The 72,089-nt window shown below is 44.5% G+C and overlaps 1 protein-coding gene across 1 annotated transcript; it reads right to left on the reverse strand.

Moving 5' to 3' along the window:
- Positions 1–10,926: 10,926 nt before the first annotated feature.
- On the reverse strand, positions 10,927–36,356 carry LOC111960615 (uncharacterized). The gene is made up of 6 exons (XM_023982688.2): positions 36,020–36,356; positions 33,737–35,266; positions 15,016–15,135; positions 14,715–14,851; positions 12,928–12,995; positions 10,927–12,797 (listed from the first exon to the last, which is right to left on the reverse strand). Exons 2-6 carry the CDS (start codon positions 35,021–35,023, stop codon positions 12,745–12,747), a joined length of 1,665 nt encoding a protein of 554 aa, XP_023838456.1. The 5' UTR covers positions 35,024–35,266; positions 36,020–36,356; the 3' UTR covers positions 10,927–12,744.
- Positions 36,357–72,089: the final 35,733 nt, after the last annotated feature.

Raw genomic sequence — 72,089 nt, forward strand, 5'->3', positions numbered from 1 at the left:
CCTGGCGACATCTGCAGTCCTCATGCCTCCTTGCAGCATGCCTAAGGCACGTTCACGCAGATGAGCAGGGACCCTGGGCATCTTTCTTTTGGTGTTTTTCAGAGTCAGTAGAAAGGCCTCTTTAGTGTCCTAAGTTTTCGTAACTGTGACCTTAATTGCCTACCGTCTGTAAGCCGTTAGTGTCCACATGTGCATGTTCATTAATTGTTTATGGTTCATCGAACAAGCATGGGAAACAGTGTTTAGACCCTTCACAATGAAGATCTGTGAAGTTATTGTGATTTTTACGAATTGTCTTTGAATAACAGGGTCCTGAAAAAGGGACCTTTCTTTTCTGGCTGAGTTTATTAGTATTCTATTTTTCAGAAATAAAACACAAATATATCTTGACTATATAAGTATTCAACCCAAGAGTCTTTCTGGGTAAGTCTCTAAGATCTTTGCACACCTGGATTGTACAATATTTGCACATTATTATTTAGAAAATGCTTCAATCTCTGTCAAGTTGGTTGTTGACCTGCTTCGATGAGGTTTAACGGCGGTTGGCATCCAATATATGTTGCATTACCGCCACCTACCAGACTGGAGTAAAACTCCCTTATACTTTGCTTGAAAAAATAAAACAAATACCCTACCACACTATTTTGTGTAGATTGTTAAAAAAAGGTTTCAATCCATTTTAATCCCACTTTGTAACACAACAAAATGTGGAAAAAGTTAAAGTGCTGCTGTCGGATGTGTGTGCGTGCATGTGTGACTGGTCACTGTAGGATAAGTGGGGGACCTCTTCCTGTCTGTCTCTCTGTGCGGTGGGCCCTTTGTCTCGCAGTCCTTGGGGACACAGACCACACCCGCCCTACCTGACAATTGTTTAGCGTGAGGAGCACGGGGAGGCAGACGGACGGACGGTCTCAGGAACAAGGTGTGTGTGTGTGTGTGTTGACAGGGTTCTTTCAGGAAGGCCAACAACCCTTTGATGTGATGAGCAGCTGACACTCTGGTCACAGTCACACCACCCTATGGACACACACACACACACACAGTCTTGTACAACTAACCTTGTTGGGGGACACAATCCAGTCCCATTCAAAACCCTATTTTCCTTAACACTAACCTTAAATCAAAAACCTAACCCTAAAACTAACCCTAGCTCCTAAACCTAATTCTTATCCTAACACTAATTCTAACCTTAACCCTAAACTCCCTAGAAAGAGCATTTGACCTTGTGGGGACCAACAAAATGTCCCTAGTTGGTCAAATTTTTGTTTGTTTACTATTCTTGTGGGGACTTCTGGTCCCCAACAAGTATAACTAAGCACACACACCAGTTTTAAGAGCTGTTTCTGTGTTTACTTGAATAATGCTCAGGGCTAGGGACTGAAGGAAATTTGATCAGAAACCGAGAGTAATGGAATGAGTCTATTATGTTGGAGAAAGCTTTAGGTTGGAGAACCTAATTAGTTGAAGTCAATGGCATAAGTGTGCTACAGTACAGAACATACCTCCTAGACCTCTCAGCTGTCAATATCCTGGGTTAGACTAAAGATGTGAAGGCATCACATTTTATTGGTCACATACACATGGTTAGCAGATGTTATTGCGGGTGTAGCGAAATGCTTGTGCTTCTAGTCCCGACAGTGCAGCAACATCTAACGAGTAATATCTAACAAATACCTAATACACACAAATCTAAGTAAAGGAATGGAATATATATAAATATATGGATGAGCAATGACAGAGCAGCATAGGCTAAGATGCAATATAATACAGAATATACATATGAGATAAGCAATGCAAGACATGTAAACATTATTAAAGTGACTGGTGTTCCATTATTTAAAGTGGCCAATGATTTCAAGTCTGTATGTAGGCAGCAGCCTCTCTGTGCTAGTGATGGCTGTTTAACAGTCTGATGGCCTTGAGATAGAAGCTGTTTTTCAGTCTCTCGGTCCCAGCTTTTATGCACCTGTACTGACCTGGCCTTCTGGATGGTAGCGGGTGAACAGGCAGTGGCTCGGGTGGTTGTTGTCCTTGGGTGAACTTTTTGGCCTTCCTGTGACATCGGGTGCCGTAGATGTCCTGGAGAGTAGGTAGTTTGCCCCCGGTGATGCGTTGTGCAGACCGTACCACCCTCTGGAGAGCCTTGCGGTTGTGGGCGGTGCAGTTGCCGTACCAGGCGGTGATACAGCCCGACAGGATGCACTCGATTGTACATCTGTAAAGCTTTGTGAGGGTTTTAGGTGACAAGCCAAATTTCTTCAGCCTCCTGAGGATGAAGAGGCGCTGTTGCACCTTCTTCACTAGACTCTCTGTTTGTGTGGAACATTTCAGTTTGTCCATGATGTGTACGCTGAGGAACTTAAAACTTTACACCTTCTCCACTGCTGTCCCGTCGATGTGGATGGGGGGTGCTCCCTCTGCTGTTTCTTGAAGTCCACGATCATCTCCTTTGTTTTGTTGACGTTGAGTGAGAGGTTGTTTTCCTGACACCACACTCCGAGAGCCCTCACCTCCTCCCTGTAGGCTGTCTCGTCGTTGTTGGTAATCAAGTCTACTACCGTTGTATCGTCTGCAATCTTGATGATTGAGTTGGAGGCGTGCATGCATTTTTTTTCCCAAGATGGCGTAGCAGTGCAGATGTGGTTTGTCGTCCTCTCGTGTACTTTTGTATTTTTCGTCTTTTTTTTGGTATATATTTCAATTTATTTTCAATCTCTTTTCCATTTTTAAATTAAATATACCTTCCGGTAACCCGCCTCACCCAATGTGACACAGATCCGCTATATTTTTAGACCTTATAGCCAGAACCTCCATCAGAAGCTAGCCATCAGAAGATAACCAGCTAATTAGCTACTAGTTATTTACCCATTGTTAGCCACTGCTAGCGGCCTTTCCTTCTGCACAGACACCAGCTGTTTAGCCTGGATAATACTTGCCAGCATCGGACTGTTTTCTCCACTACAACGCCGGATTCCTGCCGTAAACCCTGGACCATTACTCCTGATCATCACAGCTAGCTAGCTGCCACCGAGTGACCCAGCCCCGAAGCTAGCCTTGAGCCAGGCCCACCTCCCGGCCTACTCTGTGATCACCCGGCTACTCAGCCGATGCCTTCCGGACTCTACCCCAACACAGCTAGAATCCACCACTCCACCGGATCCTTGCCGTAAGCTCTGGACCTGTGCATCGGATCATCGCTGCTACTGAGTTGCTATAGTGGCTAACGCCCCTGCCCCGAAGCTAGCACCAGTTAGCCACGAGCCAGGCGCATTTCCCGGCTAGCAAACGAAATTACTACAACTACAATTACCTCTTTCGCCATCTGGTCTGGACCCTTTGTCGACACGGCGCCCCGCCGTACCACCACGACTGGTCCACCGACGTAACTCCATCCGCTGTGCCCTCAACCGGCCTTTGCCGGACGTCGGAGCAGATGCTTCTACTTACCCCGGCCTGCTAACTTTAAACGCTGTGTCTCCCGCGTGCTAGCATTGTAACGACTACCCCGCGGCTTCCCTGTTCCATCTATTGCTGTTCACTGGACCCTATGATCACTTGGTTACATAGCTGATGCCTGCTGGACTGTTCATTAATCCCGGTACTCCATTTTGTTGATTTTTTTTGTTTATCTGTTGGCCCCAACTCAGGCCGTGTGTACAGTCGTGGCCAAAAGTTTTGAGAATGACACAAATATACATTTTCACAAAGTCTGCTGCCTCAGTTTGTATGATGGCAATTTGCATATACTCCAGAATGTTATGAAGAGTGATCAGATGAATTGAAATTAATTGCAAAGTCCCTCTTTGCCATGCAAATGAACTGAATCCCCCCAAAACATTTTCACTACATTTCAGCCCTGTCACAAAAGGACCAGCTGACATCATGTCAGTGATTCTCTCGTTAACACAGGTGTGAGTGTTGACGAGGACAAGGCTGGAGATCACTCTGTCATGCTGATTGTGTTCGAATAACAGACTGGAAGCTTCAAAAGGAGGGTGGTGCTTGGAATCATTGTTCTTCCTCTGTCAGCCATGGCTACCTGCAAGGAAACACGTGCAGTCGTAATTGCTTTGCACAAAAAGGGCTTCACAGGCAAGGATATTGCTGCCAGTAAGATTGCACCTAAATCAACCATTTATCAGATCATCAATAACTTCAAAGAGAGCGGTTAAATTGTTGTGAAGAACACTTCAGGGAGCCCAAGAAAGTCCAGCAAGCGCCAGGACCGTCTCCTAAAGTTGATTCAGCTGCAGGATCGGGGCACCACCAGTACAGAACTTGTTCAGGAATGGAAGCAGGCAAGTGTGAGTGCATCTGCACACACAGTGAGGCGAAGACTTTTGGAGGATGGCCTGGTGTCAAGAAGGGCAGCAAAGAAGCCACTTCTCTCCAGGAAAAACATCATGGACAGACTGATATTCTGCTAAAGGTACAGGGATTGGACTGCTGAGGACTGGGGTAAAGTCCTTTTCTCTGATGAATCCCCTTTCCGATTGTTTGGGGCATCCGGAAAAAAGCTTGTCCAGAGAAGACAAGGTGAGCGCTACCATCAGTCCTGTGTCATGCCAACAGTAAAGCATCCTGAGACCATTCATGTGTGGGGTTGCTTCTCAGCCAAGGGAGTGGGCTCACTCACAATTTTGCCTAAGAACACAGCCATGAATAAAGAATGGTACCAACACATCCTCAGAGAGCAACTTCTCCCAACCATCCAGGAACAGTTTGGTGACGAACAATGCCCTTTCCAGCATGATGGAGCACCTTGCCATAAGGCAAAAGTGATAACTAAGTGGCTAGGGAAACAAAACATCGATATTTTGGGTCCATGGCCAGGAAACTCCCCTAGACCTTAATCCCATTGAGAACTTGTGGTCAATCCTCGAGGTGGGTGGACAAACAAAAACACACATATTCTGACAAACTCCAAGCATTGATTATGCAAGAATTGGCTTCCATCAGTCAGGATGTGGCCCAGAAGTTAATTGACAGCATGCCAGGGCAGATTGCAGAGGTCTTGAAAAAGAGGGTCAACAGTGCAAATATTGACTCTTTGCATCAACTTCATGTAATTGTCAATAAAAGCCTTTGAAATGCTTGTAATTATACTTCAGTATTCCATAGTAACATCTGACAAAAATATCTAAAGACATTGAGGCAGCAAACTTGGTGGAAATTAATATTTGTGTCATTCTCCAAACTTTTGGCCACGACTGTAGTTAACCAACCCTCTCTACCAATTCATCGCCATTTTACCTGTTGTTGTTGTCTTAGCTGATTAGCTGTTGTCTTACCCGTTGTTGCCTTAGCCTTGTACACTGTTGTTTAGGATAGTTATTATTGTCTTAGTTTACTGCGGAGCCCCTAGTTCCACTCAACATCCCTCAGATACCTTCCACCTCCAACATATGTGGTGACCTCACCCAGCATAACTAGCCCGTCCAGAGATGCAACCTCTCTTATCACTCGGTGCCTGGGTTTACCTCCACTGTACCCGCACCCCACCATACCCCTGTCTGTACATTATGCCCTGAATCTATTCTACCACGCCCAGAAATCTGCTTCTTTTATTCTCTGTCCCCAACGCACTAGACGACCAGTTTTGATAGCCTTTTAGCCGTACCCTCATCCTACTCCTCCTCTGTTCCTCGGGTGATGTGGAGGTTAACCCGGGCCCTGCATGTCCCCAGGCACTCTCATTTGTTGACTTCTGTAATCAAAAAAGCCTTGGTTTCATGCATGTTAACATCAGAAGCCTCCTCCCTAAGTTTGTTTTACTCACTGCTTTAGCACACTCTGCCAACCCTGATGTCCTCACCGTTTCTGAATCCTAGCTAAGGAAGGCCACCAAAAATTCTGAGATTTCCATCCCCAACGACAACATTTTCCGTCAAGATAGAACTGCCAAAGGGGGAGGAGTTGCAATATACTGCAGAGATAGCCTGCAGAGTTCTGTCATACTTTCCAGGTCTATGCTCAAACAGTTCGAGCTTCTAATTTTAAAAATGAATCTCTCCAGAAATAAGTCTCTCACTGTTGCTGTCTGTAGACCCCCCTCAACTCCCAGCTGTGCCCTGGACAGCATATGTGAATGCCCCCCATCTATCTTCAGAGTTCGTTCTGTTAGGTGACTTAAACTGGGATATATTTAACACCCCGGCAGTCCTACAATCTAAACTAGATGCCCTCAATCTCACACAAATTATCAAGGAACCCACCAGGTACCACCCTAAATCCGTAAACATGGGCACCCTCATAGATATTATCCTGACCAACTTGCCCTCCAAATACACCTCTGCTGTTTTCAATCAGGATCTCAGCGATCACTGCCTCATTGCCTGCATCCGCGATGGCTTCGCGGTCAAACGACCACCCCTCATCACTGTCAAACGCTCCCTAAAACACTTCAGCGAGCAGGCCTTTCTAATCGACCTGGCCCGGGTATCCTGGAAGGATATTGACCTCATCCCGTCAGTTGAGGATGCCTGGTCGTTCTTTAAAAGTGCTTTACTCACCATCTTAAATAAGCATGCCCCTTTCAAAAAAATTTGAACTCAGAACAGATATAGCCCTTGGTTCACTCCAGACTTGACTGCCCTTGACCAGCACAAAAACATCCTGTGGCGGACGGCACTAGCATCGAATAGTCACCGCGATATGCAGCTTTTCAGGGAAGTCAGGAACCAATACACGCAGTCAGTCAGGAAAGCAAAGGCCAGCTTTTTCAAACAGAAATTTGCATCCTGTAGCTCTAACTCAAAAAGGTTTTGGGACACTGTAAAGTCCATGGAGAATAAGAGCACCTCCTCTCAGCTGGCCACTGCAGTGAGCCACTGCAGTGAGACTAGGTAACACTGTCACCACCGATAAATCGAGAATTTCAATAAGCATTTCTCTACGGCTGGCCATGCTTTCCTCCTGGCTACTCCAACCCCGGCCAACAGCTCCGCACCCCCCGCAGCTGCCTCCCCAGCTTCTCCTTCACCCAAATCCAGATAGCAGATGTTCTGAAAGAGCTGCATAACCTGGACCCGTACAAATCAGCTGGGCTAGACAATCTGGACCCTCTCTTTCTGAAATGATCTGCCGCCATTGTTGCAACCCCTATTACCAGTCTGTTCAACCTCTCTTTCGTATCGTCTGAGATCCCTAAAGATTGGAAAGCTGCCGCGGTCATCCCCCTCTTCAAAGGGAGAGACACTAGACCCGAACTGTTATAGACCTATTTCCATCCTGCCCTGCCTTTCTAATGTTTTCGAAAGCCAAGAAACAGATCACTGACCATTTTGAATCCCACCGTACCTTCTCCGCTGTGCAATCCGGTTTCCGAGCTGGTCACTGGTGCACCTCAGCCACGCTCAAGGTCCTAAACGATATCATAACCGGCATCGATAAAAGACAGTACTGTGCAGCCGTCTTCATCGATCTGGCCAAAGCTTTCGACTCTGTCATTCACCGTATTCTTATCGGCAGACTCAACAGCCTTGGCTTCTCAAATGACTGCCTCGCCTGGTTCACCAACTACTTCTCAGACAGAGAAGTGTGTCAAATCGGAGGGCCTGTTGTCCGGACCTCTGGCAGTCTCTATGGGGGTACCACAGGGTTCAATTCTTGGGCTGACTCTTTTCTCTGTATATATCAATGATGTCGCTCTTGCTGCATGTGATTCCCTGATCCACCTGTACGCAGACGACACCATTCTGTATACATCTGGCCCTTCTTTGGACACTGTGTTAACTAACCTCCAAACGAGCTTCAATGCCATACAACACTCCTTTCCGTGGCCTCCAACTGCTCTTAAACGCTAGTAAAACCAAATGCTTGCTTTTCAACCGTTCGCTGCCCGCATCCGCCCGCCCGACTAGCATCACTACTCTGGACGGTTCTGACTTAGAATATGTGGACAACTACAAATACCTAGGTGTCTGGCTAGACTGTAAACTCTCCTTCCAGACTCATATTAAACATCTCCAATACAATATTAAATCTAGAATCGGCTTCCTATTTCGCAACAAAGCCTCCTTCACTCACGCCGCCAAACATACCCTCGTAAAACTGACGATCCTCGACTTCGACGATGTCATTTACAAAATAGCTTCCAATACTCTACTCAGCAAACTGGATGCAGTCTATCACAGTGCCATCCGTTTTGTCACCAAAGCCCCTTATACCGCCCACCACCAAGATCTGTATGCTCTAGTCGGCTGGCCCTCACTACATATTCATCGCCAGACCCACTAGCTCCAGGTCATCTATATGTCTATGCTAGGTAAAGCTCCGCCTTATCTCAGCTCACTGGTCACGATAACAACACCCACCCGTAGCACGCGCTCCAGCAGGTATATCTCACTGGTCATCTCCAAAGCCAACACCTCGCTTGGCCGCCTTTCCTTCCAGTTCTCTGCTGCCAATGACTGGAACGAATTGCAAAAATCGCTGAAGCTGGAGACTTATATCTCCCTCACTAACTTTAAGCGTCAGCTGTCAGAGCAGCTAACCGATCGCTGCAGCTGTGCATAACCCATCTGTAAATAGCCCACCCAATCTACCTACCTCATCCACATATTGTTTTTATTTACTTTTCTGCTCTTTTGCACACCAGTATTTCTACTTGCACATCATCTGCTCATCTATCACTCCAGTGTTAATTTGCTAAACTGTAATTACTTCGCTACTATGGCCTATTTATTGCTTTACCTCCTCACGCCATTTGCACACACTGTATATAGACTTTCTTTTTTTTCTATTGTGTTATTGACTGTACGCTTGTTTATTCCATGTGTAACTCTGTGTTGTTGTTTGTGTCGCACTGCTTTGCTTTATCTTGGCCAGGTCGCAGTTGTAAATGAGAACTTGTTCTCAACTAGCCTACCTGGTTAAATATAGGTGAAATAATATATATTTTTAAATGGCCATGCAGTCATGGGTGAATAGGGAGTACAAGAGGGGGCTGAGCACACACCCTTGTGGGGCCCCAGTGTTGAGGATCAGCAAAGTGGAGATGTTGCTTCCTACCTTCACCACCTGGGGTCGGCCCTTCATGAAGTCCAGGACCCAATTGCACAGGGTGGGGTTGAGACTCAGGGCCTCAAGCTTAATGATGAGCTTGGAGGGTACTATGGTGTTGAATGCAGAGCTATAGTCAATGAATAGCATTCCTACATAGATATTCCTCTTGTCCAGATGGGATAGGGCAGTGTGATGGTGATTGCATCGTCTGGGGACCTATTTGGGCGGTAAGCAAATTGAATTGGGTCTAGGGTGACAGGTAAGGTGGAGGTGATAGGATCATTGACTAGTCTCTCAAAGCGCTTCATGATGACAGAAGTCAGTGCTCCTGGGCGATAGTAATTTAGTTCAGTTACCTTTGCATTATTGGGTACAGGAACAATGGTGGCTATCTTGAGGCATGTGGGGACAGCAGACTGGGATAAGGAGAGATTGAATATGTTGGTGAACACACAGCCTGCTGGTTTGCGCATGCTCTGAGGACGTGGCTAGGGATGCCATCTGGGCCGGCAGCCTTGCGAGGGTTAACACGTTTAAATGTGTTACTCAAGTCAGCCACGGAGAAGGAGAGCCCACAGTCCTTGGTAGGGTGCCACGTTGGTGGCACTGCATTAACCTCAAAGCGGGCAAAGAAGGTGTTTAGTTCGTCTGGAAGCAAGACGTCAGTGTCCGTGAGGTGGCGGGTTTTCCTTTCGTAGTCCGTGATTGTCTGTAGACCCTGCCACACACCAGGGCTTCTCTAATGAAGTGCAAGCAGTAAATTGCTTTTATACTGTGATAATTGAAAGGCAACACACCACAGTATTATTCCAACAGGAACAGTCCATTCATCATTTCAGCCTGCTGGTCTGGATGTTTGAGATGCATCAGAAAGGAGTCCTCCATGTTCAAGAAGCCAGTCCAGAAGTCTATAGTCACCACACAAGCACAACCTCAACCTCCCACTGCTCAGGGCCCATGTCCACAAAGCGTCTCAGAGTAGGAGTGCTGATCTAGGATCAGTRRAMKRWWTRTKYWMKATATMKWRMAYAWWYMKTYYACTGATCCTAGATCAGCACTCCTACTCTGAGACGCTTTGTGGACATGGGCCCTGAGCAGTGGGAGGTTGAGGTTGTGCTTGTGTGGTGACTATAGACTTCTGGACTGGCTCCAGGAGGGTGCAGAAAAAGAAGTGGATGTGAATGGACTTTTTTTCCCCAGACGAGAAGTGAGAGGCACTAGGACCATTGTCTTGGTGTGTGTTTGTGTTTATCTTTCCAATTATGTGTGCGTCTCTTCGTGTGAGTGAGTGGATTTATGTTGGCATACTGTAGCATCCGTGTTTGTAGATACGTGATACTGATACGGTTACATAAAGGGGGCTGAGGCTATGATCATTGGGGTTATGAAAAGCGGTAGTAGAGAGAGTAGGAACAGGAATGGGGTTAGTATAGAGGGAGGGGCAGATTCAGGGATATCATAGACTTAGGTCCCAAATAGCACCCTTATTCCCTTGTGCACTACTGGTCAACAATTGTGCGCTGCATAGGGAATAGGGTGCCATTTGGAATGGAGCCATGGAGTTCATTCTGGTCTTCAGAACGCTGTGTGACCACACTGTAATCTCCTCAACTCTGTAGTGACATGCAAGCTGCCCGCCCACCAGTTTTATATTACTCTCTCGGTTTGTCTCTTGCCATTCATTCCATCTTTATACCTCCCTATTCTTCCCTCACCCCTGCTGAGACAGGTCTGGGAGAGGAAATGGCTGCATGATTGTGGTCAGGGAGTGGATTTCTTACTGTATGGCCTCAGTGTGTGTGTGTAGCGATCATAATTCCCCTGAATGTCCAGACAGTGTCCCTGCTCTGTATTGTATCAGTGACTCTGTCCAGAATCAGAAAGGAGTACTCCATGTTCAAGAAGGCAAAAAAACAAGTCTAGTACAAAAACACATTTTAATTCAATAATGCAAAATCTGAAAAAACTGAGGCAACATTTTTTGTTCTCATTGTTTTAGTCACTATTGCATCTCAACCATATTATCCACAGCTTAAAAGCAGTTTCTAAATTTACACTGATCATTCACAGATAGCATTTCTGAAGTCATCGTTTTTTTACTTCTCTCTTACCCAGTCTGTCACACACACGTGCGCATCCCCACCCCCATTCAAGGCCAGGGCAACCCCACCCCCATTCAAGGCCAGGCACACACACACATTTAACTAACCTTGTTGGGGGCACAATTGATTCCCATTCAAAATCATATTTTCCTTAACCCTAAACCCCAAAGAAATATACTTTTCCCTTGTGGGGACAAACAAAATGTCCACAGTCAAATGTTTGTTTATTTACCATTCTTGTGGAGACTTCTGGTCCCCACAAGTATAGTTAGACAGACACTGCAGTAGTTTCACACAGACCCTTCTGTGCATTCACATTTGCTTCTGTGGAGTATAACAAGGTTGACTGAGGGTTTGGGTTAGGTTAGATTCAGACGTTGTGGTGAACCATGTCCAATCTATTGTATGTTTGAGTTGACCAGAATGCACTGCAGGTGATGATAGTGCCAATGTAGGCTCTAGTCTCTGTCTAGGGAGGGGTGGGGCTTACAGGTGCAATTGGGACCACCAAGGTACTAGCAACAGGGTTGCTTGTACAGTACATTTTCACAAACACACAATAATATTCAGCAAACCCTGTTTCGACCTGCCTTCGACCCACCTTTTGTTTAGGTGTCGTCTTCAAAAACGCTCACAAACAAAAACACGCTCTTGGAATTGTATTACATTGCTTTCTGACATTACACACTCCTTTCTCACTGACTGTCACATGAACAAACATTATTGATGAGGCTGCGAAAGCACTTTTTTCCCCCTGTTGACTAGTTGAGTTAAAGAGTCTTCATGTTTCTCTGCGTTAAAGAGAGTCTTCAGTCTTCTCTGTACACTGGTGGCAGGTGGATACCCTGCAGGTGGGTCTCCAACAACATGAATGCTGGGATAGCTGAGTGCCACACTACTGTATGATATGTAAAGGAACATTTCCTGTGAGGTCACTTCCTCTTTAATGGTGCGTTGTTGACACGATGGCTGGTTGTAGCTGAGGCAACACGCTGGATGTGTCACGATGTGTGTGAATGTCAGGACCTCCAATCACATGTCCCTAACTGTCTTAACCTGATGAGAGGGAGAGAACTACATGGGGAGGTTCTCTTCTGCACGGTTGAACCAGTCTAGTAAATGTGGAGGTGGAGGTAAGATGCCGTCTTGTTAACGTTCAAAAGCAGAAGTCGCCTCCCGGGCTCTTTCAGTTTCCCCTGAAAACCAGATGCAATCGTATTCCCCCGACCCCGCAGATGGTGCTCCTGTCTCCTTAGGCCGGCTTTCTGATTGGAGAAAAGTCTATTGTATGTTACCCCTTATCTTTTGACCGAGCTGAAAAGTTTGCTAGAGCAGATAAGATTGCTTTCTGATTATATTATAATAGCGCTGATTTATTGATAAGGCAAAAACAAGAGTGTGTCCATTCTGTTTGTTGTCTTTAATGCATTTTTGACTTGACTGCTCTTCATCAGATATCTTCATCCTCTTTGGCCCTTATGCCACCTGAGTCAGTCTGACCCAGCCTCACTCCATTCGCCAACTGAGTCCACTGTGTTCTATTTCCGCCCTCTTTCCCTCAACATCCCAATCAGATGCTGCCGTATCTCCTCTCAACCAATAAAGAGCTGTTTCAGATGGGGGGGTTGAACAAGATTTAGGTTTTGTTGTTTTGAGTGACGGGCACTTGAACACCTTTCTGTCCGGTTGCTATGGACACAAGAAATGGCAGTGGCGCCAAGAGTCAAAAACACTTTTTGAAAAATGTACTGTACAAAGTGCATAAACTGTTTCATGCACGCTATTACATGTAAGTCAGACATTCAGAACTGTAACTCACCCAATCTGTACTTCTCTCTGGCCTCGGCCCTCTCCTTGGCATCAAAGTACCAGACAGTGATGGCATAGCTGTAACACACGATGAACTGATCAGACTGACAACAGAGATTCTCAGCTCACAAGCAAGTACAGACTAATTCAGCACAGTATAGTACAGCATAGGACAGAATAGGAGAAGGTTAAGTCTGTGCTATATACGGTCAGTGGAGGGTTAAGTCTGAGCTGGTTTTGGTCCGGGGAGGGTTAAGTCTGAGCTGGTTTTGGTCCGTGGAGGGTTAAGTCTGAGCTGGTTTTGGTCCGTGGAGGGTTAAGTCTGAGCTGGTTTTGGTCCGCGGAGGGTTAAGTCAGAGTCATTGCCTCTCCTGTGGGGCTTCTCAGTGGGGTTGTGTTGTTTATTCCTGTCTCTCTCCCTCAAGCACGAGAGCTGCAACTGAACCGCCCTCCCTCCCTCCACCCCTGACCCCAATCCCAGTCAGGAAATACGTTCTTCCTGTCCTGAGCCCCACCTCACCCCCCAGCTGTCAGACCGAGAGGAGAGGACTAACTAATGAACTAGAATCAGGCCAATCACGTGTCAAATTTTTGTGGCGTACTTCTGACTACTGCGTTCCAGCATTCAGTATGTGTATGAAAAAAAAATCATGTGCATGATCACAACATCAGGCAGGAGTCTGAATAGGCTCTGGCTGAGTTCATACTTCTCTCAACAGTGGATCATCAACATGAGAGTGGATCTATAATCTGTTAAAGGGATACGTCGGGATTTTGGCAATGAAGCCCTTTATCTACTTCCCCAGAGTCAGATTAACTCCCGGATACCATTTTGATGTTGTCTGCGTGCAGTTTGAAGGAATTTGCTAATGAGTGTTAGCGCATGCTAGTAGATACCATAGACTTCCAGTCATTGCACTAACGCTAGTTATCATTGACTCGCGAAACTACCTCTAACGTCCTTCATGCTGGATGCAGAGACATACAAATGGTATCCATTCATCTGACTCTGAAGTATCCCTTTAACAGAGCAGGTAAAAGCCTCCCCAACACCATTACGAGCCTTTAGTGAACAGATACTGTACTGTGTGTGAAGGCGATAAAGTGGGTTAGAGGTTGTAACGGCTCGGCAGAGAGAGGAAGTGCGGTGGGGGGGTGGGGGTTTGAGTGGATGTGGTTATGGTCAAACCATGTGGCACACTTTCAGGGAACTGAAAGCAGTGGGAGTCATCCAAATACCTCTCTGGGAATGACTTTGTGTGCCTTAGTACATAGTAAATCTATGTTTGAGTATACAATACCTATGGGACATGTGTGTGTGTGTGAGATTGAATACATTGCGTCTCAGTGAGCATGCAGTAACTTTGTAAGTGTACATACGGTATCACTTCTCTGACCCCAGAGTCCATGTCAGCATGCATTTGTGTGTGTGTGTGTGTGTGTGTGTGTGTGTGTGTGTGTGGTGTGTGTGCGCACGCACGCGTGGGGAGAGGCCATAAGAAAGCATGGTTTTCACCCAAAAATTACAACCACGGCATTATAGTAAAAAATAAATATAAAATTATACTATGTTATGATTCTGAACACTCTCCCAAGTCCCAACAGACAAGTTTCAAATTCTCACTGAACTTTCTAGCCACAAGCATAAATTAGCTACCTGGGAAGGGCTCATCAGGACGAATGACTGAACTCACAAAAAAATCTGTTAGTCTCCACTCGACTCTCAGCTGCGCGACATACATCAATTTGTGCACCAAGCGTGTCCGTATAGCCTTTCCCGTGTGTGTGGTCACTCACCGTGTAGCGTAGGCTGGCTTAACCTCATGTGGGTTCCTGCGGTCGGACCAGAAGATGAGCAGACGGTCAAACAGCGGTTCTATGTTGGCCACCACACTCTTCCCCTCTGGATAGATCTGCAGCAGACCTCCTTGAACCTGACCACACACACAAATAGGTGTCATGTTAGATGCACATTGGTTAGAGAGGCAGGTGAGTAGCCAGAGGGTTGCCAGTTCGAAACCCATGGCTGACAGGGAAAATCTGGTGGGACTGTAAAGTATAGTAGATTAGATGTATGAGACTCAATGTTCCATTGTACCTTGACATCCCAGTTCTTGTTGAGATAGTAAATGCAGGTGATGCAGCGGCCGTCACCGTTAGGGTTGTCCACGTGACGGATGTACCCTGTGCCGTTACCTGGGTAACAGGCCACCATAGCCTGAGGAGAGAAGACGGGGATGTTAGTCGGTTACAGTAAGAACATGGGCCTCGCGAGTAGCGCAGCGGTCAAAGGCACTACAATGCAGTGCAAGACCTGGGTTCATTCCCGGGCTGTGCCACAACTGGCCGTGGCTGGGAGGCCCATAGGACGGCACACAATTGTCCCAGCGTCGTCCGGGTTAGGGCAGGGTTTGGCCGGGGGGGGCTTTACTTGACTCATTGTGTTCTAGCGACTCCTTGTGGCGAGCCGGGTGCCTGCAGGCTGATCCCGGTCGCCAGTTGAACCGTGTTTCCTCCGACACATTGGTGCGGTTGGCTCCCCAAAATTGGGGAGAAAAGGGGGACACACTTCTCCAGACTGCCTTTAAAAGAGTGACTGCCCCTAAAAAACAACTAATTCCTTTGAAAACTGCATCGATATGAGTCAGAAACATTGACTAAAAAAATACAAAATTGACTAAAAAGTGTAAATATGATAATTTTGTTCAGAAAGTCAGTCTCGTCTAAAACGGAGTTTGGAACCTCAGTGCGTTACGCGTAAATGAAGGTTGGGTTTGGATTACAATTATGCCAAGCTCCACGTAAAAATTTCCCCTCCACCCACTTCGCTTCCCTTTATTGAATGGGGCTTGGTTGTTTCATCACCCCCAACCAATGCGTTCAAAGGATCACACCCTTTTGACACTGAAAAGCCCTATACAGATTGACCATGGAATGCATGCTTCCAGCAGGATGCACAGCCAACAACTATGGTTTGCATGCCCTGCCAAAGGACCCTATATCATGCAGAATAGGTTGAGGTTCGTTGGTCCTCAGTGGTGGTGAGTATACTGGTAGCTAGACAATAGACTTCTGGTTTTGTATATTTTGATAATCATTATCACCATTATCACTAGCATTGCTATCTAGCTAACGTTAGCCTACCTCAATACAATTCAGATTTGGCTTGGAAACACGATAACATCATGATTGCGATCATCATGATTGTGATGTCGCCAGATTGACTTTAGATGCTGAATACTGTAACTTTAGCCAGATGAAGTAAGATTGAGGGGACCACCATATTTAAAAAAAACTTGGGTCTATTTTCCTGAATTTCCGCCTGACTGACGTGCCCAAAGTAAACTGCCTGTTACTCAGGCCCAGAAGCCAGCATATGCATATAATTGGTAGCATTGGATAGAAAACTTAAGTTTCTAGAAATGTTAAAATAATGACTGAGACTATTACATAATTGATATGGCAGGCGAAATTCCAACAAAACGACCCTTCATGCTGTAGCTGGGACCTTTGGGATTGCAAACAGAGGAAGATTTTCAAAAGTAAGTGATTTCTTTAATTGCTATTTGTGATTTTATGAAGCCTGTGCTGGTGGGAAAAATGTTGTGGGGCGCCATCCTCAAACAATCGCATGGTATGCTTTCGCTGTAAAGCCGATTGTAAATTGGACAACGCAGTTATATTAACAATAATTTAAGCTTTTAAATGATATAAGATACTTGTATGTTCATGAATGTTTAATATTACTATTATTTATTTGAATTGCGCGCCCTCCAATTTCACCGGATGTTGTTGACAGGTGTCCCGCTATTTAACAAGCTAACGTTAACATTGCTAGCTAGCTATTTTTTGACAAACTTTTCTAACAGTAATGGCGACATTGCCATCTCTCTAAAGTAAATTTGACGACATCTTATGGCAAAATGGTTCCCAAACAATTATTTGCCTACTTTAGTAAAGCCATCGTATTTTCATGCCACTCTGTTAGTATAATTTAGACTACAGTCACATTAGCCTCTGATGTGCAACCCATGTCTAGGGCACAAATTAATATTGGATGCAGCTATGGTCGTATTAACTAGCTAACTCATGTATGACTACAAAAGTGTACTAACTAGCAGCAACAAACTTAAACCAACCCAGGGCCATAGGAAAACATGTCACAGTTGGTTACATAGTGTAACGGCGTCACCGGACTGAATCTACTCCAATCTGCACCCAGTCTACATATGTAAAGCTTAGAATTAGCTTCCAGAATGTTTAGAATTGAGGGATGAGGACATTCGTTGACCCTGTTTTTCTGATAAACAAAGTGCACAGTTGGGTGCCAGACGGATTCCCTGGTGATGAATGGATTCCGTGACCAACCAGAAGGAGCAAAGGTCGGTATCGTAACATATCCAGCAATGTGATTGCAATGGTTTAGCGACCGCCAAAAACAATTTTATTCACATGCTATTTTTACAGCTTGTCAGGCAAGACCTCAGAATATAAGTGTGTAATGCGACAAGTACCCTTGCCAGTCTCCCTCGACTCCAGTGAAAAGGACATGCCTTCCTGAGGTATAACTGAACAGTGACTATGTGTGTATGTGTTTCACAGAAACATGTATGGTGCCAGCACATGGAAACTTGCAAGATGATGCGATGACGGACAGATGGGCTTGATACTGATGTCTCGGAATGATGTCTCGTCTTTTTTTAAATGATTGAATTGAATCAGTCAATATGGGGAGGGAGAAACCCTATGTATTCTACACCAGGATCAGGAAACTCGTTGTATACTGGGAAACCACACAGGAAGATATGACCACTGATATATTTGCCAAGGTAGCCCCATTACCACCACCAGTATCTGTATCGGCTGGGAATGACAATGAAAGGTGCACATTGTTATATTAGCAGAACACTACTTCTATGGTATTATGTAGAAGGTTGTTTTATTCTACATCAGTGGTTACAAACCGGTCGATTGCAATCGACCCGTCGATCTTCAAACATTTCTTTATGAAAGCTAACAACAATAAAGGCTTGCGCTCCCTTTTCATTTATTGGTGTTGCGCTGTTGGCGGTAGGTGCACTTGATTCAGAAGCCCTGGAAACCTAACTGTCAAACAGGGAAATGGTTCTAATTGTTTTTCCACCATTCATTTTTCCCATAGGGGATTTTAGAAACACTTAAAATAAGGGGGCTGTGTTTCATGTATGCTTACCCTGTTGTGACGTTTTGATACTGTGTAAATCTCTCTCGGACAAAGTGACTTTTATCAGTATATCTGGCTCTATTTACTCTCAGATTTGAAAATGCTAATTAGCATCAAAGTAGACATCATGCAACACTACAAATCCCTGCAAGCTCCTGCACGTCATCTCTAGCTGACACCTTTGCTAACAGGTATTGTGTCCATTTAAAACTTGCACAAGACAGTTCAAAGAATTGTTCATTTAAAGAAATGTTGCCAATTTATTAATGACTACATTTAACTAACATTAGATAGTTAATCCAGAGATTCTTACCTTTGCCACAATTCAGCAGTCTCATCCAAATCATCATGGCATTTGTAGTTCTTTATGATAGCCACATTAGCAGCTAATTAGCGTTACATTTTTGGGGGGGTAAATACTGCCGACCATATTTTTAAGTCACCTTGTCTGAGAGAGATCTGCACGGTTATCAAATTGTCACGACAGGGTAAGCCTACACAAAACACAGCCCTTATTTTAAGTGTTTCTAAAATCTCCTATGGGAAAATGGTGGAAAAACGATTGGAACCATTTACCTATTTTGACCGCTAGGTTTTAAGGGTATTATGACTCATACTGTGGTACTCTATGGTGCGTCTTGGTGGTGGCAAGGACCCACACCATGTTTGGCTTCCATCATGGCTGTAACGGCTGTCGTAGTCGTTCTCCTCCTCAGACGAGGAGGAGCATGGATCGGACCAAGATGCGGATTGGTAAGTATTCATATTTTAATGGGAAAACAACAAACACTACAAAAGTGACTAACCTGAAACAGTCCTGTGTGGCCCAAACACTGACACAGGAACAAACACCCACAAAACACAGGTGAAACCCAGGCTGCCTAAGTATGATTCTCAACGATTGACAGCTGTCTCTGATTGAGAATCATACCAGGCCGAACACAAAATCCCAACATAGAAAATCAAACCTAGACCAACCCACCCAACTCACGCCCTGACCAACTAAAACAAATACAAAACAAAGGAAAACAGGTCAGGAACGTGACAATGGCCGCCAGCATTTCTTGAGGAACAAGAGAGAAAAAAAGTGGCCAAAACAGCAGGTGCAGTTCCCCTTTAAGACGTGTTATAAAAACACAACCCAGACACTCCCTCCCTCCCCCTGAGGCAACTGGAACACCCCCGCATTGGGAGCTAGGGTGGCAGGGAAACAGCCTGGCCTGGCCTTGGGAGCTGGGAAACTTCCATCCTTCTCACCAGGGACTGAGCACGGTTTACCCTATATATGGGTTCTGAGAGAGCACTGTGTGAGTTAAGCAAGGTGATAAAGAGAGTAAGGGCCTCCCTGTAACCAACGTTAGGGCTTCCATTTAACCTGTAATTGTAGGACTACGAGGGTTAGGGTTTCGTTTGGCTACTAACGTGACGGCGGTTCTGTAGTAAGGGTTTTGTGCCATGGCCCATTTTAATAGTGTGAAGAGTGAAGCATGCACACTCAGTCTGCGCTGTGAAACTAGACGCTGTGCCTTTAAGCCATAATGGCCGGGTATGGCAGCCATGTCGCCACTCCCATTCCACTGAGCCTGTACCGTATCATCAGTGGGCCGAACCCTTTACCCACCAATCCGGTAAGAGGCTTTAGGCGGTGAGCAGTAGATGTGGTATGGCTCTGCTGTGTGTTCGGTTACTTAACCCCTTCACTGGTGTTCGTAGGGATGAAATTCCACTCCATAGGGCACCATATAGGTTACTGTACTCACTCACAGTCCCATGGTTCTGTATAGAGACAGTCCGTGTCCCAATGATTTCTCGGTGTCTTAAACACTGTGTAGGACCACTCCAATTCTAACCCGCATGCATACATTACGGGTCACACATTAATATGAACTTGGACTGTTCTAAGAACTTTATTACGGAGAAAGAAATGGGTTATCGTCTTCAAGACGTTACTCAAACACTAACTAGCTGGTCCTGTGGAGGACAGGACCGTGAGCATGTAACTTCTCAGCTAATGTTTCAACCTCACCTGTACTGGACTGGACTGGAGACAGTCCCTTGAGTATCAGTAGAGAAACAATGGCCTCTGGCTGGCATTTCCCCTGCTAGGCAAGGCTGTGTTAAAGACTAGTCCATGTGCTTCTCTAGGGATGTGTGTTTCTGAACGGGCTGGGAGTACACATTCCTTCGCTGCACGCAACTATGCGAAAAGCTAACACCACATATCACATAGGCCGGGTTTACACAGGCTGCCCAATTCGGAACTTTTTTTCATTTTGACCAAACAGATCAGCACTGAAAAAGATCTGATGTGATTGGTCAAAAGACTCATTATTGGGAAAAAATATCAGAATTGGGCTGCCTGTGTAAACCTAGCCATATTAGCACGTCTAGATCCAACACCACACATGGTGAACACACATGACGCATGACCTTGTTCAATACTAATCCTAATAATAATACTGTGTCACAAAGGCTCTGATCCAACACCTCTAGAACACCAAGGGGTGGTTTCCCAGACACAGATTAAGCCTAATACTGAAATAAAAAGCATTTTCAAAAGATTACCCATTGAGCTTGCTTTTTAGTCCAAGACTAGTCTTAATCTGTGTCTGTGGAACTGCCCCCAAGTCAACCACTTGGCCGTCATTTGCAGAGGAAGCAAATGAAGGTCAACTAAACAATGTAATTAAATGGAATGATAATGTAGGCTAGACCAACGGAATGGAACTAACAGTAAATTGGGATTTGAATATGTGTTATTATTAGGCCTACTGACGGTCGATACTGATAGTGGGTAATATTTAACATGACAGAAATGGTAAACAGAGAAAGTCGGGGTAGCCTATAAATAAGATATTCGAGAGTGCCCATCCCTGAAAATTAAAAGGCCATACAATTTAAATTCTGCATATTGGCACAGCATTTCATAATTTCAGTTTTCTGCCATACGACTGGTTTCACATTTGTCTCCGGTGATTACAAGTTAAAATATAACCAAAACAAGTGTCATTTATATTTACAATTCCCTTATCCAAATGGATTACTCATTTACCTAGCTCTTATCAGTAGCTCTTATAGTTGTACATTACAGTGCATGGAGATAGAAATAAAACCAATCTGAAAAAAATGAAGTAGGTTTCCACTTGGAACCGGTAGGTTCGCTAGACGTCATTCTTGGTTTCCTCGCTCGTAAAGGTTGTGTAATTATTAGGGAATTAAATCAAGGTCAGGAAATGGCGTATCTGTAGACACACCTCCGCCACACCTTAATTTAGTCCATCTCCACCCAAAACGAATAGCACGCTATTCTCATGCTTACATTCAAGGTCCGAATATGCATGGAGAAGTGCATCAAAATGGAATTACGTTCCATTTACTCACGCTTAACTCGAGTCGGAATCGGGCCCCTAGCCTTTGTATCTCTGCTGGGGAGGTTGTTTGGGTCAGGTTTGGTGTGTGTGTGTGTGTGTGTGTGTGTGTGTGAGAACAGGAATGTGAGAAAGAAAGCCATCAGGGTCCCGGTTGACGGTGTGTTCTGTCAGGGCACGGATACTTTATCACGATACAGATCAGGACCCTGGAGAGTACAGTACACCTCATCCCTTCATCGACTCCGAACAAGAACCTTTTCTCCCTTTTGTTTTACTCTGCCTCTCTTTTCTCACTCTTCCACTGCCTTTTCTCTCTGCCTCCCTTTGTTCTCTCTCTCACCTGGTCTTCCCTTCTCTTAATAATTATGTCATTATTTCTCCTTTTCTCTCTGTCTTTACCTTCCCTCTCCTCTGTCCCTCCATTGCTCATTCTCCTTTCTCTCTCCTCCCCTCTCCCAGCCCATCACAGAGTACAAGGGGGAAGAGTAAACACTGGTGAAGAGCAGAGGGCTGACTTCCTCCTTCACTCCAGCTAGGCTCAGTTAGACAAATATTGGCTCCGTTATCAGCAAGGAATGAGGAGCGAGCAGGGAGAGAAGACAGTATCATTCAGTGTCACTCCAGAACTGTCAAGCCCAGAAGCTTCAGTACAAAGTGACGACAAAGTCCTTCATGTTCAAATCCACTGAATCCATTACAGTGCCAGTCAGCCTTTTGCATACCGTGGTGCAAAGCAGCTGTGTCAAATACACACCTCAATAATCATATCCGACATAGTGAACAGTCACAGGATACCAAAATGACACCCAAATATGCCCATCTGTAGTCAAACCATAATCTGGCTCAGTCTCATTATGGAAGAGTGATACAGGCCAAAGTACAGGTGTTCCCTTCTGCCTGTGTGGCTCTCTGGCCAGCCTGCCGGCCACCATCGTCTCGCCTCATTACCGCGCGACGCTCACATGCTGTGTGTGTTCATTAACCTCTGACTCCAGCCCCAACCCGCTGGTCTCTACCCACCAACAAGTACCACACACACACAGCCAGGACAGAGCTCGTCTGAAGTCCCTCCAGGAGTCAGTGTGTAGAGGACAGACATTACAGTAATCCCGATGTGATTTACTGTACTGGGACTGTTAAACGTGGCTACATAATTCAACTGATAACATTGTGGTGTATAACACACAGGACATGGACTGTAAGTAAGACTTGATTAAAGGATTGGCTAGTGAACATATACAGTATAATCAGTACAGTAGTTTTTTAAGAACACTCAAAATACATCTGGCTGCTCTAATGTTATGTATTGTGTTTTGACAGATGGGGGGGGTGGGGGGGTTTGTTCACGACAGGGTCAGGCTGCTTCTGGGAAATATGATGTCATCAGCACCATGGGTGGTGGTGTTGCATTGTGGGAAAGAATGGCCTAAGGCATTTGTGTTGATCCTGACTCACTGTGGAAGAGCTCTTTATCTGGGAAAGAATGGCCTTACTAAGGCATTTGCGTTGATCCTGACTCACTGTGGAAGAGCTCTTTATCTGGGATTGAGATGGAAATCACAGTCTCAATTCACTCTGCTCTGTTGCTAAGCAATCCGTGTCAGGGCACAGAGAAATGCTGGTGAACATTTATATGTTGTCAGGCGCTTCCAGCGGGCTTCCAGAATGTTTTAGTCGCTAATAGTCGCATCCTCTAACCTCGCATCCCCTAACCGCACTCATTACCCTCACAAAAATGTCAACGGAAACAAATGAGAAAAGCACTAGAGGTAGATATTACAGCCAATAGATGTTTGACGCTTAGCGGTAGATATACAGCCAATAGATGTTTGATGCTTAGCGGTAGATATACAGCCAATAGATGTTTGACGCTTGCACTGACCATGATGTTGAAGATTGCAGCCCACTGCATGTATGCATGTAGTATTTTATAAGTGCACATTTTTTGGGGCCTGAGAGCACGTGCAACTGTTGCATACTTAACCACAATTAACATGTACCGTGCCACAGCACAGCCCTAGCCTGGAGGATATGCACACGCGTGTACAAACACACACACACACAGCTGAAAAAACAAAGTTCTTGTACACCAGCGTTCATATAGACATGAGACAGTCCAAACCAGCGCGAGTAGAGATCTAAGCCAGTAGTCAACCAGAACTGTGAGAGTCAGCCAAACCGGCATATGAGTGTCACAAACACCGTGACCGTACCACGGCATCCCAGTCGCTCTCCTCCCCTGTTGCTCCCAGCCCCCGATCTCATTCAAACGGCATGACCCGACGTGTCGCGATCAGATCAGCCTTCTTCAATCTCTCTTCAAATCTCTCAGTGCCTCCGTGCCAATCTAATGGGCACCGCTGGCACCAGCATTAATGCCCTAATAGCGCTGCCTCCTGTCTCTGCCCGCATGCCTGCCTGCCAAGATGAAGGCCAGAGAGAGAGAGAACAGGCTGTTCATGGAAAGAAGAAAAATAAAAAGGGCCGAGCACGCTGGCATAGCATAGCATACTGCTAGCAGATAAGGGGCATGGAGGACAGAGGCAGGAGGGAGATAAGGCTGAACAAATACACGGCCTGATCCTGATGAGACAGACACACAGACAGACAGGGGAGAGGGGAGAGCATCAGGGTAGTGCTAGGCGAACTAGCTAGCACTGGGATAGGTAGGTGTATACTGGGCTGGGGATTTGCCAGGCTGAGCTTAGCTGTAGTGGGCCTGTGTGGGTTATACTGGACTGGGCTGATGTGAGCTGTTCTGTGCTGTGATGGCAAATTCTGTGCCGATCAGACAGTGACAAATGGGTCGGACTGAGGCGAACTCTGTGTGCTCAGCTGGCCTGTGTATTTCTGGATGAGTCAGTAAGGCTGAGCTAAGGACAGACGGCGCCTGTCCAGGGATCGATACAGGCACATTGGGTTCTATGGCTCTCTGTGGACCTGCAGTAAGTCTCAGGCCTGACTAACCAGCTGAGCTGACACTGACATAAGTAAGATGAAGTAACACACCATGACCGTCTGTGAATTATTGGAAGCAAATAGGAAAAATAGGAGTGTATTGTTACAGGTTTATTTCTAGTGAAATAAACTTTATTGGATATTCAACCATTAAATCCCATTATTTTTCCATCTTTCTCTTCACCTCTCTAATCGCATATCCATCTTCTCACAGTTTCCATACTGAAATCAACTCCTATCACTTTCCCGCCGCTGCGGCTGAGTGTGTACTTGTTAATGAGGTCAGGTATCTAGCAGAAAAAGCTGGTCAGCCTTGATGAGTCATGCCTGGTGATGGACCCCATCTTGCTTGAGTCACACTAACCACAGGGCTGAGGGTGTGTGTGTGTGTGTGTGTGTGTGTGTGTGTGTGTGTGCGTGCGTGCGTGCGCTCCCCCATTTCCAATAACCTGACAAAGCGGTAATTTACACTATGCACACTCTATTTCATTTTCTCCCCTGCTCTGTAAATCACAATGTCACACTACCCACCAGTGTGACTCTATATGCAAACGCATACGCAACCAACCCAGTCTACTGTCAGCATAATCTGAGACCACACACACGCAAACAAACACAACGTAAACACACAGGCAGTCACACACTAGAACACGCTCGCACTGAGACACAAATAGTGACACACTGGATTTCAAACCCAAGATGGACTGCACTTGGGAAGTGCTCTCCGTATGTGAGAATCACTTGAAAGGCGAGTGGGCATGTGTTCATACAGTAAGTACAGATGTGTGACTGTTTGGCATAGGACACCGAACCGCAGTCCGGACTGCTCTCAGAGTCAGTATGAGTCATCAACCCCTGCTTGTACAAATCTCCAAAACAAGATGAGATCACAAGAACCATGCTCTTCCAGAGCCTACTCTCCCAGGACAAACAACAAGCACTAAAATCCCCTAGGAGGTCACCCAGAGAAAAGTAAATGCTCATCTTTAAAACCGTTTTGCATTCGAGTGCAATGGTTACATTATCATTCAGGCTTCTGTAAACTGAATGGGTAAGGATAGGAAGTGAGTACCTTTAAGCCTATATAAAGCTCTCATCGTTTGTTTTACATATCTCTTTGTCTTAGCAGCTAGCTTGGTACTGGATCGTGTGTGCGCTAGGCTAAATGCTAGTTGCTAGCATCTCCCTGGCTGATCCTGTGTGCAGCAGCGCGGCTGGCTCTCTGGGAGGGGCATCTGAGGGCACGCTGCACCAGACACTCATTAGGATACGGCTGGCTCTGCTGCATCGCGCGCTGTCTATCCCTCTGGACCACCTCTCATCTCACTCCTTCGAAATAACATCCATCTCTCCCTACATAAGATATCTTCTTCTTCCTTCTCTCATCCACTCTTCTCTTCATCTACTACTCTCTCTCTACCCATCTCTCTCTCTACCCATCTCTCTCTACCATCTCTCTCTTTCTCCCCATCTCTCTCTCCCCATCTCTCTCTCTCCCCATCTCTTCTCTAGCCCATCTCTCTCTCTCCCCATCTCTTCTCTTGCCCCATCTCCTTCTCTACCCATCTCTCTCTTCTCTGCTCCCTCTCCTTTCTCTACCATCTCTCTCCTCCCCCTCCTACTCTCTTCTTACCATCTCTCTCTACCTGCTCTCTCTCTCCCCATCTCTCTCTCTACCCATCTCTCTCTCTCTCCCATCTCTTCTCTAACAGTGTCTCTCTCTCCCATCTCTCTTCTAACCCATGCCTATCTCCTAACCATCTCTCTCTACAGCCATTCCTCTCTCCCTACCGCATCTCTCTCTCTCCCATTCTCTCTCTCTACCCACTCTCTCTCTTTCCCCAATCTCCCTCTTGCTACCACCAAATACTCCCTACTCTAAAACCCAATACTCTCTCTCTAGCACATCTCATCTCTCTAATACAAAACATAACTACTTCTCACCCATAAACTTCTCTCTGACCCATAACCAACTCTCTCTCTATACCATACACTAGTCATCATCCTCATACTCCAATCTCTATCTCTCCCACATACTCTGAAAAAAAGAAACTACTCTATCTCATAACCCTGATCTCTATCCTATCTCACTAAAACCCTCATCTCTCTAACACAAACATAAACTCTCTCTACTAAATACAAAGTCCAACTCTCATATACACACAATACTCACAAAAAACTCATCTCTACGCACATGCTCTTTCTCTAACACAAGAACATGACCACCTCGATAAGAAACCAAATCATTTATCTAAAAAAAACACTAAGAAAAAAAAATCAACTAATATCAATGGCGCACTTATTCATATTGATTGATATAAATTGTACGCTGCATAAAAGCGCTTGGATGGAGCTGGAGCTGGTAGTGTGATATTGACATATGAGCGTAGCATTGGGATGAGCTCCAGCTGGTGCTATAGGTGGCATTAATTAAATTAACTGGGCAAACAAAGGAAAAACACACACAATACAAGCAAGTAAGAGAAAAAAAAGAAATCACCAACAATAAATAAAAAGGAAGCACAAAAAAAGAAAAAAAAAGAAAGAAAAAGAATAACAAGACACCAAAAAAACACACACACAATAGAACACGAATAAAAAAAGAAAACACACAAGAAAGCAGAAATAAAAATATAAAACAAAAATAAAAAAAAAAGAAAGAAAGAAAAAGAAGAAAAATAAAAATAAAGACACACACACAAAAGGAACTGAAGAGACAAAACATCAATTAAAAAAACACACAGAGAAACACGAACACACACAAAAAGATCACACACACAGAAAAGAAGATAAAACACACACACAACACATTATAAAAGCATAAAAAAAAACAATAATAGGAAAAAAAAACACACAAAAAAAGAAAAAGACTGACATGTGCTACGCTCGTGACTTGTTAAAATGGCACATGTTACCAAGGAAACGGAGGGGAAATAGTTTGGCAGACAAGCTAGAGAGGGGCTGATAAGACGCAGGAGAAAGGGAGTGGGAGAGGGAGAGAGGACCGAAAGAGAGAAAAAGAAAAAAAAGGGAACAATGAGAAAGAAGGACAAAATGAAAGAATAGACACATAACACTAGAGAGAAACAATAGTGGGGGACAGTACTTACTGAGCCATATAGACAGTAGGCTAATACAGATCGGAGCTACGTACAGATCGACATAGGAAAACGAAAGAAAGTTTCAGGTTGGGGGTAAATGTATATAGCTTTTGTTGTGATTCTGTTGCGATTTAAAAACCAATAAATAAAAAGTATTAAAAGCTACAATATGTAACTTTTTGGGAGACCTGACTAAATTCACATAGAAATGTGCATTATAGATCTGTCATTCTCATTGAAAGCAAGTCCAAGAAGCGGTAGATCTGTTCTATGTGCACCATTTCTATGCTTCCCTTTCTTAAGTTTCGTTTTTGCGTCTTTTACGTTCTACTTCAAACAGCTGAAAATACAATATTTTTGGTTATTGAAAATATATTTCACAGCAGTTTAGATGGTACAATGATGCTCTACACTATATATTGCTTGTTTTGTCACAAACTGAAATTAGGCAAACTAGTAGAATTTCTGCAACAAGGAAATGGCATATTGCACCTTAAAAAAAAAAGAAGAAGAAAGATTAAAGAGCAGAGAACTGCTGGCGCAATGACCTTGTAAATTAGCCGAACTCCTCCCTCCCTTTCTGTTATTCTAATCTTTGCCTCGCCCACTTCCACCCCCTCAATTCATACCTTGATCTGTGACTCACTGCTACTGTTCTATCCACTTCCACCTAACTACATAACACACAGCAAGGACATTCTTTCCGTTCAAGATGGCACAGTATGCCAAGGCAAGAGTAGGGGAGTTGTGATGGAACATATGAGCAGGGACATTGGCTTGTGGCTCAACTAACCCATTTAACATCAGCTGCCTGCCTGCCACACTCATGGACCAGAGTAAGCATAACCTTTGACCTGGAAGAAGAATAGTCAGTTCCATGACAGAGGAGCAAAGGGCTGATGACTGGGAGAGTGACGACTCTGTTCAAACACATGGTGTCTGGGTATTACAGAACGTATGTCACTGTGGGGGCAAGGTGTATCTCTACTACTCCGACGGGGTCACCGCACAGACGCGGTTTGATAATGTAGTGTACACAGACACGCACACACTGCACCCCACGAGAGGTGTAGATCCCAAATGTATTCTGACAGCTCTGACCCACTGAACACTGGTACTGCTGCTACCCCTCACATCTCTACTGCACACACACGGTTAACCCTGGAACTGGTGCCCCACTCACACGCTAGGCTAAATCCACAAGTATTGCAGTACCACTATGACTACCACCCTACCTTACAGTTACTACTACTTCTAAATCTACAATTATTACTACCACCCTACACTACAGTTACTACTACCCTACACTACAGTTACTACTACCCTACCGTACAGTTACTACTACTTCTAAAGCTACAATTATTACTACCACCCTACACTACAGTTACTACTACCAGAGTCGACCAATACCCGACTTACAAGATTACGTAACTTTTACCTCTAAAGACCTTACAGTTACTACTTTAACTTCTAAAGCACAATTATTACACCCCCTACACTACAGTTACTACTACCCTACACTACAGTTACTACTACCCAAACCTTAGCAGTTACTACTACTTCTAAAGACTACAATTCTATTACTACCACCCACTACATTACTACAATTACTACTTACGTAAATACTACTCAAAAAGTTACCACTTACACGTTACTAACCACTACATTTCTAACCAAGTCTACAATTATTACTAAAACCCATATACAGAATACCTCTATCACTAACATTATACTAGCCAACCGTTAGTACTAGTTCGCTTACAATTACTACTCACCTTACCACTTCAGTTACTACTACTTCTATAAGCTACAACTATGACTACCACCTACAATACAGTTACTACTACCCCATCAAACTACCTTACAGTTATCTACTACTTCTATAAGCTACAATTATTACTACCTAAGCCATATTCACTACAGTTACTACTACCCGAACCTTACAATTACTACTACTTCTAAAGCTACAATTATTACTACCCATACCCTACTACACTACAGTTACTACTACCTACACTACAGTTACTACTACCTGACTTACAGTTACTACTACTTCTAAAGCTACAATTATTACTACCACCACTACACACAGTTACTACTACCCGACCTTACAATACTACTACCTCTACTCCAGTTACTACTACTTCTAAGCTACAATTATTACTACCACCCTACACTACATTACAGTTACTAACCACCCTACCTTACAATTACTACTACCCTACCTTACAGTTCTACTACTCTTCTAAAGCTACAACTATGACTACCACCCTACACTACAGTTACTACTACCGCTACCTTACATTACTACTACTATCTAAAGCTACAACTAATGACTACCACCCTACACTACAGTTACTACTACCCTACACTACAGTTACTACTACCCTACACTTACAGTTACTACTACCCTACCTTACAGTTACTACTACTTCTAAGCTAACAATTATTACTACCACCCTACACTACAGTTACTACTACCCGACCTTACAATACTACCACCCTACCTTACAATTACTACTACCCTACCTACTTACAGTTACTACTACAAACTATGACTATACCAACCCTACACTACAGTTACTACTACCCTACACTACAGTTACTACTACCCGACCTTACAATTATACTACCACCCTACCTTACAGTTACTACTACTTCTAAAGCTACAATTATTACTACCACCCTACACTACAATTACTACTACCCTACCTTACAGTTACTACTACTTCTAAAGCTACAATTATTACTACCACCCTACACTACAGTTACTACCACCCTACCTTACAATTACTACTACCCTACCTTACAGTTACTACTACTTCTAAAGCTACAACTATGACTACCACCCTACAATACAGTTACTACCTACCCTACCTTACAGTTACTACTACTTCTAAAGCTACAATTATTACTACCACCCTACACTACATTACTACTACCCGACCTTACAATTACTACTACTTCTAAAGCTACAATTATTACTACCACCCTACACTACAGTTACTACTACCCTACACTACAGTTACTACTACCCTACCTTACAGTTACTACTACTTCTAAAGCTACAATTATTACTACCACCCTAACACTACAGTTACTACTACCCGACCTTACAATTACTACTACCCTACCTTACAGTTACTACTACTTCTAAAGCTACAATTATTACTACCACCCTACACTACAGTTACTACTACCTACCTTACAATTACTACTACCCTACCTTACAGTTACTACTACTTCTAAACTACAAGCTATGACTACCACCCTCACCTTACAATTACTACTACCCTACCTTACAGTTACTACTACTTCTAAAGCTACAACTATGACTACCACCCTCTACAATTACAGTTACTACTTACCGCTACCTTACAGTTACTACTACTGTCTAAAGCTACAATTATTACTACCACCCTACACTACAGTTACTACTACCCGACCTTAACATTACTTAACTACTACTTCTAAAGCTACAATTATTACTACCGCACCTACACTACAGTTACTACTCTACCACAGACATACGTACTTTTAAGCTACAAGGTTAGCTAACTCACCGCTACACCTTACAGTTTACTCATACTCTAAGCTACAATTATTACTACCACCCTACACTACAGTTACTACCACCCTACCTTACAATTACTACTACCCTACCTTACAGTTACTACTACATCTAAAGCTACAACTATGACTACCACCCTACACTACAGTTACTACCACCCTACCTTACAATTACTACTACCCTACCTTACAGTTACTACTACCCTACACTACAGTTACTACTACCCTACACTACAGTTACTACTACTTCTAAAGCTACCACTATGACTACTACCCTACACTACAGTTACTACTACCCTACACTACAGTTACTACTACCCTACCTTACAGTTACTACTACTTCTAAAGCTACCACTATGACTACTACCCTACACTACAGTTACTACTACCCTACACTACAGTTACTACTACTTCTAAAGCTACCACTATGACTACCACCCTACACTACAACTGGGCAATTCCACTGTAATGGAAATACGCTGAGATTGTTTAACTTTAAAATGTATGCCAAACAAAAAACAAACATTGATTTCAAAGCACAACGACTGCTTTGAACAATTCACACAAATAAATAAAAACATTTACTGAAAAATTTGTGCCGATGCAAAGCTTGATAAAATCTCAGTTTTGTTCGGTTACCAAACTTTGTATCCACACAGTTCTTCATGTAATGTGTTTTTGTGAAACTGTGTGTGAAATTGTTCAAAGTAGTCCTTGTGCATAGAGTTCTATGGTTTGTTCAACTTTGAAATCAATGGTTTTTGTTTGGTATACATTTTAAAGTGAAAAAAAATGTGAGTCTCAGCGTAATTCCGTTACGATGGAATTGCCCAACTACTACCACTAGTGAGGCTACAACTACCTGAACTATTACTACTATTACATGTAGTACCCTACATTATAGCTACTACTAGTAATTCTATTAAGGCTACAACTACCACAACTATTACTGCTACGCCCTCTACCATTCTATCACAACTACCACTACTTTATCGACTGGAAATATTTCACTTCAAGCTCTTTGAGTAAATGTGGTGTAACAAAGTCTAGACAGTCCTGCAATGGCTAACACCACTGATAAGATCCAGCCCCTGGGGTCATGGTGCAGTAGTGAACAACTGAGATAATATGTTAATGTAACACAGTCACTAGTTAGCAGATTATATCAAAGTGACTTACAGTGAACACATAGGGTTATATTCAGTGTATGTACTGCGGCTTATGCAGGACTCAAACCATGCTCTAGTCTAGTTGAACCAAGGACTAGATAGGTCTGAACCCTGCATTGGGAGAGGGATGGGTGGGCTGAGAAACTGGGTCAGGGTGGGGTGGAAACCTGGCAGAATGCAGTGAGATTGGGTGAGACAGACGTAGGACTGTGACATACTACGTAAAGACAGACGTAGGACCTGGCTCAAATATCCAGACCTGCGTCACTGAGCGAGCTCACTGACAGCTTTACAGCACTGCAGCCAACTACTGCTCTTTGGTAATCGAATGAAAGTCAGTCTATTCAGGAAGTCAACTGAAATTCCAATTAAATAATTGAACAGGGCTTTTCAGTGAATTCTTAATAAACTGAAAAAGAGAAACTATTCATTAAAAAAAATATATATATATACATACATACATACATACATACATACACACACACACTTTTTTAACTTCCTGAATTGAGTGACTTCAATTTGAACCCAAACCTGTCGGTCATGTCTGGCCATTGTCTAAGCTTGTAATAAACGTTTTACGCTATGCTAAGGATGGTTAAAAATAACCACTCGTTCATACATTCATAATCTCAAACACACAAAGACAAAAACGATCCAAACAAGCGGATACGTACATAGCCATACAAAAGTAGCCTACAGTAGGCTAGGCAAGCAAACAATCAAACATATACACAGCCATCCAAACAGACACCAACCAATCAAACACACACACCCTCACCAAACCAGCCACAAGAATGCCTTGTTTGCGTATGGGTGAGAGATTGAAAGAGCGGTCTTCAAAGCTAGTGAAACACCGATCTCAGACCAGATAGCTCCAGAAGGTTGACTTGCTGCCAGTGGTATGAGAACATTGGCATAAACAGTGGCATGACAATAGGGGCATACACTGGCATGGGAGAAGTCAGGGGCATATAGGACAGCTATGGCCCCACTTACCTGAGGGTGTGGCCCTATCACATTGAATCAGACAGGGAGGAGAACAGACAGGATTACATACCCACCCTTTATCAGTGATATGATAGTGCCAGTTCAGGATCACAATTGATGATGTCATCAAAATGGGACACCGCAGCTAATCCCCCCTATCTATGGCGTAGAATTATATAAAACGTTGACATTGGTACTAATCCTTTCTATTTCAGTCTCTCCTCCTTCTCACCCCTCATCCTCCTCTCAGCATGATATGGCCATTGATGACATTGAGTCCCCAGCTCACCCTGTTCCCTTCCAAAATTCTCTGTATTTCTCTCTTCCCCAGCTTCTCGTCCCACATCTCCCCTCATCTTGTTGCTCCAATTGATGACGCCATCCCTTCCTGTCCTCAAACCCACCGCCTCTACCTGCTACCCTGCCCCTCGGTCCTCCCCCACCCTCCCAGTTCTCTCACCTTGGTGCGTCCATTGATGACACAGTCCCCCAGCTGCCCGTTGGCAGCGCTGTGCATCACGGCCTCGTCGATGTGTGCCATCAGCATGGCGATGCCCTCGCACCCCGGCTCGTGCCCCTCCACCCAGGCGATCTGGTCTCCACGGATATTCCGTGAGGGGATGCTCCTCTGGCTGACCAGCTGACCCCCCCGGAACTTCCCGCTGCGGTTCAGACTCTCCACCTCGCCTAGCACCGACTCACCCAGCCGTGGCCCCAGGAAACTGTCCTTCACACAGATACCATAGGAAGTCAGACAGGGCACGATGTACTGCTGGGCAATACTCTCCGCCGACCAGCCCGCCCCGGCCGGTAACGGTAGAGACCGGATGCTGTTGGCCTCCACCGGGGACATCTGGCCTGGAACAACCCCGGGGCCCAGCAGCGTCAACTTGTGTACATTGTGGTGCAGCTTGTTGTTGTGAGGGTCGGGCAAAGAGGGGTGAGGGGTGGTGCAGTGGTTGTGGTTGCTATGGTTATTGTTGATGCTGCTGTCGCCGTTGGCAGCAAGAGGGAGGACAGCCTTGCCGGGTTTGGAAGGCTCCGCTTTGTGAACTTCGCTCTCCGACACTCGTCTCCGTTTGCAGTCCGGGGTTATCGACTCACCTGGTCCATAGGCCATCATACCTAGAGTACCTAAACCTGAACCCACCGATAAGGCACAGCCTTTGGGAGTCTCACAACCCATGTCCCGGTTCTCCTCACCTCTCCGTTTCCGATGGTGCAGCTGTTTGACCTGTGGGTCACCATTGGGCCTCTTCACCAGAAGAATGCTTTTCTCATGTTGTGTTCTGTCCCCATTCTCCACGAGGCGTGCTCTGCTGCCGAGAGGTTGCGCAAGGCCATTGGGTGTCTCCCCCACCCCTTTCACTTTCGGAGGGTAACCGTTGGGACTTTGCGCCAAAACCCCACTGTGGTTGCCCTCGATGGTTGCGGATGGAGACACAATCCCACCGTTATAGAACGGCAGCCGAGTATTCGTCTGTTTCTTTAAAACCGTGATGCTGGAAGTGCTTGTTTTTGAAGCCAGACCAGACAGTAATTCCGCGGCCGTGGCGCTCCCAACCGGCGCTATGCCCTGGCAGTAGCCGTTTAGTCCATTAAGTCCCATGTTGGGTTGGAAAGGTTGAAACTCGGCAGCTCCAAATATGTGTTCACCGTTTGTTACTCTCTCGCCGGCAGCTGGAAAACTGTTGTGTTCGTGGGAAGAGCTTGGATTTAAAAGGTTCGTGTGTTCCAAGCGCTCCATTTCATCTCGTCTAGTGCTGGATGCGCACGTAGCCCACGTCCTCGCCTCATTTTTTACGGGAGCCACCGTGCGAGAGCGAGAGTGCAGCACAACTGCCGAGGCTGCAAAGCCACAGCTTTGGAAAGTTTCATATTAAAAAGTCTCCTTGCCACCGTTTTTCTTTCATTCATGATTTTTCTTTAAATGGTTTCACATTTGTCTTCTATTGAAATGTTTTCTGGTATTCAGAAGCTTGAAATGTTTCTAAAACAAAATGATACAATAATTACTTGACTGCGATTACCGTTATAGCCTATAATATGTAGGCTAATCGCATAGCCTCACATGCTTGGGACAAAATACTCAAGCTAAACATAAATCAGCCTAATTTTCCCACCAGGCCTAGACCATTCATATTCCATAAATTAAGAAACCTGTAAGGGACCCTACACTTTGTAGACACATTTAACCGTAGGCCTAATATCTTATGTAGCGTCGCCTACATTTACTGACAAACTTGAAATAGGCCTACATTGCTTTAAATATGTTTTATTATATTCTAATAATATATTCTATTCCGACATAGGGCTATAGTGACCCGGGTAGTTAAATAGTAATTGATTTGTTACAGCAGTTCAATCCTAAAATATATTTATGACAATATATTTCAGGCAATAACAACACATTAAAGTCATAATATTGATATCGGTTATAATAATTCCCCACTTCACGATGAGGGGGTAAACACACTGTCAGAGCAGCTAATCTATAGAACGCGTGCCACTCTACCTTGCTATGCATTCACATTACTTAGTGTATAGCCTGCATGCATAGCCAATAACTTAAGACATATAGCCTACACGTGTTTGCGTTCCTTCCAAAAATACAGATAGCCTATATTGGATTATTTTGGAGTGAGTTTAGCTATGATTCGGAAATCAATTCAACAACGTGCATGTAATAATAGTATCCCGTGAAAAATATAGCCCTCTATCTGTCATCTGATTGTACACTTACCTATCAGTAACGCAAAGCTTCCAGTAACGTAGCCTACGTGACCGGCTGAGGGTACGTCTGTTATTTCCGGGATTGTCTTGGTGATGTTCTAGACACATTTCTTTGTTTAACCTATAAATATCCATATATGTCCACCACCCGGGGTTAAAATTGGAAACTGATGCTTGTCCTGGGGAGGGAACTACCGCTTCTGCCGCGGGAGGCACGGTAGGTTCCCCTCAATCAACAAAAAGTACGCTCCATTCCCCCGCCGATCCTCCGCTGGTAACTCCCACTAGCATCTCTCTCTCTATCTCTCCTGCCTCGCTCTCCCTCTCCTGTCCATGAACGACCCTGTCAATTACACGTGCTCATGAACAAGTCATGTGACACCAAACTGCTACAGAAACAAAATACATTCCACGCATGTGTTAAGACTATTTATAAGGTCATCTTCAATATGTTGTGGGTTCATAAAGTGTAATATTAGGATCTAAAATATAAGGGAAACAGTGGAGTGTATTCATGGATGACAATGGAAGGCAGGCTTCCCCAAATATTTGTCCAATAAAAATGATAAAATAATCTCTCTTTCATCTTTGTGTTTTCATAATTTAACACCAATTCCCGGAGGAATCATCTGAGTGAGGGAAACAGCGACCCCCTGTCTCAGTATGTGTAGCCCATGTACTGTATCTGATGCTGCCTGGAGCAAAAGAGTATGACATGTTGTCGCTGTAGCATTTGATTGATTGATGCCAGCAAGCGTTTGGCCTCCCTTGATAATAGTTCTAGTCAGAACAGACAATACCACTGTTGTGGCTTACATAAACAGACAAGGGGGACTGCAATACCCTCACTTATACACACTGGCCACATACTGATTATATAGAGCAGTGTGCATCTCCAGTCACTGAGAGCTACTCATGTACCGGGAGTACTGAATCTGGGGGCAAATTTACTTTCCAGGGGGAACCCTCTATACGGAGAGTGGAAGCTCCACCCAGAGGTAGTCAATCAGGTTTGGATGCACTTCGGCATTCCAGCAGTGGATCTTTATGCATCAATAGAGAATACTCGGGATACACCGATGGGAGTGGATGCATTGGCGCACGTGGCCACATCCTCCTGTATGCATTTCCCCCACTGGCGCTGATTTCCCCCACCCTATCCAGGGTGCAGGAAAGGGGTCTATCTCTCATACTAATAGCGCCACATTGGCCACTATGCAATCAACCATGGCCCCTCCCCCTGCGTCGGGACCAACAGTGCCATGAACGAGGGGAGATTTTCCATCCTCACCCGGAACGGTTGGCACTCTGGGCCTGGCCTGTGAATGGTTCAACTTCAACACTGTCGTGTTTCCCCAAAATGTAAGTTAGACTATTCAGAGTGCTAGAGCCTTATCCACCAGATCCCTTTGTAGTTGTAAATGGCACGTGTTTGAGGAATGGTGCACTAAATCACAGACAATAGTCAGAGCACTGGAATGGCACTAAGGTATATCTTCTCTAGGATAGGGGGCTACATTTTCACTTTTGGATGAATTGGTGCCCAAATTGAACGGCCTCGTACTCTGTCCAAGATCATATGATATGCAAATTATTATTACAATTGGATAGAAAACACCCTGAAGTTTCTAAAACTGTTTGAATTATATCTGTGAGTAAAACAGAACTCATATGGCAGGCAAACTTCCAAACAGGAAGTGAAAATTCTGAAATGGGTCGCTGTGAAAGTCATCGCCTATTCAATTCTCCTATATTTATGGATCTGTATGCACTTCATATACGCCTTCCACTAGATGTCAACAGGCAGTAGAACGTGGAATGAAGCGTCTAGCTTGATGTGGGACCGGATGAGAGCCATTGGAGTGACTGGTCAGGCAGATTGCCAGTTCTTGGTCACGCACACTGGGCATGTGATGTCCTTCTCTGTCATGGTTATATAGACATGAAGAAATGCTCCGTTTGGGACGTTATTGGATATATATGAGAAAAAACATCCTGAAGATTGATTCTCAACTGAGTTTGACCAGTTTATTCGACTTGTAATATCACTTTTTGAAGTTTTCGGCCATTAGCGTAAATTTGTATGGACACGTGAACTACACATGCTAGCCAAAGTTGCTAATTCGACAGAAGTAATGGACATTATAAAACAAAACAACGATTTATTGTGGAACTAGGATTCCTGGCACTGCATTCTCATGAAAGTTCATCAAAGGTAAGGGAATATTTATGATGTAATTTCATATTTCTGTTGACTCCAACTGGCGGAGAATGGCTGAGCGCCGTCTCAGATTATTGCATGGGATGCTTTTTACAAAAGTTATTTTTTAAATCTAACACAGCGGTTGCATTAAGAACCAGTGTATCTTTAATTATATGTAAAACATGTATCTTTCATCAAAGTTTTATGATGGTATTTCTGTATTTCACGTTGCTCTCTGTAATTATTCTGGCTATTTTGGAGCCATTTCTGAACATGGCGCCAATGTAAAACCACGATTTGTGGCTATAAATATGCACATTATCGAAAAAAACATAAATGTATTGTATAACATGATGTCATATGACGGTCTCTGATGAAGATGTTCAAAGGTAGTATTAAATTTTATCTCTATTTGTGGGTTTTGTGAAAGCTATCTTTGCTGTGAAAAAATGGCTGTGTTTTTTTGGATATGGTGGTGAGCTAACATAAATATATGTTGTGTTTTCGCTGTAAAACATTTTAAAAATCGGACATGTTGGCTGGATTCACAAGATGTTTATCTTTCATTTGCTGTATTGGACTTGTGATTTCATGATATTATATTATTTACCTGTGGCGCTAGGCCAGGCTATGCTAGTCAGCGTTTCTGATGACAATGATCCCGGATCCGGGATGGGTGGTTCAGAGAGGTTAAAAGAATGTAAGTTAGACTATTCAGAGTGCTAGAGCCTCATCCACCAGATCCCTTTATAGTTGTAAATGACACGTGTTTGAGGAATGGTGCACTAAATCACAGACAGTGCCATTCTAGTGCTCTGACTATTAAGGTATATCTAGCAGCTATTTCGGCTTGTCATGTGGGTTTTGGGAGCACGACAGTGGGGCAACACCCCCTTGTTGCCCATTTTATGAAGGGTGCACGTCGTTTGCATCCGGTGTCCAAACAGCTTTCCCCGTCATGGGATTTATCAATTGTTTTGGATGCTCTATGCCAACAGCCTTTTAGCCCCTGGATCAGGTGGAGCTGAAGATGCTTTCATTTAAGGCCGCGCTATTACTAGCATTGGCCTCCACCAAGCGTGTAAATGACATTTACACACTCTCAGTGCACTCGTTATGTGCACAATGTGCACCCGGTAACAATAGGGTATCATTGCGGCCTAACCCCGCCTTTATCCCTGAGATTATTAACCCATCTTTGATATTTCTTCCTCTTGAGCTGGTAGCTTTTTATCCCCCCCTGTTTTCCTCTCCGGAAACATCAACATTTGCATATGTTGTGCCCAGTGTGCGCTCTGGCAATCTACATGGACAGGACAAAGGGATTTAAAAAATGTGATCAGTTGTTTGTTTCCTGGGTGAAACCTCACACAGGTAAATTGCTCACTGAACAACGCCTCTCCCAAAATGTGTCTGTTTCTGGTCTGCTTTGTTGATGTCCTGCAGTAGCTAGCTTGCTAGCTAGCTTGAGTGGTCTTTCAATCATGAGTGAATGAGCTTTTCAGATCAGAGCACAGAGCTGCAGGTGTTGATATTCTTTGATAGTTAACAAGTTATTAGCCCAGTTATAGATTCGTATAGGTCAGCAATGGGGAGTTTTTGCTTCCTACAAGAGCACAAAACGTGTAGGCTACTTTTCAAGCAGTCTTTGAAAAACCAGTCAGTTAAAAAGCCTGTCTTAATTAAAGGGACAGTGTTGTATTTTGAGACAGGCTTGAATATGCAAATAAACCACTTGGCGGAGGGGTAGCCTACATTGTCTAATTCTCTGTATGGTACAGTAATAATAATACATTTTATTTTGTAAAGTGGTTTCTTGCATCATACAGCACAATACAATGCAATGTACAGTCATAACTTGTAGACTTGTTTACGTGCTGCTGTGCGGTTTGTTGCTAACCTTACTTTGCTACCTGCCAACTTTACGGTTTATACTTTTTAATTACCGTTTATATTTTTTGTTTTTCCCCTCGCTCGACTTTTTTCATTAAACTTTTTCACACCGGACGCTTTATTTGGACGTGGTTCGTCAGGACCTCCAACAGCCAAATCTAAGTAGTAATATTAACATGATTTCTTCTAATTGCAGTCGCTGTACTCGTAATATACAGGAGAACGATCGCCTTATGGCGAGGATAGCTGTGCTGCAAGCCCAGCTTCAGACGCAATCGTTAGGCAAGGGTAATTTTAGTGTAGGAAAGGATGAAACAGCGTCTGTGCCACCAGTAAGTACAGATAGTAGTTTAAATCCCCTCGCACAGTCCCCGCAGCCGGACAATTTTCTCATGGCTTCTGGAAGGAAATGCTGTAGTAATGTTCAACCGGTGTCGCTCATTCAGCCGACAGAAACTTTCAACCGGTTCTCCCCATTAAGCAACGGGTCGGAGTCAGAGGCCGAGTCTTCTCTGGTCTCTACTCCTCCCGTTACGGGGTCTGAGACGCCGAAGCCTCCCACCATTAGCTCTGACAAATTGAAAACCCTAGTCATTGGCGACTTCATTACCCGCAGTATTAGACTTAAAACGAATCATCCAGCGATCATACACTGTTTAGCAGGGGGCAGGGCTAACGACGTTAAGGCTAATCTGAAGAAGGTGCTGGCTAAAGCTAAAACTGGCGAGTGTAGAGAGTATAGGGATATTGTTATCCACGTCGGCACCAACGACGTTAGGATGAAACAGTCAAAGGTCACCAAGCGCAACATAGCTTCAGCGTGTAATCGCTGGTTGAAAACTGTTTTTTATAGAGAGAATTTGATAGAATTGAAAGATAGAATTTGTAGATAATTGGCCCTCTTTCTGGGACTCACCCACAAACAGGACCAAGCCTGGCCTGTTGAGGAGTGACGGACTCCATCCTAGCTGGAGGTGTGCTCTCATCTTATCTACGAACATAGACAGGGCTCTAACTCTTCTAGCTCCACAATGAGATAGGGTGCAGGCCAGGCAGCAGGCTGTTAGCCAGCCTGCCAGCTTAGTGGAGCCTGCAACTAGCACAGTCAGTGTAGTCAGCTCAGCTATCCCCATTGAGACTGTGTCTGTGCCTCGATCTAGGTTGGGCAAAAATAAACATGGCGGTGTTCGCCTTAGCAATCTCACTGGAATAAAGACCTCATCTACTTCCGGCGCCGACCGAGATGGCCGCCTCGCTTCGCGTTCCTAGGAAAATATGCAGTATTTTGTTTTTTTATGTGTTATTCCTTACATTGGTACCCCAGGTAATCTTAGGTTTCATTACATACAGTTGGGGGGAACTACTGAATATAAGAGCAACGTCAACTCACCATCGTTACAACCAGGAATATGACTCTCCCGAAGCGGATCCTGTGTTTTGCCTTCCACCCAATACAATGGATTCTGATCCCAGCCGGCGACCCTAAACAACGACACCGTAAAAGGGGCAAACGAAGCGGTCTCCTGGTCAGGCTTCGGAGACGGGCACATCGCGCTTCACTCCCTAGCATACTACTCGCCAATGTCCAGTCTCTTGACAATAAGGTTGATGAAATCCGAGCAAGGGTAACATTCCAGAGAGACATCAGAGATTGTAACGTTCTTTGCTTCACGGAAACATGGCTCACTCGAGAGACGCTAACGGAGTCGGTGCAGCCAGCTGGTTTCTTCACGCATGCGCCGACAGAAACAAACATCTTTCTGGTAAGAAGAGGGCGGGGTGTATGCCTTATGATTAACGAGACGTGGTGTGATCATACAACATACAGGAACTCAAGTCATTCTGTTCACCTGATTTAGAATTCCTCACAATCAAATGTCGACCGCATTATCTACCAAGGGAATTCTCTTCGATTATAATCACAGTCGTATATATTCCCCCCAAGCAGACACATCGATGGCCCTGAACGAACTTTATCTGACTCTTTGTAAACTGGAAACCACACACCCTGAGCTGCATTCATCGTAGCTGGGGATTTTAACAAGGCTATCTGAAAACAAAACTCCCTAAATTCTATCAGCATATCGATTGTGCTACCAGGGCTGGTAAAACCTTGGATCATTGTTATACTAACTTCCGCGACGCATATAAGGCCCTCCCCCGCCCTCCTTTCGGAAAAGCTGACCACGACTCCATTTTGTTGCTTCCAGCCTACAAACAGAAACTAAAACAGCAAGCTCCCGTGCTCAGGTCTGTTCAACGCTGGTCCGACCAATCTGATTCCACGCTTCAAGACTGCTTCGATCACGTGGATTGGGATATGTTTCCGCATTGCGTCCAATAACAACATTGACGAATACGCTGATTCGGTGAGCGAGTTCATTAGAAAGTGCATTGACGATGTCGTACCCACAGCAACGATTAAAACATTCCCAAACCAGAAACCGTGGATTGATGGCAGCATTCGCGTGAAACTGAAAGTGCGAACCACTGCTTTTAACCAGGGCAAGGTGACCGGAAACATGACCGAATACAAACAGTGTAGCTATTCCCTCTGCAAGGCAATCAAACAAGCTAAGTCCCAGTATAGAGACAAAGTAGAGTCGCAATTCAACAGCTCAGACACAAGAGGTATGTGGCAGGGTCTACAGTCAATCATGGATTACAAAAAGAAAACCAGCCCGTCGCGGACCAGGATGTCTTGCTCCCAGACAGACTAAATAACTTTTTTGCTCGCTTTGAGGACAATACAGTGCCACTGACACGGCCCGCTACCAAAACCTGCGGGCTCTCCTTCACTGCAGCCGAGGTGAGTAAAACATTTAAACGTGTTAACCCTCGCAGGCTGCAGGCCCAGACGGCATTCCCAGCCGCGTCCTCAGAGCATGCGCAGACCAGCTGGCTGTGTGTTTTAAGGACATATTCAATCAATCTTATCCAGTCTGCTGTTCCCACATGCTTCAAGAGGGCCACCATTGTTCCTGTTCCCAAGAAAGCTAAGGTAACTGAGCTAAACGACTACGCCCGTAGCACTCACTTCCGTCATCATGAAGTGCTTTGAGAGACTAGTCAAGGACCATATCACTCCACCCTACCTGACACCCTAGACCCACTCCAATTTGCTTACCGACCAATAGGTCCACAGACGACGCAATCGCAACCACACTGCACACTGCCCTAACCCATCTGGACAAGAGGAATACTATGTGAGAATGCTGTTCATCGACTACAGCTCAGCATTTAACACCATAGTACCTCCAAACTCGTCATCAAGCTCGAGACCCTGGGTCTCGACCCCGCCCTGTGCAACTGGGTCCTGGACTTCCTGACGGGCCGCCCCCAGGTGGTGAGGGTAGGTAACAACATCTCCACTCGCTGATCCTCAACACTGTGGTGCCCCACAAGGGTGCGTTCTGAGCCCTCTCCTGTACTCCCTGTTCACTCACGACTGCGTGGCATGCACGCCTCCAACTCAATCATCAAGTTTGCGGACGACACTACAGTGGTAGGCTTGATTACCAACAACGACGAGACGGCCTACAGGGAGGAGGTGAGGGCCCTCGGAGTGTGGTGTCAGGAAAATAACCTCACACTCAACGTCAACAAACAAAGGAGATGATTGTGGACTTCAGGAAACAGCAGAGGGAGCACCCCCTATCCACATCGACGGGACAGTAGTGGAGAAGGTGGAAAGTTTTAAGTTCCTCGGTGTACACATACGGACAAACTGAATTGGTCCACCCACACAGACAGCGTTGTGAAGAAGGCGCAGCAGCGCCTCTTCAACCTCAGGAGGCTGAAGAAATTCGGCTTGTCACCAAAACTTCTACAGATGCACATCGAGAGCATCCTGTCGGGCTGTATCACCGACTGGTACGGCAACTGCTCCGCCACAACCGTAAGGTCTCCAGAGGGTAGTAAGGTCTGCACAACGCAACACCAGGGGCAAACTACCTGCCCTCCAGGACACTACACACCCGATGTCACAGGAAGGCCATAAAGATCATCAAGGACGACAACCGCCCGAGCCACTGCCTGTTCACCCCGCTATCATCCAGAAGGCGAGGTCAGTACAGGTTGCATCAAAGCAGGGACCGAGAGACTGAAAAACAGCTTCTATCTCAAGGCCACAGACTGTTAAACAGCCACCACTAACATTTAGTGGCGCTGCCAACATTACTGACTCAACTCCAGCCACTTTAATAATGGGAATTGATGGAAATGATGTAAAATGTAACACTAGCCACTTTAAACAATGCACTTAATATAATGTTTACATACCCTACATTACTCATCTCATATGTATATGTATATACTGTACTCTATATCATCTACTGCATCTTGCCATCTTTATGTAATACATGTATCACTAGCCACTTTAAACTATGCCACTTTATGTTTATATATCCTACATTACTCATCTCATATGTATAGACTGTACACTATACCATCTACTGCATCTTGCCTATGCCGTTCTGTACCATCACTCATTCATATATCTTATATCTTATCATATATCTTTATCCCTTTACACTTGTGTGTATAAGGAATTGTGTGTAATTGTTGTGTAATTGTTAGGTTAGATTACTTGTTGGTTATTACTGCATTGTCGGAACTAGAAGCACAAGCATTTCGCTACACTCGCATTAACATCTGCTAACCATGTGTATGTGACAAATAAAATTTGATTTGATTTGATCCATTCCTGCCATTATTGAAAGAGATCGTGATACCTCACATCTCAGAATATGGATACTTAATGTTAGATCCCTCACTTCCAAGGCAGTTACAGTCAATGAACTAATCACTGATCACAATCTTGATGTGATTGGCCTGACTGAAACATGGCTTAAGCTTGATGAATATACTGTGTTAAATGAGGCCTCACCTCCTGGTTACACTAGTGACCATATCCCACGTGCACCCGCAAAGGCAGAAGTGTTGATAACATTTACGATAGCAAATTTCTTTTTTTCTTTCTTTTGAGCTTCTAGTCATGAAATCTATGCAGCTTACTCAATCACTTTTTATAGCTACTGTTTACAGGCCTCCTGGGCCATATACAACGTTCCTCACCGAGTTGCCTGAATTCCTATCGGACCTTGTAGTCATGGCAAATAATATTCACATTTTTGTTGACTTTATTATTCACATGGAAAAGTACACAGACCCACTCCAAAAGGCTTTCGGAGCCATCATCGACTCAGTAGGTTTTGGCAAACATGTCTCTGGACCTACTCACTGCCACAGTCATACTCTGGACCTAGTTTTGTCCCGTGGAATAAATGTTGTGGATCTTAATGTTTTTCCTCATAATCCTGGACTATCGGACCACCATTTTATTACGTTTGCTCAGACCACAACCAAGGATCATAAAAAGCTGTGCTATAAATTCTCGGACAACCCAAAGATTCCTAGATGCCCTTCCAGACTCCCTCCAACTACCCAAGGACGCACATTTCTGGCCTGCTGGAGGTCATTTTGCAGGGCTCTGGCAGTGCTCCTCCTTGCACAAAGGCGGAGGTAGCGGTCCTGCTGCTGGGTTGTTGCCCTCCTAACGGCCTCCTCACGTCTCCTGATGTACTGGCCTGTCGCTCCATGCTCTGGACACTACGCTGACAGACACAGCAACCTTCTTTGCCACAGCTCGCATTGATGTGCCATCCTGGATGAGCTGAACACCTGAGCCACTTGTGTGGGTTGTAGACTCCGTCTCATGCTACCACTAGAGTGAAAGCACCGCCAGCATTCAAAAGTGACCAAAAATCAGCCAGGAAGCATAGAGAACTAGAAGTGGTCTGTGGTCACCACCTGCAGAACCACTCCTTTATTGGGGTGTCTTGCTAATTGCCTATAATTTCCACCTTTTGTCTATTCCATTTGCACAACAGCATGTGAAATTTATTGTCAATCAGTGTTGCTTCCTAAGTGGACAGTTTGATTTCACAGAAGTGTGATTGACTTGGAGTTACAATTGTGTTGTTTAAGTGTTCCCTTTATTTTTTTGAGCAGTGTATAATAATTTTGTCTCCGTGGATGGTTTGTCCTCTGACAAATCAACTGTAAATGTCAGTGTTCTCAAGGCTCCGTTTTGGACCACTATTGTTTTCACTATATATTTGGACCTCTTGATGATGTTCATTCAGAAAATAATGTTAACTTTCACTGCATATGCGGACGGACACACTGTTGTACATTTCGATGAAACATGGTTAAAGCCCAAAATTGCCCTCCCTGGAAGCCTGTGTTTCAGACATAAGGAAGTGGATGTTGGCAATGTTATACTTTTAAACTCGGACAAAACAGAGATGCTAGTTCTAGGTCCAAGAAACAAAGAGATCTTCTGTTGAATCTGACATTTAATCTTGATGGTTGTACAGTCATCTCAAATAAAACTGTGAAGGACATTGCGTTCACTCTGGAACCCTGATCTCTCTTTTGACGAAATATCACAGACTGTTTCAAGGACAGCTTTTTTCCATCGTATGTACATTGGCAAAATCAAGAAACTTCTGTCCAAAATGATGCAGAAAAATGTATCCATGCTTTTGTCACTTCTAGGTTAGACTACTGCAATGCTCTACTTTCCGGCTACCTGGATAAAGCAATAAATAAACTTCAGTTAGTGCTAAACACGGCTGCTAGAATCTTGACTAGAACCAAAAAAAATTATCATATTACTCCAGTGCTAGCCTCTCTACACTGGCTTCCTGTTAAGGAAAGGGCTGATTACAAGGTTTTACTGCTAACCTACAAAGCATTACATGGGCTAGCTCCTACCTATCTTTTTCCGATTTGGTCCTGCCATACATACCTACACGTACGCTATGGTCACAAGACGCAGGCCTCCTAATTGTCCCTAGAATTTCTAAGCAAACAGCTGGAGGCAGGGCTTTCTCCTATAGAGCTCCATTTTTATGGAATGTGAGAGACGCATGTGAGAGACGCAGACTCGGTCTCAACCTTTAAGTCTTTATTGAAGACTCATCTCTTCAGTAGGTCCTATGATTGAGTGTAGTCTGGCCCAGGAGGGTGAAGGTGAACGGAAAGGCACTGGAGCAACGAACCGCCCTTGCTGTCTCTGCCTGGCCAGTTCCCCCCTCTCCACTGGGATTCTCTGCCTCAAACCCTATTACAGGGGCTGAGTCATTGGCTTACTGGTGCTCTTCCATGCCATCCCTAGGAGGGGTGCGTCACTTGAGTGGGTTGGGTCACTGACGTGATCTTCCTGTCCGGGTTGGCGCCCCCCCTCGGGTTGTGCCGTGGGGAGATCTTCGTGGGTTATACTCGGCCTCGTCTCAGGATGGTAAGTTGGTGGTTGGAGATATTCCTCTAGTGGTGTGGGGGCTGTGCTTTGGCAAAGTGGGTGGGGTTATATCCTGCCTGTTTGGCCCTGTCCGGGGGTATCGTCGGAGGGGGCCACAGTGTCTCCCGACCCCTCCTGTCTCAGCCTCCTGTATTTATGCTGCAATAGTTTGTGTTGGGGGGCTAGGGTCAGTCTGTTATATCTGGAGTATTTTCTGTCTTATCCGGTGTCCTGTGTGAATTTAAGTATGCTCTCTAATTCTCTCTCTTTTTCTCTTTCTTTCTTTCTCTCTCTCGGAGGACCTGAGCCTTAGGACCATGCCTCAGGACTACCTGGCCTGATGACTCCTTGCTGTCCCCAGTCCACCTGGTCGTGCTGCTGCTCCAGTTTCAACTGTTCTGCCTGCGGCTATGGAACCCTGACCTGTTCACCGGACGTGCTACCTGTCCCAGACCTGCTGTTTTCAACTCTCTAAAGACAGCAGGAGCGGTAGAGATACTCTGAATGATTGGCTATGAAAAGCCAACTGACATTTACTCCTGAGGTGCTAACCTGTTGCATCCTCTACAACCACTGTGATTATTATTATTTGACCCTGCTGGTCATCTATGAACATTTGAACATCTTGGCCATGTTCTGTTATAATCTCCACCCGGCACAGCCAGAAGAGGACTGGCCACCCCTCATAGCCTAGTTCCTCTCTAGGTTCCCAATTTGTAAGTCGCTCTGGATAAGAGCGTCTGCTAAATGACTTAAATGTAAATGTAAATGTTTCTTCCTAGGTTCTGGCCTTTCTAGGGAGTTTTTCTAGCCACCGTGCTTCTACACCGACATTGCTTGCTGTTTGGGGTTTTAGGCTGGGTTTCTGTACAACACTTTGTGACATCAGCTGATGTAAGAAGGGCTTTATAAATACATTTGATTGATAGATTGACCTATTTGGCCCATGGTGTTACGTAACAACAAAAAAATCATGAATTCATGTCAAGCCCTTTATAAACTTTTTAAAATTCTCATGCAATGTAGGTCTGCATTGAACACCACATACAGGCTACATCATAGAAATCAAAAGAAGCTATTTCCATGTGAAAATGTTATGGGATTTGCTCGATTGGTTTTTGTTGCTAGGCCTACATTATGCTGAAATAACCACAATAGCCTATTGGTTACTGTCTAAAACTGTAAGGGTACAGCCTCAGTGTTCACTGTAAACGCTCGCTGGAAGTTGCACAAATATTTCCTCAGTGCCCCGAAAAATTTGAGGGAACATTGCTGGACAGATGTTGCTCTCCGGTTTTGTGATGATGCAAACGTATGTGTAGTTGAACTTACATTTACATTTAAGTCATTTAGCAGACGCTCTTATCCAGAGCGACTTACAAATTGGAAAGTTCATACATATTCAACTTATTCCACCACTGTGTGAATTTTGTCTTTTTGTTGTCACAGCCTTATTGCGGTGTATGAACTAATGGGTTATAGAGCAAACAACGCAAATATCACAACAATATGGCTTTCTTACTGGCTTGGCTTCCCCAGTGAATTTATCCACACACTGCTACAGAAGGGAAAACCTCTGTGATACAATGTGACTGTTTTGAGGAAGTGGGCTATCATGAGCTTGGCAGCAATGTATGCCATCACATTCCTGTTTGTATGAAATTGGTCCAAAAGTCAATGATAGTCAGTGGCTATTAAGTCGTTCCCAATGCAATGACAAAAAAGCCTTTGAAACCTTTGAACTTGAAGCTGACATTGACAACCTCAGCATGTGGATTTGTTATGGATTGGGCCTAAAAGTAGGCCTACAGTGTTCTCAGAATTATTACATTATTCAGTGTATTGCTATGGGTGAGCTACTACATTGAAAATGTTTTATTTAAACTCTTATACATACAGTAGGCTATTAACCTGCTGACATTTTGGGTTTTGTATGTATTCACCCATGTACTGTAGTAGGCCTACAGATGTAGGATCTTAATTTGATCATTCTCACAACAGGAAAATAATCCTTGCAGAGAGTGAATGATAAAAAAAATTGTTGGGGCAAATCGAGTCTGAAAATGTAAAGTGGAAATCACAAACTTTAGAGACCTTTTTAAACCTAGAATACACTAAAAGTGTGCATTTCCTGCTGTGCAGGACATTTCCTACAACAACAGGGTGATCAAATTAAGGTCATACATCTGTATGTGTTGAAGGAGGAGGTGAGATAATGTGAGCTTGTGCCCGTGAATTAGTTCCACTCTGTGGGATTAATAGACAGGGAGGTGTTTTGTTTCCACAGAGCACAGTACTCTCGTCTGCCATTTTCCAGGAACAATGGGTACGGGCAGCCGCCATGTGGAGTGACTGGGTCACCAGTCACACTGTCCATCCTCACACCTCAGCAGACACACACAGAGAGACAGAGACAGGCAGGCACGTGTACAATGCATACAGGACAATACGGACAAACGAACAGACAGACAGACATGCACACAGACCAGACAGAAGGAGAGACTTAGAGACATTAAGGAAAAGTCCAGAGAGGAGATACAGTATGCCCGATAGTGTAAGCCTATAGGCTAGACACAGGGATCAATGGGGAAACCAAACAAACCATGAGTACAGGGTCAGCAACTCTGTGACTGACACTCATGACCATTAGGATGTGGCGTACATAGTATGGCTTCCATTAGGCAGAGCACTCAATGTGGGCAGTAGGGGCTTTCCTTAGGGACTTTCCACAGCCTTCAGGCTTAAAGTAAAACTCCTTTAATACTCATTGACAATATTTTCACCACATAGGCCTACACACTACTTTATAAAATACATCTATGTAAGGTTATATGTATTTTATTTAAAGAAGGGGGAAGGGTGGGGGAACGTTTGCTATTGAATTTTGTTTTCTTTATTCTGTCAAAGCCGTTTCAGGAACTGAAACAAGTGCACCAAAATATACCAAACATTGAATTAAGTATAGCCTACCATTAATTTTCCAGCCTGATGCTTAGTCACATGGAAAACCCCCAAATATGTAATGGACAGATTTTGTAAATAGTTGCGTTCAAAGTACTAAAGTTGATGATTGGCTTTAGGCTGCAGCCTGGCAGTGTTGGCAGAATGGACAATGTACCCAGCAGTGTGCCCACCCACAGTCCTTGGCAGTGCCCCCTGCAAGTTCCTGAACCTCCCACACAATATTAGAGGTCAGCCAGTTCGATACTATTTAAATTACTCGTTCTGTCTTTCACTTTGGGTAATGCCATGTTAGGGGCGGAGTCTAGGAAGATCCAATCACACAACGTTTGTCATAGACCACTCTACTTCCTATATAATGGGCCATAGTCCTCTCCCATCCTCACTTCTTTTGTCTTCCTCACGGATTCAAATAAAATCCTCTACTCTTCTCAGCATCATCTTGGACCTCTGCTTTCCTGCTAACACGGGTGAACCGTCAAAGTCTCTGCCACCGAGTGTAGCACAGCAGCTTCTAATCGAGAGGATTGAGCTCGCAAGAAAGCTACTTCTCAGTCTCTGGCTCGGCTAGCGCCACATGGCGAGCTCTCGCCCTACCAGCCCGCTTAGCTACCTGCTTCGTGCTGCTTATTCCCACCAAGGTGGAAGAAATGAAATAGACTTTTGAGATTCGTTTAGCCACACTTTATGCCAGGAATGGTCAGTTTTTATGGAGGTGGGGGCCACTAAAATCTGAACTCATCATGAGGGGCTGCAGTGGCTCGCGGGTCTGTGTACCCACATTCATACTGACTCAGTCAGAGCCAGCACTAGCCTTTTGGGGGCCATAAGCAAAATTTGGTTGGGCAGTGGAGAGAGAAAAAACATTTTTTTAGAGTTAATTTCTTGTAATTCTACACATTTTGACAAGGGGCAGAGATAAAATATCAGTTTTACAGCAAATGTCCTGCAATTATGCACATTTTTCCATAGGGTGGAGAGAAATTTTGCAGTTTTTAATATTATATCTGAGTGGAAGTGACTAACAAAATCAATGGTAGCCCTCCGGTTGGTAATTTGACCATGATTACAGCTGGCCGCTAGACTAATTTACCAATCTAAAATTGTTTTGCATATAGAGCAACGCCAACTAGTGGTGCTCTCCAGCTGATTGTGTGCCATTTACGACAAGCTTGTAGCCCACTCTACGGACTCTGTCACAGCCGTCGTCGGAAGGAGACCAAGGTGCAGCGTGGTGAGCGTACATTTTCTTTTATTATTGTAAATGTCGCCAACAAAACAAGAAACGAAGACACAACCGTGAAGCTTAACAGGGCTATAGTGCCACTAACAAAGATAACTACCCACAAACACCAAAGGAAAAAGGCTGCCTAAGTATGATTCACAATCAGAGACAACGATAGACAGCTGTCCCTGATTGAGAACCATACCCGGCCAAAACATAGAAATACAAAACATAGAAATAAAGAAACTAGAATGCCCACCCTAGTCGCACCCTGGCCTAACCAAAATAGAGAATAAAAGCCTCTCTATGGCCAGGGCTTGACAGACTCATAGCTACCCCTACCAGGCAAGGCTAACCAGCTAGCTCATCTAAGACTTACGCCATTTGCTTTGTCTTCAACAAGCAGTGTACTACAGTAGCAATAGCTAGGCAATTGGCCCACAGGGCGAACAGTAGCTAGCTAACTCCAGGACTAGCCCCACAGCTACCGCCTGCCAGTACACGCTTAGAGCTAGCTCTTTCTGCTTTTTTACCTACACTGGGTAGCAGTACTTCACCCCTCGTTTAGCTACCCAGTGCCCTCGCTGGCTAGGCTGACTGGTTGTGCCTCTCGGTACTACGTTCATGGGAGATTTTTAGCCTGTAAGAGCCACAGTGCTCTTTGACTAAGGAAGTGCTAACTACAGCTAGGCGTTTAGTCCACCAGGCTACTAGTTAACTGAGCTGTAGGGACCCCACGGTCAGGCTTTGAGTAGCTCACATATAATGCGTCAAAACCTTCTCTCCCAGAGTCATGCCTACTGCTTTTCCCCGTACTGGGCAAACTAAGCCAAGCACTCGAATTCCTGGAATTATTAGCTAGAGATTTTAGGTTTAAAGGGAAGGGTTGGGAGTAGTATATGAACCCGGTTTAGGTGAAGGGGTAAATAACTTTCTTAAAAATAGAAAGTAGGGGATGGACACTACTGGGAGCGGAGTGGTGATTTGCTATTTTTGAAAAGTGGGATTAATATTTGTAGTTATTGTTGACGTTTTCTGTTTCCATTGAGTTCTGTGGAAGAAAAAAAAACATACAGTGCAGTAAAACCGGCGTTTAGGTTGTTAAAATGTCAGCTTCTATTGCAGTGCCTAAAGATGGGAGCGGACTGAGGCCCCTTATATAAGTGGAGTGGTCCACTATTGGCTGTTGCTCTTGTCGGTCTATGACAGACGTTGTGCGAATGGATCTTCCTAGACTCTGCCCCTAACAAGGCATTAACCAAAGTGAGAGACCTTACTCATAATATCATAGAACCAGGGTTACATTAGGTAACCTTAGAGTGGATTAGATGTGAAGTTGATGGGCATAGCACACACACACACACACACACACACACACACACACACACACACACACACACACACACACACACACACAAGATGTTTAACCTATGAACAGAATATTCTTCTCTTTGAAAACATCCCAAAATAAATGATTCAATAATGTAAAGGAAGAACAAAGGGAAAAAAAAACTGTCAGATTAGATGAGAAAACAAAGGATGGAACATACCTGTGCCAAATAAATTCTTCCCACAGCTTCCTGTTCCCTGTTCCAACTGGAACGCGACTTACAGTATCTGTTTTGGATGAATAAAACACAGCATAGCCTGATAAATGAAAGAAAATGATCTGGTTTTGCGTACCTCTATGGAAACAAGTAACAGATGAGTGCACATCATTTGGGTGTATAATGTGACTACATGTTGACAGACACTTATCTGTACACTTTCTTTCTGGAGCAGAAAAACATTGATCAGTCGCCAAGTTCACTGCTCCCTATACAAGCTGCACTGGAGTCCCCAAGCCTGCATTCACTGAGGGGTGCTTCCTCTGCACGTATACCCCCCTAGCTCTCTCTTCATATATATACACTGCTCAAAAAAATAAAGGGAACACTTAAACAACACAATGTAACTCCACGTCAACACACTTCTGTGAAATCAAACTGTCCACTTAGGAAGCAACACTGATTGACAATACATTCAATGCTGTTGTCAATGGAATAGACAAAAGGTGGAAATTATAGGCAATTAGCAAACACCCCCAATAAAGGAGTGATTCTGCAGTGGTGACCACAGACCACTTCTCAGTTCCTATGCTCCGGCTGATGTTTTGGTCACTTGAATGCTGGCGGTGCTCTCACTCTAGTGGTAGCATGAACGGAGTCTACAACCCACACACGTGCTCAGGTAGTGCAGCTCATCCAGGATGGCACATCAATGCGAGCTGTGCAAGAAGGTTTGCTGTGCTCGTCAGCGTAGTGTCCAGAGCATGGAGGCGCAACAGGATGACCAGGCAACAGGCCAGTAAATCAGGAGACGTGGAGGAGGCCGTAGGAAGGGCAAACCCAGCAGCAGGCCACGCGTACCTCTCGCCTTTGTGCAAGGAGGAGCACTGCAGAGCCCTGCAAAATGACCTCCAGCAGGCCCACCAATTGTGCATGTGTCTGCTCAAACGGTCAAGAAACAGACTCCATGAGGGTGGTATGAGGGCCCGACGTCCACAGTGGGGGTGTGCTTATAGCCAACACCGTGCAGGACGTTTGGCAATTTTCCAGAGAAAACCAATATTGGCAAAATTCGCCTTTGGCGCCCTGTGCTCTTCACAGATGAGAGCAGGTTCACACTGAGCAATGAGCACATGTGACAGACGTACAGAGTCTGGAGACGCCATGGAGAACGTTCTTGCTGCTGCACCATCCTCCAGCATGACCGGTTTGGACGTGGGTCGTCATGGTGTGGGGTGGCATTTTCTTTGTGGGGCGCACAGCCCTTCCATTGTGCTTGCCAGAGGTAGCCTGACTGCTATTAGGTACCGAGATGAGATCCTCAGACCCTTGTGAGACCATATGCTGACACATGCACATTTGTGGCCTGCTGGAGGTCATTGGCAGGCTCTGGCAGTGCTCTCCTTGCACAAAGGCGGAGGTAGCGTCCTGCTGCTGGGTTGTTGCCCTCACGGCCTCCCCCACATCTCCTGATGTACTGGCCCTGTTCTCCTGGTAAGCGCTCCATGCTCTGGGACACTACGCTGACAGACACAGCAAACTTCTTGCACCAGCTCGCATTGAAAGTGCCATCTTGGATGAGCTGCACCCTGGAGCCACTTGTGTGGGGTTGTAGACTCCGTCTCATGCTACCACTAAGAGTGAGAGCACCGCCAGCATTCAAAAGTGACAAAACATCAGCCAGGAAAGCATAGGATGAGAAGTGGTCTGTGGTCACCACTGCAGAATCATCCTTTAGTTGGGGGTGTTTGCTAATTGCCTATAATTTCACCTTTTGTCTATCCTTGCACAACAGCATGTTGACATGTATTGTCAATCAGTGTTGCTTCCTAAGTGGACAGTTTGATTTCACAGAAGTGTGATTGACTTGGAGTTACATTGTGTTGTTTAAGTGTTCCCTTTATTTTTTTGAGCAGTGTATATATATATATATATAACTGTGTCAGAGATCGGAGACAACAAGCTGAGAGGATAACAAAAATCTAAAGGAAACTTGATGCACATACAGAAATAGCCTCACTGTCACGCCTTGACCTCAGAGAGCCTTTTTTAATGTCTCTTTTTGGTTTGGTCAGGGTGTGATTTGGGTGGGCATTCTATGTCCTTTACTTCTATGATTTTGTGTCTCTATGTTTTGGCTGGGTATGGTTCTCAATCAGGCACAGCTGTCTATCGTTTTCTCTGATTGGGAACCATACTTAGGTAGCCCTTTTTCCCTCCTTTCGTTGTGGGTAGTTAACTTTGTTTGTGGCACTATAGCCCTGTAAGCTTCTTGGTTGTTTCTTTCGTTTGTTGTTTTGTTGGCGACATTTTCAAATAAAATAAAATGTACGCTTACCACGCTGCACTTTGGTCCAGTTCTTTCGACGGCCGTGACGGAACTACCCACCACCAAAGGAACAAGCAGTCTGGTAAGGGGGAGCAGCGTTTTTCATAAGGACTGGACATGGGAGGACATCCTGGATGGCAAAGGATCCTGGACACGGGAGGAGATCCTGGCTGGAAAGGATGGCCTGCCGTGGGAGCAGGTGGAAGCATCGAGGAAAGCGGAGGCAGCAAGTAAAGGGAACGAGGGAACACGGCCGTGACACTCACATTCTCTTGTTCTTATGCGATTTCTTTAACTCCTTCTTGGGAGTGGAGTGCCATTATAGTTCAATAATTCATTAGATTTATATGCATATTGTGTTTTACCAATCCCATATGTATATAGTATTGTCATATGTTAATGTTGCTGATGAATAGCATGTGCTAATACCATGTTGAATGTGATTCATATTCTGGTCACGGTCTATAAGTAGAACGCATAGGGCTATATAGAGATTTAAGTGTCTCTTGACTGGGTATAGTGAGTAGCAGACACAGTTGACATGACACTGGGTGACGCAAATGCTCTGGTCATGTCAGACTGATGACTGGTGTATAAACAGGGAGCAGCGGACACTAGGCACTGTGTTTTCACCGAGAGAGGGAGGGGGAGAGAGAGAGGAGAACGTAAGAGAGAATGAGGAGATGGGGGGGCGTGCACAGTGCCCATCAACTGCACAGATAGGCCTTACCTAAAATAGCATGGCGCGGTCTATAAAGGGACATCATATGTCTGCAGATAGACTGACCCATCTGTCTTCATTAGAATTCCGTAGAGAGTCCAAGATGGCCATGGAATAAGCTCAAATACACCACGAAGCAACATTAGATTCATTCACCTGGGATGTGTTACATTCACTTGTCAATGTGATGGAAAGAGACGCAGTGGGACTGAAAACCCTATGTCGATAATGATATGTAGCCTAATAAGTGATGTCCTAATGAGGTTTACCATACCGTTCAGTGTCCTCAATATGACTTGCAGCCAGAAGTTTAGCAATGCCGTGGCAACGTTGTCCAATCATTGCAGAAATGTTATGGCCCAGCCAAGGTCCCTACATTGTTGGCTGTTGTCAGGCTGCGATTCCTTCCTGCTTTAAAGGACTTTGTTTTGCCTGTACATCAGATGTCAAAGATCAGCATCGGCAGGCTCTCTGCTGTCAGCTAGCTGCTGTTGTCTTTTTCTATACATTTAATATGAATTAGAATGGAAATTGAATCGAACCTACAGCCTAAACTTGGTGTGAGAACATCTTTGTGTGTGTGTGCCTTGTGTCTGTTTCCATGGGTGTGTTTGTGAGTTGAATACTGTCCTGATAGCTTGTTTTTATAATGGCGTATTTCACTGCTGGTGGTTGTAGAGTGGGAACAGAGTTTTTAATGCTCCAGTAGACGGGGAAATGTTATCAATAGCAGGAAGAGAGCTTCCATGAGCTGCCGTCCCACCTCCCACTTCACACACACACTGACATACACGCACGCACACAGCACACACACAAAACACACATTCAGCCTTGTTCTCGCTTAACTATGTGATGTCATTATCTCAGGCCCCGACTCCACCAGGAAACAGAATTTGTCCTGCAAGGATCCTGGGAACCTTGTCTGCCTGGACCACACCTACAGTAGTGGAGATGGCACTATAAGTGTGTGTGTGTGTGTGTGTGTGTGTGTACATGTGCATGTGGTCATGTGTATGTGCGTGTGACCATATTTTGTGGTTTAGTATTTTTAACACGGGCCTCCTCTCTTGTTCAGCACAACTCTTCACTTACCTGGGCCATGTTCAGTACACAAACATTGTGGAATGTTTCTGATAGAAATGTAATAAATAGAGATGACGTCATTCCACATTCCAGAGAGGCATGTTTGTTCTACGTAATACATTTCTATCTGAATGTTGGCCAACATTGTGTCCTGCTGTATTACTGCCTCCACGTGGAATGGAAATACAGGTTGGTCAGATGCAAGCCTTGGTCGGGAACACTATGTTGTACTGCTGTCTTACGCCACCTTCTGGTGAGTACTGTAAGCCAGATATTAATTAGGGGAAGTGCATAAGAAATACATATATTTTGGTAATTTCCTTGTGATTTATTTTAATTTCAATTGAATGTAATCAACACAGATAATCATAATAGGTCCACATATGAAATAAATATGTTAGGTTTTGTAGTCACGTTGGGCAGTCAGCGTTACCTTTTTCGGGTAGCAGAATTGTAACAAAATCACATGACAGAAACTGAGAATTTCTATGGAAAAACACATGACACTCACATTGCCTATTTCTCAAGTGAAGCCGCCAATTGCATCCTGCTGTAGTTACATAGTATTTCCACTAGAGAACAGGGCGAGACGACAAAAGTTTGGATGTCAAGCCTCTCGTCACGAGGGCTAAACTAACAGTACAGCTTGTACTGTACATACCCCCATGCAGCCTATTGTTCTGTTGTCTGTTTGATTGTGTGATGGAACTCAAACTGTTAGTTAACTACATAGCCTAACGATGCATTTTACTGACCACTTTTATGTGATATTTTTGTGTGAGAGTGGGTGGGGGGAGGTAAGGACAGCACATCGGTGTGTGTTTGCTACGTGTGTGTGTGAGTGAGTTTGTCATGTACAGAAGGCTCTTAGTGTCGGTGTGCACTCCTGGAGGAAAGTCTAAACTGCAGGTGTTCGTACATTCAGTCTCTCTGTCCTCGTCTCACACACTCACTCAATACATTAGACACACAAAACACCATGCAATTACCAGTTCACCACATTCTCAAATGTGCCCACATGACAGTGGAGGCTGGTAGGATGAGCTATAGGAGGACAGGCTCATTGTCATGGCTGGAATGGAACGGTATCAAACACATCAAGCTTATGGAAACCATTCCAAAGATTCCATTTCAGCCATTACAATGAACCCGTTCTCCTATGGCTCCTCCCACCAGCCTCCACTGCTACATGCACACTCACATTTACGCTCACACACTCACACACACATGCACACGCCTACATAGGTCACTATTCATTGCTCTAAATGTGGGTCTCCTTTTCATCCGTTTACTGGCAAGACACTGATGCAATTCCTCAAAGATCAATGTTTGCATGGTTGCTCAGTGAGTGTTTCCATGTAATGAGTTTCTAACGTGATGTTTTTGGAAGGCCTTTCTGTTCCTTGGCCATCAAGCCGCTTTTGTCCATTGTCTCTCTGTCTGTCTTTACTGTAACACAACTGTGAATTGCGTCATGATTTTATCGCAGGGGTTTCATTACTAGTCAGTCCCATTGGTGCCAGAATGGGGTGAGGGAGATGTTAGGGGATATGCAGGGGTGTCATTTTACTGTCACCCTCCGACCGAGCGTCCTGTAACCCTGCCTTACATGTTGCCTGATGACTCAAACTGAATTCTTCCGCGGCTCTATGTTCGCTGCACACTTCATTCTGAGACGGACATCATTAAAGTAGTTTGTGGTGACGTCAAAATGAGGGGTGTTATCCAAAACAAAGTCATCAGCGATTGGATCGTCTCGAACCAAAGTATCAAAGACAATGACGAATATTCAAAACTCTGCTCTCACGTGTGTTCTGGCTCTGGCCCAACCCATTGGTTTCCGGGACCAATCAGAACGGTTACAATGTGTTTGAAATCGCCTGTGGAGGGACTCGAATCCAGACTCATTTCAGAGAAGAAGCGTTCATGGGCATGGCGTTCGGCCGAGTTTGGGTAGACAGGCAACCTTACATGCACACCATATAAATCATCTCCTTCCCCTGGACCCTGCCCTCACTTCTCTGGCACCATGCAGAGCCCATGTCTATGCACGTTTTGGTTCCAATCATTATCACATATGTTCAGGTTACCTGATCACAGACGACAGGTGTGGATGTAACATTACAGCATAATGTCCTGTTACCAGCTTCAGGTCCTTGTAGAATAGCTGTTATGACGATGACAGTGATTAACTTTAATCCAGGTAGAGAATATCAATCAGCTTGGAAGAGTTTTCATACCTCCCCAGAAGGGATGGTTTGGTGTTCTTCCTGTTTGGCTGCACCATTTGTACCGTGACATCCTAAATCGAGAGTCCAGCTGTGCTTTCAGTTCAGCAGCAGACTCATAAAGGACATTCCCTTGTACTGTCACTATCTTCAGCCTCCAACTCTGTGTCCAGTCCTGTCTGTTTATTAGTCTGTGGTCAACACACACACCCTGGATCTATCCGTCTGTCCGTCTGCCGGCCCATCCGTCTGCCTGCCCGTCCGTCTGACTATCCGTCTACCTGCCTGTCCGTCTGCCTGCCCGTCCGTCTGACTATCCATCTACCTGCCTGTCCGTCTGTCTGTTCGTTGCCGCCATCGTCTGCTGCCCGCGTTCTGATATTTCCGTATTAGCTATGCCTGTCCGTCTGCTGCCGCGTCAGTTTGACTTCATCTTACTTGCTGTCAGTCTGTCCTGCGTCGTCTTGACTGCCGTCCGTTGACTATCCATCTACTGCTGTCGTTCTGCTGCTCGTCCGCTGACTAATCTATTACCTGTGTCGTGGTCCTCTGCCTCCCGTCTGTTGAACTATCGTCTACCTGCGTGTCGTCTGTGTGTGCGACACTAAATGTTTTAGATCATCCAAGGTGGCTGACTGTGGCTGTGATGTGCAATCAATGCGCAGCTCCATATGCCCGTGCACCACATAGATGCAGTGCGTCTGTATCTGATTATGCAGTGTAAGTCCCGGCTAATCTTCCCTGGAACGGAACATTTCCCTGGACATTGATGACTTTTATGATTATAAGAGACCACAGCAAGCCATAACAGTAGAGATGGAACAGGAAGAAGAATTCCAAGGTTTTGTAGTTCCGGAGTGTAAAATGGAAAGTGTCTTCATCAAATGTGTGGCATTTCATTTATCAGTCCCCTTATTTTGCAACTCTTTCTTACAGAGGGAGAGAGGAAGAGGAGAGAAAAACTATTTTGACTGGATTTTTTCTTCTGTAATGTTTCCTGAGCTGTGGGGTGACATCTTTTCTCTGTTGTCTGTTTTCAGTACCACTTTGTTGGTTTCTGTTGATTTAGGCCCTATGAGTCCTGCTCATCTCTCGGTTTGTTACTCACATAATCCTCTGTGGAAGAAAACACTTTATATATCGTTATTTTAGAGTTGCTCATTCATTTCTGCATTAGCACGAATAGCCCCGCGATACGAACTTTTCAGGGAAGTCAAACCAATATACACATCAAGCTAGGAAAGCTAAGGCTAGCTTTTTCAAACGATATTTGCATCCTGTAGCACTAATTCCAAAATGTTTTGGGACACTGTAAAGTCCATGGAGAATAAGAGCACCTCCTCCCAGCTGCCCACTGCACTGAGGCTAGGAAACACTGTCACCACCGATAAATCTACGATAATCAATCATTTCAATAAGCATTTTTCTACGGCTGGCCATGCTTTCCACCTGGCTACCCCTACCCCGGCCAACAGCTCTGCACCCCCTCCAGCAACTTGCCCAAGCCCCCCACCCACTTCTCCTTCACCCAAATCCAGACAGCCGATGATCTGAAAGAGCTGCAAAATCTGGATCCCTACAAATCAGCTGGGCTAGACAATCTGGACCCTCTCTTTCTGAAATTACCTGCCAAAATTGTTGCAACCCCTTTTAATAGCCTGTTCAACCTCTCTTTCGTATCGTCTGAGATCCCCAAAGATTGGAAAGCTGCTGCAGTCATCCCCCTCTTCTAAAGGGGAGACACTATAGACCCAAACTGTTATAGACCTATATCCATCCTGCCCTGCCTTTCTAAAGTCTTTGAAAGCCAAGTTAACAAACAGATCACCGACCATTTCGAATCCCACCGTACCTTCTCCACTATGCAATCTGGTTTCAGAGCTGGTCATGGGTGCACCTCAGCCACGCTCAAGGTCCTAAACGATATCATAACCACCATCGAAAAAAGACTGTACTGTGCAGCCGTCTTCATCGACCTGGCAAAGGCTTTCGACTGTCAATCACTGCATTCTTATCGGTAGACTCAATAGCCTTGGTTTCTCAAATGACTGCCTCGCCTGGTTCACCAACTACTTCTCAGATAGAATTCAGTGTGTCAAATCGGAGGGCCTGTTGTCCGGACCTCTGGCAGTCTCTATGGGGTTGCCACAGGGTTCAATTCTCGGGCCGACTCTTTTCTCTGTATCTATCAATGATGTCACTCTTGCTGCGGGTGATTCGCTGATCCACTTCTAAGCAGACGACACTATTCTGTATACACCTGGCCCTTCTTTGGACACTGTGTTAACAAACCTCCAAACAAGCTTCAATGCCATACAACACTCCTTCCGTGGCCTCCAACTGCTTTTAAATGCTAGTAAATCTAAATGCATGCTCTTCAACCGATTGCTGCCCGCACCCGCCTGCCTGACTAGCATCACTACTCTGGACGGTTCTGACTTAGAATATGTGGACAACTACAAATACCTAGGTGTCTGGTTAGACTGTAAACTCTCCTTTCAGATACACATTAAGCATCTCCAATCCAAAATGAAATCTAGAATCGGCTTCCTATTTCGCAACAAAGCCTCCTTCACTCATGCTGCCAAACATACCCTCGTAAAACTGACTATCCTACCGATTCTTGACTTCGGCGATGTCATTTACAAAATAGCCTCCAACACTCTACTCAGCAAATTGGATGCAGTCTATCACAGTGCCATCCGTTTTGTCACCAAAGCACCATATACACCACTGTGACCTGTTTGCTCTCGTTGGCTGGCCCTCGCTTCATATTCGTCGCCAAACCCACTGGCTCCAGGGCATCTATAAGTCTTTTCTAGGTAAAGCCCCGCCTTATCTCAGCTCACTGGTCACCATAGCAACACCCACCCGTAGCACGCACTCCAGCAGGTATATTTCCCTGTGACCTGTATGCTCTCGTTGGCTGGCCCTCGCTTCATATTCGTCGCCAAACCCACTGGCTCCAGGTCATCTATAAGTCTTTTCTAGGTAAAGCCCCGCCTTATCTCAGGTCACTGGTCACCATAGCAACACCCACCCGTAGCACGCGCTCCAGCAGGTATATTTCCCTGGTCATCCCCAAAGCCAACACTTACTTTGGCCGCCTTTCCTTACAGTTCTCTGCTGCCAATGACTGGAACGAATTACAAAAATCACTGAAGCTGGAGACTTATATCTCCCTCTCTAACTTTAAGCATCAGCTGTCAGAGCAGTTTACCGATCACTGTACCTGTACACAGCCAATCTTTAAATAGCACACCCAACTACCTCATCCCCATATTGTTATTTATCTTCTGGCTCTTTTGCACCCCAGTATCTCTACTTGCACATCATCATCTGCACATCTATCACTCCGGTGTTAATTCTAAATTGTAATTATTTCGCCCCCATGGCCTATTTATTCCCTTACCTCCCTACTCTTCTACATTTGCACACACTGTACATAGATGTTTCTATTGTGTTATTGACTGTACGTTTGTTTATGTGTAACTCTGTGTTGTTGTTTTTGTCGCACTGCTTTGCTTTATCTTGGCCAGGTCGCAGTTGTAAAATAACTTGTTCTCAACTGGCCTACCTGGTTAAATTAAAGTGAAAAAATAAATAGAATTCAGAGGTGTGTGTTTGCATGCATGTTAGCGTGATTGTGTCTTGGCGCTTTCATTCTGGATTCAAAGACAGGGATTTAGAGTGATGACTTTGCATTTCTGTCTTTATTGAGGAAATTCAGCCCATATGTACACACCTGACCTTCAAAGACAATCTATGTGGGTGCTGCATTCCTGCCATATTGGTGCACAATGGATGAAGTGACATTCAGAAACAATATCAGTGTTATATGTTCTTTCAAAGAGCCAATATGCTGAGTATTTTTTCATTTTGAGCAAACAGAGAAACATGTCTTTTAAGGTGTTTCTGTGTGTGTGTGTGCGCACACGTGTGCATGGGTCCATATAAAACACATGTAACCATAAAATCCTATTAAATTACTAAAGGTGTTATGTTTTAAATCCTCAAAGTTCCAGAATGGGGTGAAAATGGCGACCATATTGCTGAGGGAGAAATCCAAACCAGTCTATTTGGAATGAATGGCAGGAGAGGCATAATCATAAAAGTAGGTCTAAGGCATCTGATATATCAGAAATTGTGTAATAGCAGTAGTGGGAAAAGTAATTAATTGTCATATTTGAGCAAAAGTAATAGAAAGTGACTCAAGTAAAAGTGAAAGTTACCCAGTAAAATACTAAATGAGTAAAAGTCTAAAAGAATTTGGTTTTAAATATACTTAACTATCAAAAGTAAAGGTATTTGCTAAAATATACTTAAAGGAAAACTCCACCCAAAAATGATATTTTGGTATTTGTTTCATTAGTCCATTGTTGACATAGTCCCAAAATGTTTTTCTTGTCAGCACTCAAGTTATGTAACTTTCAAAATACATAAATCATTCTGTATGATGCGTTTTGCCACATATGATTCAAAACACATCATCATATGATGCAATACGCAGCATCAGATGATGACAAATGCATCATACGGGGATGATTTCTGTATTTTGAAAGTTACATATCTTGAAAAACTTGAGTGCTGACAAGCAAAACAAGTAAATGTATAAATCATTTGGCACCACTTTGTTTTGAAATTTACAAATAGCCAGAGGCACACGCCAATATCATTTACAAGCGAAGTGTTTGTGTTTAGTGAGTCCACCAGATCAGAGGCAGTAGGGATGACCAGAGATGTTGTCTTGATAAGTGTGTGATTTTGACAATGTTCTTGTCCTGCTAAGCATTCAGAATGTAATGAGTACTTTTGGGTGTTAGGGACAATGTATGGAGTAAAAAGTACATTATTTTATTTAGGAATGTAGTGAAGTAAAAGTAAAGTACAGACACCCCAAAAAAGTACTTACTTTTATATTTAACTTGGCAAGTCAGTTAAGAACAAATCCTTATTTACAATGACGGCCTACCCCGGCAATGGGACTCCCAATCACGGCCGGATGTGACACAGCCTGGATTCGAACCAGGGACTGTAGTGATACCTCTTGCACTGAGTCACCAGCCTTAGACCGCTGCGCCACTCGGGAGCCCATAGTTACTTAAGTAGTAGTTTAAAGTATTTTTACAGAGCTACTTTACAACACTGTCTAATTATTGTCAACCTTTAATAGCCTCTAAAATATATGTAAACAGACCATAAATGTCAAATATTTTGTTTTTTGGAAAGCTGTGAGCGCTATTATATGATACAATATCAATACTTGTTGCATTTACAACTTGTCTAAGTCCTATCGTCGACTGATTTCAGCCAGTGTCTGGCTGAGGCTTGACTGCATTGTTTGAATGGAATGTTGGCATATTGGCAGTTTATTTGAAACATTTTATGGAATCATTCCTCAAAACTATCTGGCTAGCTAGCTAACAAAGATACAGTGCAGATAAATTCTTCGTATTAATTATTTTACACTATCTCATCACAGCACTGGCAAACCATGGTTGACCAACTCCCGACCAAAATGTTTGACCTTTACCCTATCAAAAGAAGGTACATGTGCATTCTAATATTCAAATTCATAATTATACTGTATGCATGCAACACTGTTTAGTAAGCACTAGTGGGATAGGATTCCATTGTATGTCTTGATGTCACTATGAACTGACATGAACGCTACACAGTGACATGCAACCCATAGTAAGTGCTAGAAGTCACGCATTGGTATTCTGTTCAAAGGCAGGCAGGGAGGTATGTGCTATGGCCTTGAGTTGTGCCGCTCAGGAAATGTGACATCTGCCTCTGAATCCTGCTTTGATGAACATCCTGCGTGTCACATAGCTGGCGTGCCTTCTGTTTTCTGTCAAGCAGCGGCAGAGACCATGGCCTTAGACGGGCTCCCGAGAAGACTATAAAACATTTGAACGTTACGACATCTGGCCCTGCCTTGGATTTTACCCACTCTCCAACCCCTGCCTTTTCTCTCTTACTTTCGCATTTAACCCCTCTCTCAAGCCTCGTCTTTCTGCGTTCCACCCTTTCCATTTTCTTTTCACTCTGATTATTTTCAAAAGGAGGATTATGTTCTATCCTCTCCTCATTTTATTGTTAGCCTTTCTCTCCTTGAACCTTGGTTGCTCCTCTTTCTATTTTTTACCCGTCCATCCTAATGATATCCACACGTGCCCAGTTTAGTCATGTGGTCTGTTGTGTGTGAGGAAAGTGAACATCCACTGGCACCTGAAGCTGTTTCTCTTCCACACATTCCAGAGCGCTGACCAATGCTCCTGAATCCAAAGGAACATTGTGATCACTTTGTAAACAATGATAAACTCACGTGTGTAATTACATTTATCTTTGTATTCATATCGTCCAATCCACAATGTACTGAGATGGTAGAGTGCCGCCGGAGAGGATGGCTGACGTTTTACATGCTCCTAACCAACTGTGTTTTTATGTTGTTGTTTTTTGCGTTGGTTGTAACTTTTTTTTTTGTAACTTATTTTGTACATAATGTTGCTGCTACCGTCTCTTATGACCGAAAATAACTTCTGGACATCAGTACAGCGATTACTCACCACGAAATGGTAGAAGCTTTTTCCTTTAACGTGTCCGACGTGAAGGATATGCTGCTTTCCCGGGAACAGGCCCAAATCCCCGTCATTTGCGTGAAGAGAAGACGGAGAAAAAGGGGGCAGAGGTCGAGCTGCCTTCTGAGAATTTGTAGGCGAGCGAGTATAACCCCACTGTCATCCGTTCTATTGGCAAACATTCAATCATTGGAAAATAAAATCGATGACCTACAAGAAAGATTAAACTACCAACGGGACATTAAAAACGGTAAAATCTTATGTTTCACCGAGTCGTGGCTGAACGACGACATGAACATCATACAGCTGGTGGGTTTTACACTGTATCGGCAGTATAGAACAGCAGCCTCTGGTAAGACAAGGAATGGCGGTCTATGTATATTTGTAAACAACAGCTGGTGCACGATATCTAAGGAAGTCTCGCCTGAGGTAGAGTATCTCATGATAAGCTCATGATAAGCTGTAGATCACACTACCTAGAGAGTTTATCTGTATTTTTCGTAGCTGTCTATTTACCACCACAAATCGATGCTGGCATTAAGACCGCACTCAATGAGCTGTATTCAGCCATAAGCAAACAGGAAAATGCTCATCCAGAGGCGGCGCTCCTAGTGGCCGGGGACTTTAATGCAGGGAAACTTAAATCCGTTCAACCAAATTTCCACCAGCATGTTAAATGTGCAACCAGAGGGAAAAAACTCTAGACCATCTGTACTCCACACACAGAGATGTGTACAAAGCTCTCCCTCGCCCTCCATTTGGCAAATCTGACCATAATTCTATTCTCCTGATTCCTGCTTGCAAGCAAACATTTTATCAGGAAGCACCAGTGACTCGGTCAATAAAAAAGTGGTCAGATGAAGCAGATGCTAAGCTACAGGACTGTTTTGCTAGCACAGACTGGAATATGTTCCGGGATTCTTCCGATGGCATTGAGGAGTACACCACATCAGTCACTGGCTTCATCAATAAGTGCATCGATGACGTTGTCCCCACAGTGACTGTACATACATACTCCAACCAGAAGCCAGCATCCCGGAATCGCCTCTTCACTGTTGGCATTGAGACTGGTGTTTTGCGAGTACTATTTAATGAAGCTGCCAGTTGAGAACTTGTGAGGGGTCTGTTTCTCAAACTAGACACTAATGTACTTGCCCTCTTTCTCAGTTGTGCACCGGGGCCTCCCACTCCTCTTTGTATTCTGGTTAGAGCTAGTTTGGGCTGTTCGATGAAGGGAGTAGTACACAGCGTTGTATGAGATCTTCAGTTTTTTGGCAATTTCTTGCATGGAATAGACTGACGAGTTTCAGAAGAAAGTACTTTGTTTCTGGCTATTTTGAGCCTGTAATCGAACCCACAAATGCTGATGCTCCAGATACTCAACTAGTCTAAAGAAGGCCAGCTTTATTGCTTCTTTAATCAGAACAACAGTTTTCAGCTGTGCTAACATAATTGCAAAAGGGTTATCTAATGATCAATTAGCCTTTTAAAATGACCAACTTGGATTAGCTAACACAACGTGCCATTGAAATACAGGTGATGGTTGCTGGTAATGGGCCTCTGTACGCCTATGTAGAAATTCCATTAAAAATGAGCCGTTTCCAGCTACAACAGTCATTTACAACATAAACAATGTCCACACTGTATTTCTGATCAATTTGATGTTATTTTAATGGACAAGAAATTTGCTTTTCTTTCAAAAACAAGGACATTTCTAAGTGGCCCCAAACTTTTGAACGGTAGTGTATATGTCGGTATATGTGTAGTGCGGCAGAACGGGTTCTGTAGCTGTTCTCACAGGCCAGTGTGTGTCTGAGCACCCAGCCCTGGGGCGACTCTCACACAGGGCCGCTTAGACGGGCTGACCCCATGGTGGGCCACTCAGACCCATCCCTCTCTAAATCCCAGACCCATCCATTTCCCTACCTATCTAAACACCTCACTGAGCTAACATTCCACTCTACATGCCTACCTAACTTTCCACCAAAAGAGTGGGAGAGACTGGTACATTTGATGCAATGCATCCTGCCTATGGTCTTTCAACCAGCTTAACACAAGCAACTATGTCTCCTTCCTCTACCAAACACCCTACAAGCACTCCACAGACAACTGTCTGCTTCCTCTACCAAACACCCTACAATCACTCCACAGACAACTGTCTCCTTCCTCTACCAAACACCCTACAAGCACTCCACAGACAACTGTCTGCTTCCTCTACCAAACACCCTACAAGCACTCACAGACAACTGTCTGCTTCCTCTACAAACACCCTACAAGCACTCCACAGACAACTGTCTGCTTCCTCTACCAAACACCCTACAAGCACTCCACAGACAACTGTCTCTTCCTCAACAAACACCCTACAACATCACAGACAACTGTCTCCTTCCTCTACCAAACACCCTACAAGCACTCCACAGACACTGTCTGCTTCCTCTACCAAACACCCTACAAGCACTCCACAGACAACTGTCTGCTTCTCTACCAAAACACCTACAAGCACTCCACAGACAACTGTCTCTTCCTCTACCAAACACCCTACAAGCACTCCACAGACAACTGTCTCCTTCCTCTACCAAACACCCTACAAGCACTCCACAGACAACTGTCTCCTTCCTCTACCAAACACCCTACAAGCACTCCACAGACAACTGTCTCCTTCCTCTACCAAACACCCTACAAGCACTCCACAGACAACTGTCTGCTTCCTCTACCAAACACCCTACAAGCACTCCACAGACAACTGTCCTTCCTCTACCAAACACCCTACAAGCACTCCACAGACAACTGTGCTTCCTCTACCAAACACCCTACAAGCACTCCACAGACAACTGTCTTTCCTCTACCAAACACCCTACAAGCACTCCACAGACAACTGTCTCCTCCTCACCAAACACCCTACAAGCACTCCACAGACAACTGTCTCCTCCTCTACCAAACACCCTACAAGCACTCCACAGACAACTGTCTCCTTCCTCTACCAAAACACCCTACAAGCACTCACACAGACAACTGTCTCCTTCCCTACCAAACACCCTACAAGCACTCCACAGACAACTGTCCTTCCTCTTACCAAACACCCTACAAGGCACTCCACAGACAACTGTCTCCTTCCTCTACCAAACACCCTACAAGCACTCCACAGACAACTGTCTCCTTCCTCTACCAAACACCCTACAAGCATTCCACAGACAACTATGCATCGGCACACACCTTGCATGCATTGACACCTCTCCTCTCTACAGCATCTGCCTTCACACCAGCCCCACAGACAGGCAGAGTGCCTATACAGGTCTGCGTGGACTTGTGTCCCCTGGGTGGAGGCTGTGAAGTGAGGGCAGGATTAGGCCAGGGGGAGCAGCAGAGCGGCAGCCACAGTAGCCAGGCCTTATTAGCACCTACTGTAAGGAGATTAGGGTGCCATTCGGGTACAGGGACAGGGAGGGAAGGAGAGAGACAGGGATAGAAATGGAGGGAGAGAAAGAGAACGAGAATGGTGGGCTGGTGAATGTTTTCAGAGGTGCTCTGCTCTTGTGCACTAGTACTTACTGACAACAGTAGACGTCGAGAAAGCAATGCTGTCTTGTCCTGTGACATCTTATTAATGTCCAGTCAATGTCCTTTCTGTAAAAATATGCTTTGATTGAACAGTTGTTTCCCAGAGCAGTCTCTTCAGTTTAAGCAAATTTAGAGCTAGTTCCCTGTTCTAGGAAATGGAGGATCATTTGCCAGTCATTTAGTCAGCTGAGTCTGTCTTTTCATTTTGAGCAGAATCCCTTCATAACGGAGGTAATGACAGGATATGAAGCAAACTCTATGGGTTACATGAAGAAATTAGTTCCACAGCCCTTTATCCCAATTATTATGGAATAATCATGGAAATTAAATTAAAATGTTCGTCCCAGATAGGGCGGTCGGTGATTGTGAAGCAAATAACTGTCGGTCTCACGGTAATTGACCGTTAATTAACATAAACACATTTAGCATCACCTGGCTTTCACACATCTACATTTTATAAAGTCGAATAAATCCATGTAAAATAGCCTACACCTTCACAATAAATCCATTATTTATTTTAGACAGGTCTAAAGAAACATGATATAAAGGAAATGTAGTCTATTTCAGAAGAACAGTATAGCATACTCTGAGTTGTCCTGATCTGGCGATGCTAAATGGCTGTGGGCTACACTAGTTCGTTTAGCAGACAAAATTTGCTTAGAATTACGTGGCACTATTTTATATTATGAAGAATACAAATGAACAAAGCTGAATAAAATAGAAAGGATATTTTCTCCAAACGCTTTGAGGATGTGCGCACATGCGGGAATTCTGTGTTCAGTGGATATTAAAGAAATACTAGGTATATGCTTCATTTAGAGTTATTAATGTAACTTTAGTTGTTCTACAAACGTTGGGCTATATGTTTTGATTTTTAATACATTGTAAGGATGCATGATGAGACTCTAATGATGATTTGAAAAAGTTGCTTTAAAGGCATGAGCTCTGCTTAGTTTTTTTGCGCAGACTGTACACACTTCATCAGTCTCTCATTCACAATTTGACAAGCACTTGATAATGCCTCGAATTTCACGGCGGCATCCCCTTTGTGTAGTCACAATGCACCCTAAAAAAAGCCATGCCTTTTGCTCCCAGTGAACGTTGGGCCCTTAGCCCGTAGTCCTGCATTGTGCCCTTCATTTTCATGGCAGCCATAGTCTATACTCCTGTTGTAAAGATAAGCAATGTGCTTTATATGAGGAAAGTTGAGAAATAAATGTAATAGGCCTAGCCTATATAAATCTTTTTTTAATAGAGGCGCAATTGCATAGCCTATTGAAATGTTGCTCAACATGAGCTCATGTACTCTCATGAAGTGTTTGATTAGATTTTCGACTACATTTGCATTGATGTCAGAGTAATTAGAGGGACAATAGAGTGCCGAGTACCAGGTAGTTAGCAGTTTTTGGTAGGCTACTAATGACCAGCAGCAGAATCAGAGCTTGGAGAAGCCTAGTTACCGTGACTAAATGGTCACGTAGAATTTGACCGCCTTCGTGACTCGTGACCTCCGGTGTGGCGGTAATATGGTCACCATAACAGCCTTGGACCCAGACCCCCTGCCCGCACACACACGTACATGCGCACGCACACCTACTTTGTGATTTGTAGGCCCAGACCATCAGAGATGGTAGAGATGATCTTAGGAAAGGGAGAATCATTTGCCTGTTATTTAGTCAGTTGATTCCAGTCTTCTTTTCATTTCGAGCAGAATCCTTTCGTAATGGGGCACAATGACAGGATATGAAACAAACATACTACAGAGTTGCTCAGCTCTTGTGCGCTAGAAAAAGCATTAGCAGCTCTAATGCAACATTGGCTACACAGTGAAACACCACTATTATGGTTATTAATCATTCTTAAACAGTCAGTAAAATATCTTATTTAGCGGTCTAAAAAATACCTATCCTATCATGTATGCAAGCTTGCTTGTCTGTCCAAAACATTGGAGCAGCAGACCAAGCAATATGCGAGAGGAGGACCCTATACCGTAGGATAATTATTCTGGTCGGTGTCAATTTAATTCATGAACACGTACTGAGGAGATCGATTCTGTTTCTTGTTTACTTGCTATTCGAGTCAGATATTTAGATTTTGGGATAGTTGTTTACTAAATTGCTAGCACCAGTTGCTCAAGCTGCTAAAGTGACGAGAATGTAAACAAACATCTCGCGCTCGGCACAATGAGAATGTGTTGTCACATGATAAAGCCTTTGAATCTCTTCCCAAATGGCAGTTGCCTACTGTAAAAGTTCTACTTACTGAGGTACTGTAGGTGCCTTTGGAGGCAGGTAGGCGGCAGGCAGCTGCCTTTTGGATTGGGACACAGGCACTATCACCATGGATGCTGCTGGTGGTTATAGCAACCTGGCTCAGCTTACCTCCCCAAGGGCAGTGATGACATCTTCATCACCATGGAGGGATGTGGACCAGAGGGCTTGG

This window comes from Salvelinus sp. IW2-2015, linkage group LG4p, assembly GCF_002910315.2.
Source record: "Salvelinus sp. IW2-2015 linkage group LG4p, ASM291031v2, whole genome shotgun sequence".
Lineage (NCBI taxonomy): Eukaryota > Metazoa > Chordata > Actinopteri > Salmoniformes > Salmonidae > Salvelinus > Salvelinus sp. IW2-2015.

What these genes read in the sequence shown, in the direction of transcription:
- LOC111960615 (XM_023982688.2), bottom strand. Translation starts at nt 35,023, where the DNA reads ATGGAGCGCTTGGAACACACGAACCTTTTAAATCCAAGCTCTTCCCAC. An exon ending in TCATCAATGGACGCACCAAG is followed by an intron (nt 15,136 to 33,736) that starts GTGAGAGAACTG and finishes TTCTCTCCTCAG; the next exon opens with GCTATGGTGGCCTGTTACCC. An exon ending in CAGAGAGAAGTACAGATTGG is followed by an intron (nt 12,798 to 12,927) that starts GTGAGTTACAGT and finishes TTGTGTCCATAG; the next exon opens with CAACCGGACAGAAAGGTGTT.